Source organism: Leucopleurus acutus (genome assembly GCF_964270905.1).
Source record: "Leucopleurus acutus genome assembly, chromosome: 5".
Lineage (NCBI taxonomy): Eukaryota > Metazoa > Chordata > Mammalia > Artiodactyla > Delphinidae > Leucopleurus > Leucopleurus acutus.
This window is the reverse complement of record NC_139147.1, coordinates 41,181,044-41,253,132: the sequence shown is the minus strand read 5'-3', so window position 1 is coordinate 41,253,132 and position 72,089 is coordinate 41,181,044. Positions and strand designations below refer to the sequence as shown.

General features: G+C 35.4%; 1 protein-coding gene across 1 annotated transcript; it reads right to left on the bottom strand.

The window, feature by feature from the left end:
- Window positions 1–34,528: 34,528 nt before the first annotated feature.
- Window positions 34,529–54,599, bottom strand: CSNK2A2IP (casein kinase 2 subunit alpha' interacting protein; the record flags this gene model as incomplete). Its single annotated transcript, XM_082839237.1, is given in 6 exon segments — window positions 34,529–35,924; window positions 35,926–35,987; window positions 35,991–36,113; window positions 36,117–36,343; window positions 36,346–36,679; window positions 54,573–54,599. Coding segments are annotated over 6 exon segments (2,169 nt in total).
- Between the last annotated feature and the right edge of the window lie 17,490 nt (window positions 54,600–72,089).

The window sequence follows — 72,089 nt, the reverse complement described above, 5'->3', positions numbered from 1 at the left end:
TTTAAAGTTCAACTTATATCAACTTAAAATATCTACAATTTAATAAAATGTTGGCTTTTGGAATGTTAGTATATCAAAGTAATGAACAAAGTAAAGTTCAACTTTACTATTTTATTTCAAAAATGTTAACAATATTTAAAGTGTTTACTTGAATATTCACTAAAACAAGCATGATGATTTAACTACATTAATTAAATAAGAAAAATATGAGAAACACAGAGTTCAAATACGTACATCTGTTCTCAAGTCCACAGTCATGCCAAAATCTATTGCTGGTTTTATTTAAATTACTACGTTAAAAACTCTTCCTTCTGTCATATGCATTCACCCTAACTTAGCTTCCCAATTAATTTCTATATTTACTCATGTTTATAATAATGATAAGGATTTGATTATAAAAGTGAATTTTTAAAAAATATTCCCTAAAAAGTATATTCATTTTTTACTTAATATTTTCCGTTATTCTCTTAGAACATGTCTCTTTTCATTTCTTTATTCATTCATCTATTTATGTGTAAATGAGAATCTAGCATGTGCCAAAATCTGTGCTCATTTGCTGTAATTTGCTGTAAATACAATGTTGAGCAAAATGAATGCACTCTGTCCCTGTATGGGAATTGAAATATAATAAGAAAATTATAATAAAGTAAATTAACCATTGTAATATGGTTTGATAAGTGCTACAGTAGAGGAAATACACTTCCTAAGAGAACATATAGAAAGAGCTTCTTACCCAGAGTTAGGGGTTCAGAGAAAATGAAGAATAAGGAGTAGTTTATCAATAAATTGTCATCCTTGCAAAGAAGCTGTTAATTTTCTCTATATAGGTCTAACTTTAGTGAAATTTCTGGCCTGCCAGGACAGAGTTTATGGTTTAATTCTGAAGTCTGACGAGTTATGAATTTAATAGGTAGAAAATTGTTTCTATTTTTTCCAGTATTCTTGTACATTAAATAAGGTTAATGTAAAGAGACAAAGTATTAGAATTAGCCAACATTGAATCAAGAAACCACAACATTATCTAAATGGTAAAATAACTGTTTCCCCAAATGGGATGCCAGTTTTAAGGTCCATGGCTTTACTCATGGAAGTCTACCAGCTTTTTAAATGTATATTTTAAAAAACCTGTTATATTTTCCAATAATATGGCTTTATAGACTAACTCCAACATCAAATTCCTGGTGTACTATTTCTGAACATTTTGCAAAGTTGGTTTTAATGTTTTAATTGATATAGAAAGAGAAAGTTAATTCATTCAATTTTTTTTTCAATGTAGTAATTTTCAATGAAGTAATTTCAGTAATTTATGAAGTAATGAAGTAATTTCAATTTTCATCAGTAATGAAGTAATGAAGTAATTTCAATTTTCAATGTAGCAATTTTCAATGAAATAATTTCAAAATATAAGGTCCAGTGGTAAGATCATAAAATGGAGTCATAAGTAATTTTTAAAATTCTTAACCTACATTATATTTCAGTTTAACAATCAGATTAACATGCTTAGAATTGTCTTGATTAGAAAAACAACTAATAATCTTTGCACTCATAGATATTAGTAATATAACACCTTATATAAGGAGGCAACTAAAGTTAAATGAAGTCATAAGGGTAGATCCCTAATCTGATAGGAAGAGAAATAAACCTCCTTCTCTCTCTCTCTCTCTCTCTCTCTCTCTCTCTCTCTCTCTCTATATATATATATATATATATATATATATACACATATCCTTCCTTTTCTTTCTCTTCATAAGCACACACTGAGGAAAGGCCATGTGGGTACACAGCAAGATAATAGATGCCTACAAGCCAAAAGAAACCCGTCTCAGGATGAAACCTACCAGGATGGCATCTTGATCTTGGACCTCCCAGCCTCCAGAAATTAAACTCTGTTTAATCTACCCAGTCTATGGTATTTTCGTATAACAGCCCAAGCTGACTAACATAAGAAGTGATCATGAATTTGGTTTTGCACATATTAAGTTTCAGATTGCTTTAAACTATTTAAGAGATGTTATCTAATAGAAAGTTGGAGGCAAAGCCCTAAAACTCAAAGGCATCGATGTCTAGAAATCTATTTAAAAATATATATTTGTGAGATTGATTTGACAATGTGGTAATTGAAGAGATGGATTTAAATAAGATTACCAGGGAAATAGTATAAATTAAGGAAAGCCCTAAGAAACAAGCCTCGAAAAATGTTAAACATTTAAAATTGGAAAGAGGTGAAGATGAGAAAGGAAATGAAGAAGTAACCACCAGAAAGGTAAATAGACTAAAAAGTGCTTTTTGGGTTAAGAAAGAGAAGACACATGTGACCTAATCATGAACTAATCTAGTGGAGGAGAGCAGCAGCAAGGAGTCAGGATAGAGTGGGTCAAGGAGTGGTTTGGAAATGAAGAAATGTATGCATAGACAAATCTTTTTAGATGTTAAAATATTTAAGAAATTAGGGAGAAAGGGCAGAAGTGAAAAGTTCAGTGAGAATATTTGTTAACTTGTTTGTTTGTGTGTTTGCTTGCTTGTTTTTTTTATAGGAGAGTCCTGAACAAAAAGCAAAGGGAAAGATTCATTAGAATGAGAGTTTAATATATAAGGGGAAAGAAACTAATTTTTTGTGTGAATTTCCTGCAATGAAGTTGAGATGCTAAACACCAGTGGAAGCGTCACCTTTACATAAAAAGAAGATATTGCCTCTTCAGTTGCAGGGAGAAGCATAAATTGTGGACAATTTAAGTCAGTTTTGTATCATGAGGCTGAGGGAGGTCCCCTCTGACAGCTTCTCTTTTTCAGTGAATCATAAGGGGAATTATTACTGAAACTGAGAAGGGAAGATGGGAAGATTGGAAATTTTGGCAGAGTGGAAAAGGTCTGAAAAGGGCATTGTTTAAATAAGAGAATTACGAACAGTTTTTCAAAGACATATAGCAAGATTTCTGAGCAATGTTGAAGTGCCCATTTAAGGTAAGTGGCTATTAATTTATAGTAAAACCAGGAAATCCAATTGGGTAATTTCTTGCCATAGTGCTTGATTACTAGGGTTCAAGTGCAAAGAAATTGGGTGATTGGTTTCTTCCAGGACTGAAATTTTGCAAAATGAGTGTGACTGAAAGAGGGAAAGTCAAGGACGTTTGTAGTGTTGAAAAGAGAATAGTAACTAATTAATCTAAGCTGAATAAAAAGGAATTGAAAAAAGGAGAAGGCTCTGGTGTGAAGATAAAAAGAAAGGTCAACAGACTAGAGCCTGATTGCAATGTAAAATGATCATAGTAGGAGTATTTAAATAAAGTATGAGAGAAGTTTGTGGCCAAGTGAGATGTTGAAGATACTAGAGGGGATAGATGGAATAAGAAGTTGAAAGGAAATACATATGGATGACTCTGGAGGTAAGAAGGTCAAGAACTACACATGAAGATAGATAAACCACTTAAGTGTTGAAATGACCCAGGGAGATGGCAGCACTTCTGTTCTTAAGAATGGGGGCTTCCCTGGTGGTGCAGTGGTTGAGAGTCCGCCTGCCAACGCAGGGGACACGGGTTTGTGCCCTGGTCCGGGAAGATCCCACATGCCGCGGAGCGGCTGGGCCTGTGAGCCATGGCTGCTGAGCCTGCGTGTCCGGAGCCTGTGCTCCTCAACGGGAGAGGCCACAACAGTGAGAGGCCCGCGTACCTCAAAAAAAAAAAAAAAAAAAAAAGAATGTCTATAAAATATATGTCAAAATCTTTGCAAGATTAGAGAGAATTTTCTGGAAGGCATCAAATGACAGCAACGAAAAAGGATTAGGTAATACGTATGAAGGACTTCACCAGGTTTTTGTTTTTAGTTTTACAAAAGACTGAATGATAATGATCTGGATGGACAGACGGAGCTACAAGAAGCAGCAATGACACCAATCTCACCTCACTCATGTCCTTGAGGCTTGAAAAAATCGCCTCTTGAAAACATTCTGCCAGGTGAATTTTCTCAATGAGAGAGGGAGTTTGACTTAATGCAAGGACAACAGGAAAATATAAAAGAAGTGTGTGAAAATCGAGGGGAGTTTGCTAGTTATGAAGCTGTGATTCTAGTGGCACAGTGAAAGGATTTGTCAGTAGGGCACAAGGTTGGGGGTGGAGGTTGGGTCGGGTACAATAATTTAGGTGATGTTGTTTTAGAAAATCCATGATGAGACGCTTACACATTTTGCTGACTGATGGAAACAGAGATGTGAAAAATATATTAGTTTCATCTAAAAAGTTGCTTGAAGGAGAGTGGACACTAAGCCTAGAAATTGGTGGGCATGTCTCTTTTGGCTGAAGTGATGTTGAACACAGGTGCCATATTTTCCTCCTGCTAGTATGTTCACTGTTAGACCCAGAATTCAGATTCACGTTCTGAGTTGCATTGTTAATGGTGAATTCAAATACTATCAACAGCATCAGTATCAATGATAGAGCATGTACTGTGTGCCATGGTAATGTTCTAAGTGTATCATAAATAGTAACTTATTTAACCCTCTCAAAACACCCAGTGGATGCCTGAAGTAGTGGATAGTACTGAACCCTAATCATACTATGTTTTTTCCTATATATGCATATCTATAATAAAGTCTAATTTATAAATTAGGCACAGTAACTGATTAAAAAATAAAACAATTGTAACTATATACTGTAATAAAAGTTTCGTGAATGTGGAATTTCTTTTTCCTTCCTCACAATTTCACAGATAGATTTGTTCTTACCACCGATCTTAGCAACCTCAGAAAATTTTGTTTTTCTTTTCTAAGGGTTAACTGAAGGCAAGCACTGCAATATCACGGCAGTTGATCTGATAACCTAGAGGCTACTGAGTGACTAAGGGGCTGGATATGCTGGGCAAAATATGATTCATCTCCCAGGCAGGATGGAGCTGGACAAAGGAGATTTCATCACACTACTCAGAACAGCATGCAATTTAAAAAGTGTGAATCGTTTATTTCTGGAATTTTTCATTCAGTATGTTCAGACCAAAGCTGACCACGGGTAACTGAAACTGTGGAAAGTGAATCTGTGGATAAGGGCGGGACTACCATATAACGTATTGGAAGCTTGTCTCTAAAGGGAAGTATAGAGATGGAGTGGCAACTGGACAGAGCAGAGGGTCTGAAAAAGTCAGTGTTTATTGGTTTTGCTTTGTATTAATGGAGAAGTAAGTTAGAACATGTCTGACCTACTTTCCACATTAAAATCCTGTGTTTTTTCTTTTTGTCATGGGGAAAATGTAGAGAGAGAGAGAGGCATTTTTTAAATGGTGTGGATTTTTATTTATGTGTGATGTTATAAAATCAATTTAGCATAACAAACATAAACATAACAATTAAAGAGAGACAGGTGCCACACCTTACAGCAGAGAATATAAAATATTTTGGCATCTGAATAGCCTTAATTTATAAACTCTTGCTAGTGATCACTAATTATATCAGAATATTTTTTATTTATAAAATAATTTTCGTCTTATTACTAGATTCATTTAAAAGTTTCACTTGACTTCCAACTTCAAAATAAATTATCCTAAGAGCATATTTTAGTAGTGAAATATCTGAAATTGAAACTGAGAACTTCATGGTGAATTTGAGAAGGAAGATTTCTATGGCAAATTGTTTATGTGCCAATAAATTCTCTAATAGACATTTTCACCAGTCTGCTAAAGTTTCACCCAAGAAAAATAGTATAAGGAATGAATTTATCTCATTTTCTGTTCCCTCTTGAAACAGTAATTATATTTTTAAAAACCTAGAATTTATACCATGTGCTTTTCTTTATACCTCAGACCCTGCAAAAGTATAAAACCTTTATTGAGAAGAAACAAGCAATCTACACATTAAGCTCTTTGCAAAATTAAACTTATACATTTGTATTTTAAAATTATGTGGATAATAAAGTAAGCATTATATATTGAGGCCCTAATAGGTGCATTACAAGGGTAATAACATAATTTTGTATGCTGAAAGATTATGACTGAAATGCTTTAAAGTATGACATAAGTTTTGGAGGAAAGAAAATCACTCTTCTTTATCACTAGCTCTATGAACCTTCCATCAACAAATCCTTCAGCAGAGTTCCTAGAGGCTCCCCTAACACTGTAGTATCACCCACAGATTTGAAGGGATGTATGTGAAGCACAATCCCTCCTCTCTGTTACAGTCTTGTTAGTGCTCATTCATCTATCTCATTAAACTCACTAAATAAATAAAAATGGACAAAGAATATACATCCAGTGATTTCTAAATTAGATATAATTTCAATTGTCTGCTATTCACATACATTTCCACATCCAAATAAGATTACTCCCAAAATAATGTTTTACTGCAAATTTTTTGTGTGTGAAATACTGCATCTATGGATTTTTCAGAAAGGCATTTTACCTATACCTAAAAATATTACATGAAAGTAGAGATATTTTTTTTAACCTTGTTAAAACTGCTATCTTAAAATTATATCCAACCACCACCAACATGTAAGAACTGAGGTCACATTGGATTTTAAATAAATATGTACTTATATATTTATTTCAATAGATAATATATGCAATGTGATTTCAAAAAATACAAACATTACAAGTGGGAATACAAGGAGAATTTGTTTCTCACATTGTAGTTTTTTATTTTCCCAGAAATAACCACTATTACCAATTACTTATCTTTCCAAATAATCTGTGAAAATATAAATGAATCAATATGAATAGAGATATAGAATCTATATCTTAATAAATGTGAGCAGCAACATACTTCTATGCAAATGTATATGAATATATGTCTAATAGGCATTGTGTTGTACTTAACATAACCAAAATGTTACTTGAGGGCAGGAACTCTATTTTTTTCACCATTTAAATCCCAGTACCTAGAGCACTGCCTACTGTAAAATAAGGCTTGATGCTTTTCTTCCTTGTTCTCCTCACTTAATATATCTCAAACATCTTTCAGTCCCATAGAAAATACTTTTACTTGACTACATGGCATTTCTTTGTATGAATGTACCATAGTTTAACTTACTAGTTACCTAATAATAGACAACTAGGTTGTTTATATTATTTTGCTGAGGCAAACAATACTGCAGAATATAGTGACATATATATACATATAATTTTTTAGTTCGCATGTGATAATATAACTGTTGGATAAATTCCTAGAGTAGAACTGCTGAATCGAAGGTATATGTAATTTTATGTTAATATATTTTGCCAAATTATTCTCTCAAGAGATTGCTCCAATTTAAATTATCTACAACAATGTATGAGAAGAAGTGTTTTCAAAGATTCTCATCAATACAGTGTGGGTAAAATTGTGTTGTTTTAATTTTTACTTTTCTTATCATGATTAAGTTTGAGCATATTTTTAAACATTTAAAAACTCAGTGTATTTTTTATTGCTGAATTGTCCTTGACACATAATTTTTCCAGGAGGTCATTGATTTATGGACACTCATTATTATGAAAGTAAATAGAATAGTTCATGTGTTTTCTTTTGACTAGATTTTAGTCTTTTTCTATACAATTTTAACTTTTGCACACTCAGAACTATTACTGTTTTTCTTTATGACTGTTCAGTTTATTTTTGTGTTTAGAGAGGCTATTCCATTTCAAGACCATAAAAAAGTATCAAATGTTTTCCGTTATTTCTTTTATGGCTTCATTTGTATATAACAATTGTGAGTTATCCGAAATTTATCTCCGTGTAAGAAATGATGTTAAAATACAAGTTTTTTTTTTTTACCCCGATATGGCTAGCTAATAATCCCAGTTCTACTTATTAAATAATACTTCTCTTCTAACCAATGTGGAATTATGAAATAATTAAGTTCAATATCTGGACTCTCTATTTATCTGATTTTATATATACTGTGATTACCATATAGTATTTTTTTAATTTTTCATGGAGTTGGTCCCCTCCCATTATACTTGTTTATAGTTTTTTCCAACTATATTTGCAATTTTGAACTTAAATAACTTGGCTATGTCCAAAAATATCTTGTTGATATTTTTTTTGGATATATTTAAATGTATTGATTAAATTAGGTATAATTAATATCACTGTAACTTTAAAACTTATTATGCAAGAATAAAGTATGCTGTTCCGTAAAGTTTTCACCTCTCCATATTATCTTAACCTTTTTTCATTTTGCACTTTTCTTAAGTTTATTTTTACTTTTTATTATTCTCTTTTGCTGTTGTGAGACCATTTATTCCATTATATTTTAAGTGTTTCTTGTTTGTATATAAGGTAATTGATTTGTATAAATTAACTTTGTATTCAAAAACTTATGATATTCTCTTATTATCAGTTTTTCAGTTGATTCATATAGTTTCCTTTTACCTTCTTTTAAAATATTTTAAAAAGATATTTTAAAAAGATATTTTAGAAGATGGGTTGAATTTCATTACCTTTATGGCATACATACATACATTTTAATTGTAGTATAGTCAATTATATAAATATTTCTTCTCTTTTTGACAGTTCTTTTCATGTCCATTTGCACTTTACTTAATGCCTATTAATTTTCAAACAACATTTCTCAAAATATTACACAGGATGACTCAATTAATAGGTCACAAATTTATAAATTTAGTTAATTATTTAACTCCAAACATTTGAACAATGATTACAAGCTTAATTACACTCCTTATAACCCTCATATATATATAATTTTCTTAAATGCCTTAAACACTTTAAAATGCAGATAAAATCATCATACACTATATAATGCTTATAAACAAAAAGATACAAAACTGCTAATACCATGAGATTAAATTAATTTTATTTTCTCTGTTTTTATTCTTCCTCTTATTTTTTTCTTATAGTTACAATTCTACTTACCTAACCTAGAGAGTTGAGGTTACCTCTGCAGAGTAACTGAGTTAGCACATAAAAAGTGGTGAATGGTACATGATGAGGGACACAAGACTAATCTGTGCCTTCCATGGTGATACTCTAGTGTGGTATTTAGTTGGACAGTCCTTTTTGATAACCTAATTAAGAACTGTGTAAATATTTGAATTTATTAACCAAACATATACTCATTTTTGTGACCATACTCATTATTTCTGCTGGGATTTGATTAGTAGCAAGTAAATGTAGACTTTTATCAATTCCTTTTACCAAAGCTAGATATCTTTTTCTTCTGATCAACCAATAAGACCCATGATATTGACTCATTTATGATTTTGTTATTAACACATTTTTAATAAAATGCTTCTAATGTTGCATCATTTAGTGTGATGTTTTCTGTAGGCTTTTCTTAGATATCTTTTATGAAATTAAGAAAATCCCCTCTATTCTTTTTTTTTTTTTTTTTTTTTTTTTGTGGTACGCGGGCCTCTCACTGTTGTGGCCTCTCCCATTGTGGAACACAGGCTCCGGAAGCACAGGCTCAGCGGCCATGGCTCATGGGTCCAGTCTCTCTGCGGCATGTGGGATCTTCCCTGACCGGGGCACGAACCCGTGTCCCCTGCATCGGCAGGCGGACTCTCAACCACTGCGCCACCAGGGAAGCCCCCCTCTATTCTTACTTTGCTAAGGGTTTATATAATAAAAATTTTTCCATGATTTCAAAAATTTTTTTGAACCTACTGGTTTTTGTTTTAGTTATGTGCTTTTATTTCATGAATTTTTGTTCTATTTTATAGATGTTATTTCCTCAGTTACCATTTTAAATTCTAAACATACTTATTCTGGAGGCTTTTTCAGATGCTCAATTTTTTTCCATCCCTTCTAGAATGAATTCATGTTTTTATGATTGGTTTTTATTTGTTCTTCTATAAGATTTCCTCATGTTTAGAATTATGTTGGCATGTTCATCTTAAGAAGCATGAGTTTAGCTTTTCTCTGTCCTAGTTAAAATCACATTTTGCTGAGTAAAAACAGTAGCTCAAACAAATGAAGGATTGTTTTTCTCACATAACAAGATGTACAGAGGCAAGAAACCATGGCTGTTATAAAGCCCAAGATGACATCAAGAAAGCTGGTTCTGTCTTCATGCTCTGTCATCCATAATGTGTGGTTTCATTCTTACAGTTTTAATACAACAGTTGCAACTCCAGATATCATGTTATTTTTTCAGGCAGAAATAACAGGAATGGCCCAAGGATTTTCTTCAAATAAAATTATGTTTGGACCAAGAAACCCTCACCCAAAACTAACACTTTCATCTCAATGACTAGAAAGTGTCCTAATCTAACTTTAAAGAAGGCTGAGAATTCAAATATGTTTAAATTTGTAACTCGTAATAGTAAAGAAAACTATGGAGGAAAGTTTTGGAGTGGCTGTTTAAGAATCCAGTTTATAATGTCATTCTCTCTTCTCTCTGATTCCTTGTTTCACTAAGACTGGATTCATTGCCTTACCACACCTGAAGCATTGTTCTTTCCGATTACTCTATTTTAGCCATCTAGGCCTATTTCTATACACAGAGCTCAGTAGGCTTGTGACCTCAGCTCTCTTTACCACTGATCTTTTCTGTTTTTGCTCTGCGAGGAGATTTTTATATTGGGGGGGACATGGCACTATCATTTATAATTTTATCTTTTACATTTTATGTATTATTTTAATGGATTTAGAGTGATGAGAAGGGTTATTGAAACATGTCCTTATAGTATTATCTTGACTAAAAGCACACATCATTTTTATTTTGAGATAATTTCATCTTATATAACACTTTCAAAACGAGTATACTCTTTATCCAGCTTTCTCTTATGCTACTATCATATATAACCATAGAGCAATTGTCATAAATAAGAAATTAACTTTGAAGCAATACCAATAAACTACACAATTTGCTTAGAGTTCACCTTTTTCTCACTAATGACTTTTTCTCTGTTCCAGGATTCACTTCAGGATCCCACATTACATTGTCATATCTTCTTAGTCGCCTCCAAACTTGAACAGTTCTTCTGTCTTTCCTTGTCTTTGACAAGGATACTTGTCAGTTATTTTGTAGGATGGCTCTCTAACTGGGTTTGTCTGGTATTTTTTCACTTTTAGATTGGAGTCCTATGTTATTAGGAAGAAGACCACAGAGGTGATGTGCTCTCCTTGGTGCACCATTCAAGACACACAATGTCCATGTATATTATACTACTGGTCATGTTAACTTTATTCCCATGGTTAAAGTGGTGTCTGCCAGGATTCTACACTGTAAAGTAACTATCTCCCTTTTAGCAATTACTGAATATTTGGGGAGAGATACTTTGAAATTATGCAAAGAACCTGTTTCTCTTTAACTCTTGTTCCCTCATTTTAACATCTATAAATGGATCTTGCCTGCAGCAATTTTTACTATGGTTCTGGTGATTTCCTATTTCCCTTATTCTACCTACATTTATTAATTGGAATTTTTCTGTCAGGAAGAGCTGCCCCTACTCCCTAGGTGTTTATTCATTTACTTAAATATGTATTGATTCTTCTTGTTTAATTTGAGATATAACACAAGACCAGAGTTATTTCTTCTGCCACACAAGTTGTTTTGCTTGTAGCCATTGCAAGCTGTTCCATATGGGATCCTGTGCCCCATATTCTCTTTTCTTTTTCTTTTTTTAGCACTTTCTTGCTTTCTGAAACTAAAAAATGCTCCAGTTTCATTTTTTACTTTTCCTGTCTCAGCTCTGGAGTCCTTCTAGCTATCCAAAAAGCCTTGTGTACTTTCACTGAAGAAAGATTATTTAAAAACCAGTTCCGGGTGCTAGGTATTGTGATTTTTACTTGGATGTATATCACTGCTTTTATTGCCTCTTAGTGGACAAAGCTAGAAAACATATATCTGTACCCATGTACGCACACACTCACACACACGCACACATCTGTAGTTATCTCCTATCTCCATATCTATCTGTATACATAACTTTTTTAAAGGGTCCATATTAATAGTTCTTATTCCAATCCAGCACCACAGAGTTTATTCTAGCCTTCTCCCTTTCCTGTTTGTAACTTCCTTCTCAGACCATGAAAAACCTGGCTCTCATTATCTACTTATTGGTTTAATCTTAGTATAAAGTCCTTTCAAAATTCCCAACACATATTCCTGTAAGAAATGCATTTACCAGAATACAATATTTGTGTGCAGTGCCCAGTACACTTAGTGTATCCATTCAAAATAATTCCACAGTTACTTAAGTCAGCTTCCTTATTCCCCATGCCCTTCAGTGTGATTATGTGATTCATTTGTAATATAGTTAGATTTATTTGTCATAATCAGTATTCCACCACCACCCTCATGTCATGGCGGTTTGTTTGTTTCTTTTGAAGTTTATTCAGTACAATTCACTCTTTATGATGTAAAGTTCTATAGAGTCTTAACAACGGCATAGAATTAAGTATCCAAAACCACAGTTTCATACAGAGCAGTTCCAATGCCCCTACAATTTTTTCCCTTTGTAGGAAACCACTGCCCCAACTCTTATCCCCTGACAACCCTTGGTCTATTTTCCATCTCTAATTTTGGCCTTTTCCAGAGTGTCAGCTAAATGAAATCATAAAATAGTAGCCCGTTGGGTCTGGCAAAATGCATTTAAAATTTATCCATATTGTTGTAATAATCAATAGTTTATTCCTTCATATTCTGAGTAGTATTTCAATATGGCATCTGGGCCGGTCTCAACTGGAGGATGTAAATAAAGATATTATAAATATTCATATGCAGACTTCTGTGTAAACCTAACTTTTCGTCTCTCTTATGCAGATACCTAGGGGTGGGATTGCTGGATATGTGATAAATGTAGGAAAAACTGCCAAGCTGTTTTTCCAAAATAGCTATGTCATTAGCTTCCCTCTAGCATTGTATGGAAAGCCCAGGTGCTTCACTCCCTAACCAGCAAGTAGTATTGCCAGTTTTTGTTTTGCTGTTGTTTTTAGTTTTAGCAATATCAATGGATGTGTAGTGATACAGCATTGAGTTTGGACTTTGGTCCGCTATTCACTGGTTTTATGACCTTGAGCAAGTTATATAACCTCTCTGCTTCAGTCTCCTGAACTGTCAGGAAGGATAAATACGAGTGCCTACCTCACAGACTTTTGAGAATTAAATGAGATAATGAACCTAAAGTCCTTAATGCATAATAAAAACTTGGATACATAATCAAGAAAAAAATTAATTATTCACCCTACTTTCTCCATTTAATGTTTTTAAATTTACTCCCTAACTCACCAAGTTTGCTAAATATTTATCCTAGGATGAAAATAGCATTTCCAGGTAAATTGAATGATTTGTGTCTAAACTCATAGGTTTTGTACTCTTCACCACATTTGCAATTGTCAGTTCTTTCCTTTTTAACTTCGATATATTTGACAGCATATCTGTGTTTTCCTGAAATATTATTTCTTCTTTTTGCCTCTGATTCCAATTCTAAGTTCTGTTCAAGTCCAAGTTAAACTCCACCTCTCCTATTGCTGACATATTTCAAGTCTTCTAAGAGTGTGCCTTTCCCTAAAATACATTCCTATTTATTCTCAAAATTCATGAGAATCCTTTCAGAATTATATTTAGAACTTTTTCAAAATAGACATGCTTATTCCTGATTCCTTATTATGTTTTCTGGTGACAAGTGTAGACACTTTGAAAAAGTGGCAAATCTCCTTTCCCTTACTTCCCTTTCAACTAGTTCACAAACCACAATTTAGGAAATGAATACCTTAATAAATATGATTGCATTCTAATTATTTTCATATCTAAACATAAAATACAGTTACCTTTCTTATTCTCAAAACTATTTTATAGTAGCCTTAGCAATTCTGGGAGATGTATTTTCAAGGTATTTTTAAAAATTCCCAAGAGACCTGGAAATTATTTCGTGACTTTCCCTTTGAGTTTGAAATGTTTTAATAGATGTCCCTTAGAGTTTCCTCATGGCCTCTAATTGATTTGATACTGAGAAATTAAGAGGAAGGAAATGTTTAGCATCATCTTTAATTTTTTGAAGTAACCCACAGTGTAATAAGATAATGTAAATTCCTGATCTTTTTCTTTAAAAAAGATATACTTAAGGACAAACAAGAGATTGGCTTTCTTATTGGACAGTTTTTCTAAGAAATCTTATTCACTTATATACTCAGCAAAAGTGCTTCTAAATTGTCAGCATACAAAATTAGCCTTGAGTAATTTTTTTAATGTCGAGTATTACCTCTAACAATTATAAAAAATACTAGAAATAATCTTTAAAAGAACCTATACTTCATGATTTAAATGTAAAATTTTAAAGTTGCCATCCTCCACAAATTAATCTGGAAGAATAGAGTTAGTCTTTGTTGAGATGGGGAACTCTTCAGAAGAAACAAGTGTGGGATTGGTTCAGGGATGTAAAAACAGATATGAGGAGTTTGGTTTGTAACATCTTAAGTTTGAAATGACTACTACCATTGGAGATATTGAGTAGGCAGTTTGGAGTTGTAATAGCTGGACTGAAGGTACAAATTCAGGAATTATCAGCTAAGAGGTAGTATTGAAAGCCACTCTGTGGAGAGGAGTATAGATAAAAAAGAGGTCCAAGGACTGAATCTTGGGACACTATAGTATTCAGACATTAGGATAATGAGGAAGAAAGTAACCAATGAGACTGAGAAGGGAAAAAAGAAAAACCAGGAGCATGTGGTACTATGTTTCCAAGTAAGAATATATTTCAGGGAGAATGGAATAATAAATTTAATAATGAAATCCTACTGAAAATTCAACTATACTGAAGATTGAGGATTGAGAATTGTATTTAGCAACACAAAGGGTGATAGTGACCTTGACAACAGTGAGTTTGGTACAGTGTTACTGAAACCCTGATTGGAGTGGGTGTATGAAAGAATTTACATATATATATATATATATATATATATATATATATATATATATATATCTCACAAGACTACAATACAGCAAGCATAACAGCAAGTTTTCTGAATGGGTAAACAAGTGAGCAAAACAGGCAGTAGCTGGAACTGGAGAAAAAAGTTTCCTTTTTTAGAATGATAGAAAATACATTCATTTTTACTTGCTAATAGAAATAAATTGGAAAAAGAGAGAATTGATCATACAGAGGACGATTGGTAGATAATTATCCTTTTGTAGCTAAGAGAAGATGAGGTAAAGTGTACAAAGGGAAAGGCTTTAGGTCATGACACGGAAAACTCAAACAGAAAGCAGCGCATTGTTGAGACTGAGAAGATTCAAGGGGGTCTTGAAATTTTGAGGAGAGGAAAAGATATGAAGTAGTTACCTAGGAGAGTAGAAAAGATGATACTATGATTTAGGACAGCATTAAAGACTCATCTGAGATTTAAAGTGAGACATGTCAGCAGGTAACTTCTCTCTAGCCATATTCACCTGCAGGGATGGAAGGTGGACGTAGATAGAGGATAGAATTTAACTAGGATTGGAAGTTTGCCAGAAAAATTACAAAATGAGGATATGGCAGGAGATTTGAGGGTATATGTAATAGATTTTATATTAATGGACTTGAAATTTAAGCTAGCTTAGGAAGCCATCAAGGAGGCAAAAGACGTTCAAATGTTTGTAAGATCAGTGGACTGTGATCCCTGGTAGGGTCAAAATACTGTGGGAGTGAGAGCACTAGAGGAAATGAGCGGGATACCTGAAACTGAAATTTTAGAGTATTTGATAATGAAAAGATCAAGATTATGCCCATGGTTTTGAGAGAGAGAGGGTCAGATAGGATGAAGAAATCCAGGAAATAAGAACTCAGAATATTAGAAGGTTTATAAGAGTTTTAATAGGCGTAGTAATAAAGAGAAGGAAAGTAAGCCAGAATACAAATAAGACTGACAGCAGACACTAGGTTCAGAAAATAATGACAGGGGAAAAAATGTGAGATAGCTGAGGAAACACCTGATGACATAACATTGAAACCTCAGGGAGGGAGTTAGAGACTACAGATAGAAAATGGCTTGGAAACACCAATGAGAACTAAGGAGTGAAACTCCCCCCATTTCAAAAAGAGTGGTATATGCCATGTAGAAAAAACCTGAGAGATGGAGTGTCCTCAGGAAAGGCCCAAATTTCACCCAATTAGCCCACTGGGAAGGGAATGATCAGAAAAGAGGTGAGCATGTGGTACAGGAAATCCTGCTGAAGACTGGTTATACCATAAGATTCAGAGGAAGGGATTTTGGTATTTGGGCAGGGGTAAGAAGGAGGGCTAAAAATAGCAATGCCATAATGGGATGAGAGTGCTGGCCAAAAGTGATGATGACTAGAGTAATAGATTTTTCTCAGTGACAGACTGAAAGAAAAAATGAGATTAATCCTTCCGGTATCAAGGCAGGTAACAATGAAAAGATACACCCATTATATGTGTATAGTATGATTCCACCAGTTTTTAAAAAACAAATACATGTTTGCATATGCATAAACAAAATATGGAACAATATATTAAAATCTTCTAAAAATTACTTTTTAAGAGGGAAATATAATGTTCGATTTCAATAGTATATATTTGTCTATTGTCTGAATTTTTAAATCATGCACTACTTGCACAATCAAAATTCGTAAAACTCTAATATGAGCAGATAACATCAAAGTGTGTATATAATGATGCCTGTTATGTTTTTAAAATGTGGGGAAACAGAATGATAGCTGTACAAAGTGAGAGAGTGGCATGGACATATATACATTACCAAACGTAAAATAGATAGCTACTGGGAAGCAGCCGCATAGCACAAGGAGATCAGCTCAGTGGTTTGTGACCACCTAGAGGGGTGGGAGGGAGGGAGACACAAGAGGGAAGAGATATGGGAACATATGTATATGTATAGCTGATTCACTTTGTTATAAAGCAGAAACTAACACACCATTGTAAAGCAATTTTACTCCAATAAAGATGTTAAAAAAAAAGAATGATAGCTGTGACCCTGTCAAAATGACATACCAAATAATTTCTCCAGAGTGGCATCACAAGACAGATATTAAACTTTGTAACTTTTGAAGTTTTAATTATAATCACATCTAGTGAGAAAAAAGTAGAGCCAGACAGAGAAATAGAGGAAGAAAATAGTTCTGCTTACACATACTGTAAAATTTCTCTCAGATATAAACACACTGTAGACTTTTTTTTCACCCAGACATATTTGTTAACTACCAACCATATGCCAAGTATATTTCCCTTAGGCCTGGGAAGTGGTAGTTTTCAAGACATTCAACAACCTTGCCTTATTTATATTCCATATGAGCACTGTCCAATAGAGACATAAGTGAGCCACATATGTAATTTTAAATTTTCTAGCAGCCTTACCAAAATAGTAAAATGAAACTGTTAAAATTAACATTAATAATATATTTTACTTAAATTCATATATCAAAAATATTATTGTTTCTACATGTAATCAATTTAAATATTATTAATGAGATATTTAACAATTTTTGTGCCATTTTCTTTGAAATCTGGTGTGTATATTACACTTATAACACATCTTAATTTGGACACTAAATTTTCATCAGATATACTTGATTTGCATTTAAAGTTGATAAACATACAGTCTTTAAAAGTACACTTATATACACAAGTTGTCCTAAGCATATTTCAAAGGTTTCAAATAACTAAATCCATTACCAAAATTATGAAAACTAATTTTATAGAAGAAAACTAATTTTATAGAAATTAAGACAAACTAATTTTATAATTAGTATCCAAATTAAGAAAACTAATTTTACAGAAGAATTTTTTATCATTTTGCATCAAAAGCATTTTGGTTTCAAAACTATGTCTGTCCAAGTTAAGGATGTTTATTAACTTTTGTGTCAACTCAGTACTAGTGTTCTTCAAATTTTTTTTTACATTTTGAGGACAATTTACATAATCCTGTAAATTACAATTAAAATCTGCACATTGATTCATACTAGAAAATGTATAGATACTATCATTGATTTGTATTATGAAGAGCTGTCATTCCAACATAAATTCTTTTTTTTTTGTACATGTCTTGCTAGGTCACAAATAAGCTTCTTCTTTCTTTGATGCTACAAATTCTGCTTGCTCATATGCAATGTCATATCGATAAATTATGTAAATTACAATTTTTTGTCTTAGATTATTGAACATTTGGCAAGAATCTTTTTTGTTTCAAGAAAATTTTAAATTAACAGTACAGTAAATCTTTATAGCATTCACCCATAACACAACCAACAAAAATTGGCGAAGAACACAAGATCATTAAATTTATTCTCTCTTCTCTCTTTCAATGGTTTTCATAAACTGGCAGTGATTCATAGCACTTGCATACATATATTGAATAATTTTAACAACTGTATACATTATACTTTTTATATAATTGCTTCAGAAATCTGAGCGCAAATATTTTTAGTATATATTACAGAGTGGAATGAAACAATAAAGGAAACATCAGTTTAAATTCCAATGAATCTAGAATTTTGACCCAGAATAACTAGCTGAAGGACTATACATAAGGATAGAAAATTTTTCCATAATCTAACTGAAATTCATCTTTAGCAGATGGAAAAGATTCAAAAATATCTAAGCTACAATCTCTATTTTTATGTTTCTAAATAACATGTCTTTGTTAACTTGCATGTCCTCAGAGGAAAAATGCTCCCAAAATACTGATTGGATAGTGTCTCATATAATGCATGACTTACCTAAAACTAAAGAAAAGGGTTTGCAATTTTTCCAATTGTAAATTAATTTGATTTCTTTTTATAGAAAGGGTTTGTATTCTGAGAGTCATTGTATGGTGGCTTAATTGAAGATATTTTACTTTAGGAATATGCCATTTCTAGTCTTTCCTCATAATTTTGTAACAAAGTTTCCATAACTGTAATAATTTTTCCATTCCTCCATATAAAAATCATTTATTGTGCAAGAATCCAAGCCACTTTAGAGCCTACCAAAATTACAAATTCAAATCATGTGTAGAAACTAAATTAATAAATAAAAATTCTAAAATATTGATTCTGTCCCATTAATTATGGTTACCTTTACTTTTTAGGCAAATTACTGGAAAACAGCATTTAGCTAGGTTGTTAAATTCTAATTTGCACGTATTTAGAATTGGAAAATTTATTTATTAAATGTATCTTGTTTTTCAATGACTGATATGTTTAATTTAGATCCACCATCCTATTTTATGTTTTTTCACTAATCTGCATTTTAAAAACTACTTTAAAAAATCCTATCATACTGCCTTTGATTGGACAAATTTTTCTTAGTCTCATTTTTCCTTTTCAATTATTTAGAAAGAAATATCCTCAATTCTATCCTTAAAATAGTAGTCCATAAAACTTTGTCACACACAGAGGATACAGCACAATATAGTTGCTTTCCTTTTTAAAATTATAAGAATGTTAAAATGTTTTAAGGTTTATGAATTCCACTTTTTGGTTTAGTTTGATTTAAACTGCTGGCCATTATTAATTGCCAGAAGTTTAAATCTACATTATATTTATACCTCCCAAAGTAATCTTTAGAATGCTTTTGTTTGTTTTTTAATAATGTCAATACTGATTCAGAAAAAAATTCTGTTAAAAATAATTGTAAAATGTTTTGTTAGACATGTAATTCTGATTTCAGGCAACTAATAATGTTGACATATTGACTGTTGATAGAAAACTTATTTGCTGAAAATGTTTCCTAATGTTATTCACTATATTATCTTAATTTTAACACAGTGAATAGATAAGCTTTTTCGTATTGCTCTGATGCAGCAGATTGCAACTGACATTCATTACAAATTTTTGAAAAAACTTCTTCCACTTTTTTTTCTGTTCCTTTAGTCATAGTACCAGCTTCCTCATCTCCATTTTATTCTGCACAGTTATATGGTTTCATTCTAAATTTACAGTGCATGCATACTTATTTGTAAACTAAAAATATTTTAATTATAATGAAAACTCTCATATTATTTCCATTTAATTACCAATTAAAATTTACATAAATGTCACTGTAACTTGTGCTGTTCACATAAAATATTCAAATACACACATTACAATATTACTTCACTGTGTAAAAAAAATCATTTGAGTTGAGCCAATATGTTATCATCTAGATTTGTGACACAGTTACGTGCGATACTCGAAATGAGGCACATGCCCCAACACGCACATTAAAGTAAAACAATAATATCTTAAAGTGATGCAATAGGTAAAGAAAGTGTAGTCTTACCAAAACTTTAATATTGTATGTATTGGAAAAACATTTTACATTCCTTTAGTTTTTAAATTTTAAAATGTGGCACTAACCACATTCCAAGTGCCCCATAGCCACGTGTAGCTAATGGCCACTTGTATTGGAAAGCACAGTTCTAGACATTTAAAAAACAGTTCCTTCCATGTCCTGGCTATTGTAAGTAGAGCTGCAATGAACATTGTGGTACATGACTCTTTTTGAATTATGGTTTTCTCAGGGTATATGCCCAGTAGTGGGATTGCTGGGTCGTATGGTAGTTCTATTTTTAGTTTTTTAAGGAACCTCCATACTGTTCTCCATAGTGGCTGTATCAATTTACATTCCCACCAACAGTGCAAGAAGATTCCCTTTTCTCCACACCCTCTCCAGCATTTATTGTTTGTAGATCTCTTTGCTTACTCAGCCATAAAGAGAAATGAAATTGAGTTATTTGTAGTGAGGTGGATGGACTTAGAGTCCATCATACAGAGTGAAGTAAGTCAGAAAGAGAAAAACAAATACTGTATGCTAACACATATATATGGAATCTAAAAAAACAAAAGGTCATGAAGAACCTAGGGGCAGGACAGGAATAAAGACAGACCTACTAGAGAACAGACTTGAGGACGCAGGGGAAGGGCAAGCTGAGACAAAGTGAGAGAGTGGCATGGACATATATACACTACCAAATGTAAAACCGATAGCTAGTGGGAAGCAGTCACATAGCACAGGGAGATCAGCTCGGTGCTTCGTGACCACCTAGAGGGGTGGGATAGGGAGGGTGGAAGGGAGAGAGACGCCAGAGGGAAGAGATTTGGGGATATATGTATATGTATAGCTGATTCACTTTGTTACAAAGCAGAAATTAACACACCATTGTAAAGCAATTATACCCCAATAAAGATGTTAAAAAAAAACATAAAATAGTTCCTTGACAGTTGTGTAAACCATATTATTAGACTAATAAGCCCTGCTCTGGATCTCCATTTCTTCTTCAGTGCAATTGAGATCATAATACTCTTCAAATTTTGTAAAAATATTATGCAGCTCTAGGGGAGATGGCACATTGGGGGTGTTAATAATAATGTTTATCTTTTAAAATCTCTAAACAACCTTTTAGAAATTCTTCAGATAATTTTTCATACTCGAGATAGTGCTATGAGCTGCTCAGAATTACAGATTTATAGTAAATATATTTAAGTATTAGAAAAAGGATCAATTTTGAAAGTATAAAATATAATCCCCAGTGAAGGGAAAATTTTTTTCCCAAAACAAGTGGTTTTGGACTTATTATAATTATTGAAAATGAAGAGTAAATAAATAAAATGTTTTTCCTCTAATGAACATTCAAGATAATTGCAAACTGCTCAAAGAGATGAAGCCTAATTTAAAGTTTAGCCATGAATAAGAGTATCAAATACAATATACTTCATATTATGGATCTCAGTACTTTCTTTCTAGTATGAATAATATGGTATGGTCTCAACCTTTAAAATAACCATTTCCAATTTATTATATGTATATAATCTTATACTTTTTGGTTGACTGAGAAGTGTGTAGTTATATTTCAACTCATTTTCATATTCTAAAGTACTGCAATTAACACTTCTTAGTGAAAAATTTTAACACTTCAGTATTACCTTTTCAAACACTTCTCACTTTTGTAGTGTAAGCCTGGCACAAATCCCAGAATGTAATTCTGACACACCATTTTTCTCACTGTAGGAGTTAATACAAGCTTTAGGAAAGTTATTTTCTATAAGTAACAGAAGTCAATCTCGGTACATCCCCCATAATTTCTATCTAGCACCAAATATTCATTTAAATATTTATTAGCAAGTCATTTACTGATGGCTAGGCACTATACAGTACAATGTAAAGAGTGAAGGAAATATGTTGAAAAGGTTTAGACGTTAGGGTATTTACAACCTCGTTGGTGAAATGGAAAAGTAAATTAATTAATTGGAGGAATCTGTGTGTAAATATAATCAAAGAAACCCAGGTCAGATGCATAGGAATGCAAAAGAAAAAGAATCACTTGGTCTAAGGTGCAAGCAGGGGTGTTGATAGATTGTTAACAGAGCTGAACTCAGGTGATGGATAGGATATTGATGTAGTTGGATGTGGATGCTGTGTGTTCTAAATGGGGCCAAGCAGCATAAGCAAGGTCTGAGAGGCAGAAAAATACTGGGCATATTTGAGAAATTGCAAGAGGCAAAGATTACATGGAGTTAAAGTGCATTATAGACATAGTATGTTTTGAGAATAGTAGATGGTGAAAGAGATTTGATACAGACAAAATTATGGAGGACCTTATATAGCAGGCTGAAAAGTCTGGACTTTTTTCAGTGAGCAATAAGCAGCCTTGACCTTAATGGCCATGGTCAAAATGGAATACAGATTTAACACACAGAAGGAAGACTGCTAAACATCAGTTACAGACTCTGTAACTGATGTTTGAATAAGGACCTTAGGTCATTATTATCCTAAAACATCAAAAATGTTTAAGTTATGTTGCTAAACTATAATTGTTAAAGCATAAAGTAGATCTATAATGTAAAAGAAAAAAAAGAAGAATTTCAACAAAGTAGTCATAAAGGTAGTTGTGATACTATTTATTTCAGGATTACTGTGTGACAGATGCTCCCCTTATATCATCTCTCTTAGTTGAGGGAACAGATTTTCACAGTGATTAAATGACTTGTAAAGCTGTGCAGCTAGTGACAGAGCCTGAGAGTGAGCCCAGGAGTGTAGAACACGTGATCACTACCCCTGAACATTAAAGTGAACTTTTATTTTTCAACCTGGAAGAGAAACAAATATTTAGACCTGAGAGATATATAATCCAGTTCCATTTTTTTTCTGGAATGAGTTTAAGGCACAGGGCGTTTAGATGATGTTCCAGAGATTGCAGTTTCCTTGGAAAGTGACTTGGGTAAAATGTACACTTGATGTTATGTAAGTGAATGAGTCAAGAAATGACTCTAGTTCCAACTTCATGTTTTTGTTTTTTGAAGCACCTCACATTTTTGATGATTCTAAATAATGCAAAAATAAACAGTGGTTTACATGGCTCTTATTAAAAGTATGCAGGATCAGTTAATATGATGTTAGTAACTATATAATTATGACAAGTGTTTAGAATACTTTGGAACAAAAGCATGAAGAAAGGAAGTCACATACCATGTGATTAAGTGGGGATGATCAGATTTACCTCTAATTTGTGATTTAAGGACATTATATGCCAAAATATACAAGAATTCTAGGAAACATACACTTTAACTCTTTTGCTTCAAAGATGTATAAACTGAGATTATTAGAGGCTAACTTTCTTGCCAAGGATCTTATAGTTTGTTAGTGTGAAAACAAGTCCAGTGTCTTGTTTAGGAAGTTTACCAATTCACTGGTTCTTTTTGTGTGTGTTGGGGACAGGGAGGGGACGAGGCCGTGGTTGCTGAGGAAGGACTGGAAAAGTAAATGATATTTGACATTGAATTATAACAGAAGACAGATTGATGAGTTTCCTAGAGAAAGGAAGAAGTCAGTGAAAGAAGTTTAAAGCTGAGGGTTTTATTTTTCCTCAAGTTTCTATTTGACAAATAATTTATATAGATTGTTCCAGATTAGGAGAAAAAGAAAAATGAGGAAGAAGAGATATAGAAGGAGAGAGAAAAGAAGAAAAAGGGGGAAATAACACTTTATTACAATAAAATTCAGTAACCTGAAAATTGGTTTTGAAGAAAAATCCAGCTGGCACAAAAGCAAAACTTAATCGAGAATGCTAATAAGGGAGAGCGACACAGAGAATCTTGTCCGCCAGCCTCTCTCAATTTCCACTCTCATGAAATGCTCCCCTGGTTTCTTTCCTGAACCTCCGTATGCCCAACTTCCCATCCTTACCTTTAGTGATTCATTTCCTTCATCTGTAGTAAGCTAAAATAAGGCAAAATATTATGTTAAAAGTTAATGAAACAGGGCTTCCCTGGTGGCGCAGTGGTTGGGAGTCCGCCTGCCAATGCAAGGGACACGGGTTCATGCCCCGGTCCGGGAAGATCCCACATGCTGCAGAGCGGCTGGGCCCGTGAGCCATGGCCGCTGAGCCTGTGCGTCCGGAGCCTGTGCTCCACAACGGGAGAGGCCACAACAGTGAGAGGCCCGCGTACCGTAAAAAAAAAAAAAAAAGTTAATGAAACAAATTTTAAAACCATTTATAAGTTTAAATGTAGCACAATTAAGAAAAAATATGTTTAACCTCCACTGGTTCATCCTTTCAAGTTTTCTCTAAACTATAAGGTAAAACTGAATACTTGAAGCTAAGGTTGAACAACTATTACTACTGCTCATATTGTAAACGGAGGGAGGAATCTATATCAAGTATTTTCTTTATGACGTAGCCTGTCTTTACTTCAGAGACAAATGGAGTCTTAATAATGTCATTAGTGCTAGTGTGTTTGACCAAACCAGAGGATTCACAGGGGTAAGCACAGTGAAAGTGCTGTAAAACCAGCCAACAGCACAGACTTGTCAAAGTATCTGACAAATAAAATGGGTTCCTCAATCATTATGAAGTTTGAGTGGAGTTCCTCAGGTAGAGATAATCTTTTCCAAAAAGGACTTTAACCACAGAAGAGGCAGTAGCCTGTCTGCAAGGGAAGGCTTCAGTCCAATGTGAAAACATGCATACCATGACTGAAGCACATTTATATCCTCCATGAGATAGAGAAAGTTGTATGAAATCTATTTGACAGAATTTGAATGGTCCATTAGGCATTTTAAAATGTCTGGGAGCAATACTAACAGACTTTCCTGGTTTGTATTTCAGACAGTGGGACAGTGAGATAGGCACTTTTTGTGGCCTTATTAATGTTTCCCACCAATACTGATTTATGAAGGCCATCATTTTGTCAGTAAACCAATGGTTTAATGCATGTACAGTGGTGAGAAGTGGGAATTTTAGAGTCTCCAGTAGGACTGGATCATTATTTCGTCCAAACCAGAACTTTCTTTTTTTATCAAACCAACAATTGTTGAATTTCCAATCTTGTTTTTCCTTTTCTGAGGCCAATTGTTGGGCTTCTCTAGCCCATTTTTATTAAATTATCATTTGGGGAAATATCCCTTTGTACTATGACAGAGTTTTGGCTGTTGTTGGTTCCTTTAGGGACAACATTCCTTATGGAAATGTCAGCAAGGTGATTTTCCTTAGCTTCCAGAGTCAAGTTTAGAATGCCCCAGAATCTTAATAATAGCTAACACAGCAAGTAAAAGTATTGCATCCAGTAACTCCTGGACATAGGAGCATTTTTAGTTTTATTTCCACTGGAAGTAAGGAAGCTACGTTGCTTCCACAATATTCTGAAGTCATCAGTTTCTCTGAAAGCATGTCTACTATCAGCATAAATATTGGCATCTTTGCCCTTGGCTAAAGTGCAAGCCTGTGTAAAAGTGTATAATTCAGAGTTTTGGGCAGAAGTAGCCATATGTAAAGATGCTGCCTCAATGACATCAAAAGGAGTTGCAATAGCATATGCAGCACAATATTTGCCATTGTCCCCTTTTAAATTAAAGCCATCAGTGAACGATGAGAAGTCAGCGTTGCCCAAAGAAATTTCCTGCAGGTCATCATGAGGAATCAGGAAGTAATCCATCAGCAGTAAGCAGTTGTGAAGGACTTCATTGGTGACAGAGGGGAGAAGATTAGCAGGGTTAAGGTTATTAGAGAGGAAAAGAGTTATGTGAGGAGCAGTTAACAAAAGGACTTCATAGGAGGTAAGGTGGCTGACTGAGAAATGTTGCATGTGGTGAGAATTCAGGAGGGTTTCTACTGCCTGAGGTACAAAAATGGCTAAAGGGGCTCTCACAACCATTCCCAGTGACCTTAACCAAAAAGGCAGTGGCCATAATGGCTCTAAGGCAAGGATGGCATGCTTGTGCCACAAGGCCCAGTTGCTGGTTAGAATACCCCCTGGGTTACTGATGGTCTCATGTTTTTGAGTGAGTCTCCCAAAGGTATTCCCTTCCTTTCCATATACGGAAAGGAAAATGGGAATCTGATCATTGGGATGACCAATGGCGGGTGGGTTAATCAAACTCTCCTTAAGGCCTTGGAAGCTATGTCGTCCAGGTCTTCACATAAAAATTGGGTCAGGGTTGTTATCGTTTAGTGAAATGTACCAAGGTTTGCCCCAAAGAGAGAAATTTGGAATCTAATTTCAGCAATAACCAACTAGTCGAGAAAACCTTGCAGTTGGTACTTAATTTTGGGTTTTGGAAAACTTACGACAGCATGAATTCAATCTGGATCTAGATGTAGTCCTTGTTCTGATATCAGATGCCCTAAATATCAAAACTGGGTTTGATCAGAGTGTAATTTTTCCTTGGTGACTTTATGTCCCTTTAAGGATAAAAGCTTTAGCAAATGGATGCTGTCTTTCTGTGAGGAGACTTGAGAAGAAGAGAGCAAAGAAATAAATCATCCACATATTGCAACCAAGTAGAACCGCTAGGGAAAATTTTAACATCCAGATAAGGCTTCAGGATTTGTGAAAAATAAGAGGACGCTCAGTAAAATACTGAGGCATTACTGTTCAGGTGAATTGTAGATACTGACTAGCTTCACCAACTGAAATACAGTAGTAAAGAGTGTGCTGCATAAATCAATTACAGTATTTACTGCCTGTCAGAATGGATGTTAGTGACATATGAGGCTTAGGAAAAAGACAGTATCAAGGGATAACAATGTTTATTGCTTGAAGGTCCTGGACAAACCTTCACCCTCAGCCCTTGGGGTTTTTTTTCCCACCAGCAAAACAGGAGTATTACAGAGACCAGTACAAGGGATGATGAGTCCTTGAACTTGTACTCTACTATGGGCTTTATACTTTGCAGGAATATTTTGTGTGTATAGGGTGTTGATTAATTCTGGGGAGAGATTTTCAGGGAGCTATTTGAATCTTGACAGAAGGTGCACTGTGAATTTTGTTAACCTCAGTTGGAGATTTTGCTTATAAGAAAAGTGGTAGCTGATTCAAATAAAGACAAAGCAAATCTGTGAGGTTGAATATAAAAACAGACAATGGCCAGACCACATATAAGACAGAACTCTGGCTTGCAACCTGAAAGAACTAGCTCAGGAAACCAGCCCGTTATCTGCAGTAACTGGCCCAGGAAGCGAGCCTGCTGTCTATGATCACTCTCTCTATTAACAATACAGGAAACCAAACAAAAACCCCTGTGACAATTGGCCCCAAATGGCCAGGACATGATTAATAACTGATAGTTTCCCTAATTTTTGTCCCCATTTCCAACTTAGGACCAATCAGGGAGAGAAAAATATGTTCTCCTAACCAATCACATATGATGTCCTTCCTCTAGTTAGCTTGCCTACAGCTTCCCCATGCCAACAGCTTCCAATCAAGGCATACCTGAAGCCTTCCCTTTTTTCCTACTATAAAGCTTTTCCACTCCTCTGCCTGCCTGTGAGTTTTTGCCAAATGCAAGTAATGGTGGCTGACTCCTTTGCAATAGCAAGCTCTTAATAGATAGACTTTGCTCGTTTTCATTTGGTTAGTCTTTGTTTATTTCTACAATACTTTTGAACACAGATGTATAATTATAAATCAGATTTAGAAAACTGAATTCAGCAGGGTATGATAATAACACATGATGACCAAGTAACATATATGGAGAAAGCGTAAGGATGGGTTAATATCAAGCCAGGCCAAAGAGTGTATGTTTGGAATACACATATAAAAATTTCTACAAATTAATAAAAAATAAAGCACTCAATAGAATGGTGAGCAAAGCTTTTGAAGGCAAGACACAAAAGAGGAAAGCTAGGAGGTCAATAAACATGGAAAGATGTTTACGGTAACTAGCAATAAGAGAGGTAAAAATTTAAAGCACAGTAAAAGGAGATCATTTTATTTGTATGAACCATATTATTAGTATAAGCCAGAAATCAAAAAGTCTGAAAATTATTTAATGCTGATGGGGCTACAATGCAGTAGGAGCTTCACACATTATTTGTGTGCATGTATATTGGTATAAATACTTTGAGTAGTAATTTGGCAATATCCAACAAATTTTAAAACACTTTCATGATATAATCCTATACTGCTCATTGGGGCTACTGAGTTGTTGAAATGTGGCTAGTCTGAATTGTAATGTGCTCTAAGTGTTAAAGTCAACAGATTTTGAAGAGCAAATATATATATATATATATATATAACCTATATACATATATATAAATATATATATATATCACTAATATTTGTTATATTAATTTAAAGTTTCTCAAACTTAACACTATTAACATTTTAGACTGGATAATTCTTCGTTGGAGGCTATTCTTTGCATTGTATATTTAGCAGCTTCCCTGGCCTCTACCTAGTCATGACCTAGAACATCTAAAACATCTTTCCAGTGATGACAATCAAAAATGTCTGCAGGACTTCCCTGATGGTGCAGTGGTTAAGAATCCATCTGTCAATGTAGGTGACACGGATTTGAACCCTGGTCTGGGAAAATCCCACATGCCGCAGAGCAACTAAGCCCATGCACTGCATGGGCTGAGCCTGCGCTCTAGAGTCTGCAAGCCACAACTACTGAGCCCACGTGCCACAACTACTGAAGGCTGTGTGCCTAGAGCCTGTGCTCTGCAACAAGGGAAGTCACCACAATTAGAAGCCTGCGCACTGCAATGAAGAGTAGCCCCCGCTTGCTGCAACCAGAGAAAGCCTGCAAGCAGCAACGAAGACCCAAAGCAGCCAAAAAAAAAAAAAAATGTCCGCAGACATTGCCACATATCCCCTAGGAGCAAACTCAACCCTGGTTGAGAACAAGTCTTAATTACATTATGAAATGGGAAACTTTTAGATATATGGTATTAAAATAATTTTACCTGTTTCTTTTTGCTTTCTAATATGGCTACAAGAATTTTTAAAATTATTTATGACATGTTATATTCTTATTGGGCAGCACTGTTGCAATCATCAATTCTACTCTAGGTTATGTACTCTAACACAAAGTTTCTCAAATGCTTAAAGTGCATAAAACTTACCTAAGGATCTTATAAAGTTCAAATTATGATTCAGTATATTTGAGATGAGGTGATCTTTCTAACAAGATCCTAGGTGATACGGATGCTGCTAAGCCATGGATAAAATGTTACACAGCATGACTCTCGAGAACTTCCCACACATACGCAAAATAGGACATGAAAAAGAATGTGCATGGTGACGATAGTTAACAATACTGTATTTCATATTTGAAAGTTGCTAAGAGACTAGGTCTTAAAAGTTCTCATCACACACTCACACCAAAAATGTGTAACTATGTATGAGGATGGAAGTTAACTAGACTTACTGTGGTTATCATTTTGCAGTATAGCTAAATATCAAATCATTATGTTCTACACCTGAAACTGATATAATGTTGTAGGTCAATTATACCTCAATAAAAAAAAAGTTTTTAAAGAATGTCAGTGCAACACTGTATGCAATGATAAAAATGTAAATTAACCAAAAACTGTAATAACTCCACACTATGCAGTTATATAATATACATGTATGTATATGTGTGTATGTGTATATAGACAATATACACACATATATATATGTGTATATATATATATGTATATAAATGGAAATGAAAATCTGTATCTTATAACAAGAATAAATTTCAGAAACATACTCCAGATCAAAAAACACACATTTTAGGGCTTCCCTGGTGGCGTAGTGGTTGAGAGTCCGCCTGCCAATGCAGGGGACACAGGTTCGTGCCCCGGTCCAGGAAGATCCCACATGCCGCGGAGCGGCTGGGCCTGTGAGCCATGGCCGCTGAGCCTGCGCGTCTGGAGCCTGTGCTCCACAATGGGAGAGGCCACAACAGTGAGAGGCCCGTGTACCGCAAAAAAACTAACAAAACACACATTTTAAAATGTTAAAATACATTATAATAAAATATGTACAAAACTTTAAAACATCCAGAAAGGATTGATTTCTATGGCTCCGTAAATATTTAGTAAATTTCTTAAAAAAAATAGATAAATATGACCTACAGCAAATTCTTGACAGTGTTTACTTCTAGAGAATGCAGGATAGGATTGGGATCCTGGAAGATTATATACACAAGTGTTAGCACTTGTATCAATAATGTTTTATTTCTTTAACACATGAAGTAAATGTAACCAAAGAATAAGATTAGATAAAGCTGGGTAGTAGTGAAAAGACTTTCATAAATATATTGACTTTTTTTTTTTTTTTTTTTGCGGTACGCGGGCCTCTCACTGTTGTGGCCTCTCCCGTTGCTGAGCACAGGCTCTGGACGCGCAGGCTCAGCGGCCATGGCTCACGGGCCCAGCTGCTCCGCGGCATGTGGGATCTTCCCGGACCAAGGCACGAACCCGTGTCCCCTGCATCGGCAGGCGGACTCAACCACTGCGCCACCAGGGAAGCCCGACTATTATTCCCTATGGGTTAAAATAATTCATAATAAAAATAAACAAAAGCATGAATAAATAAAAGAATGGTATAAGTCTGGCAATGAATACTGAAGTAGAGAATATGAAAATTTTAAAAAATATTTTAAGACTTTAAAACAATAGAAATGCATTTCTTTTGAAGACTTCTCATAGAAATATGTATTTTCTATATGTATTATTAGCAAAGCCACAAATGATACCAATAAGTAGAAAGGATTAGAACAGCAAAATTGTATGCTACATATTTTATCTAAAATAGACGAGACGACATGTTTCATTTTCATAACATTTGTTTTAAGTTGATTATAAAAGGAATTCATATTCATTGAAGATTTGGAAAATATAGAAAAGAAAATGAAAAAAATCTACCCATTTCCTAAACACTCCATTATAACTATTGTCCCATAATAACCACATTTATTCAACATTTTGGTGTTTACTTCCAGTCACTCCATCTTTCTCATACATATGAAGCAGATTTTACACAAGTACACACAGATACATATATGCAAAATTTCAATGTTTTTCAAGGTGGAATCATATATAAACTGCATGTGATGTCTTATAATCTGAGTATGTTTTCACTTAAATCATAAATGATAAATTCTCTCTCTTCACTGTCTCTGATCGAGCAGTCCTTTTTGAAACTTAAATGCATTAGTTTATCTATCTCCTCTTTGTTTCATTTTCTTCTTTCAACATGCTCAGGATCACTAGCCATGCTCAAGGGTTCTCAAGATATTTTCCTAAAGAAAGTATTTCTATTCCTAACATAAATGTAGGTGCAATGTTAGAAATAACATTTTTTTTCACTAGGAAAAGCATCACATGTATGGATCATGGTGTATTTAAACACTTTTCTGTTAATGAACAAGATTTTTTCCAATCCCTCACTATTATAAAGAAACACAATGCCTACTTGTTTATATGATTCTACATAGTCATGACAATTTCTTTAAAATAAATTCCAATGAAGATAATCCTAAGGAAAATGATTATGTATATTATTAAGGTTTTGATATTATTATCAAATTATCATCCAGATATGTCATACCATTTTATATCAATTGGTTTGATAAAAATGTGACAGTTTAGAGAATCTACTTTCTACTTCCCAGTTCCTATGTAGCCTGTTTTCATGTCCAGGCCTTTCCATTTAAGGGAAAAGGCACTAATGAGACACAATTAAATCTTTTTTTATTACTTTTCAGTTGATCTCTTTATTTAAATACAGTAAATTTTGAGTCCTTCTGCCCTTCTGAAATCTGCTCTCATCTGTATAAGATCTGACAGAAATTTCTTGACCTTTCTGGCACAACACATATTGTTCCCTATTTTGAAATCTCTTGGTATATCAATAGAAGCTGGAAGAGTGAGTCGGATATTTGCCGTTGCCGTGTATTTTTCCCATTAAGTTTCATGCGATTTTATTTCCAAATTTAAAAACTAGGAAATAATGGTTAACGAATTCTTAAAAATTTTTTTCTGAAAGTAGACCTGTTCTAATTAAGAACAAAATAAATAACTGCCAATACAATGGAGAAGTTAAAAATAATTAAATCGTAGTCCAATAAATAAAGAAAAATTTTAAAATGAGGCATAAAGTTTAGAAAATAAGCTAAACAGTGGAAAATTAAACATGTAAATTACATCAACAAATAAAAATCAGTTGAACTCCTTGGTTTAATTTTATTCAATAAATATTTATTGAATACTTAGTATGTGCCAGGTATCACTAGGTCCTGAGAAGTTAGTGGTAAACAAGTCAGACACAAGACCTCCCCTTATGAAGTTTAGTCTAGTAGAAAACATATTAAAGAAGTAATTATACAGATGATGTGTGTCATCAACAGAGATATTCAGGGTGAATTAAGCACACGTCAAGGGTTTTCTAAAGAGGTTAGAGAAAGCCTTGAACACATTATCACACACCTAAGCTCTTCTTCATCATCACTGATCAGCTTTGCATAAGCCTACATCACATTAAATACTGAAATACTAGAAAGGAACACTTTTAACATAAGACATAAGACAAGGATGACTACTGTCATCAGTAACATTTTTATGTATGTTCTCACCAAGACAAAAAGTACAAAAAACAATTCAATACTAGTATGGGAAAGAAGCAAACAGATGAAGCATTACTTATTTCAGAGAATTTTAAACAGATGAAGAGTTTCAGTAGCATTAATTCAATATCAATACATATTTCAGGGAATATACTCTATTTCAAGGACTAGATAAAAACTAGAAATAAAATGGTGAATAAGAAGTTTTCAGTCTAGTGAGTGAAGACAGACAAGAAATAATTGCTTTATAATATGGTTAAGAGCAGTATAAAGAGTAAAAACAGAGTTTCATGGTAATAAGAAGGCCAGCTAAACTCTTTCTTTGTAAGTGGATCAGGAAAAGGCTTCCCAGAAGATGTTAAGACAAAATAGAGCCCTGTAGAGCAAAAATGTATAGAAGGATGGATCTTTCTGGACAGCAGAATTGTTGTTTTAGAAGTGTAGGATGATTGCTTCACACTGTAAAGAAATTAATGTGGCTGAAACTGGAGAAGAATAAGAAATCTTTTTTGAAAAGATTTCTGAAAATTTTTTTGAAAATAATTTTGAAAAATTATCATGTTCAATCATAAAAGGAATTTAGACTTTTCCCAGAAAACAGTGGGCAATGATAAAAGTGTTATAAACAGTGAAATGGCCTTAATAAATTTTGTCTCAGAAATGCATTCAAAAGTTAAAATACATGTTTAGGAGTAATCTAGCTGACAAATGCTGTGACCACAACTAGAATAGTGGCAGTGGGGTTGAAGGAAAAAGCTGGATTCTGGAGACAATAAGGCCATGGAACACATGGGCCTGGAGAGGGGCAGGCAATGAGAAAAACAGTCAAACTCCATGACAGATGGTGGTGCATCCACTGAAATAGGGAACACAGAGGGCAAAGGACTATAATGTAAAGATGCAAGTTGTAAATGTAAAGATGATAAATTCTGGTTTGACCATATTGAGTTTGAGGTGCCTGTGCAAAGTTCCACTGGAAAAGCCCCATATGCAAGTTGGTGTTCAGAAAGATGTGGAGTGGAGAGGCAGAAGTGTGAGCCATCAGTGCATGCAAGAGAAGCTAATTCTAGCCCTTGGGGTTAGAGATAATCACTTAAGGTAATAGGTAAGACAATTCCCTCCTTTTCCCACTACTAGTGGACCCAGTGGAACAAAAACATTTTTAAACATTTTTATTAACCCGTTTATGTTGTATAGGTAGAAGTGATGAACAAGTGACTTTAGAGCCTGTAATTTAAATGTTGGCACAGTCAACATAAGGTAGGATTGTCTGCAACAGTTAGTTATTCTTTCCTGAGATTTGCTAACTAAGGTTGAGTAAATCATTGCATTTTAGAGTGTGGGATCTTAGCATAGAAGAATTTTCCCTAGGAACACATAACTGAAAAGATTCTTTTCTATATATACTCTTACCTGTTGAACATGATGTGAATTTTCTTTAGAGGTAGGGAAACGGATTAGCATACACTGGTTTAAGGATTCTGTCATTATTATATCTTATGAGGAATGAGAATAACAATGAGTTAGATACTGTTCAGGGCAAGACAAATGAGGTGTTTCTGGTCTATGGCCAATTATTATTAATTCACTTAACAATTATTTTATAGTGGTTACTGTAAGCCAGGCATTTGGTTAAAAACATAGGATTCAATTTGGCTTCTAGGAGATCATAGTCTATTATTTAAGTAGAAAATAGACTTAAGAGTAATAGTTCCCCTCAACTAGCTGCTTCATCAGCTGAATTATAGAGGCACGCTTAGTTAATACTAAGAATTTTAATAAGCACGATAGGAAATCAATCTCTAATGTCAAAGAACTAAAGGTCAATTGCCTTCAAAGAAACAAAAAAGTTAATTTAATCAAGATTTCTCTCATTTTGAACCTTTGTCTGGAACATTTTGAACAGTATCTTTGGCCCCTTTCTCCTTTTTACTGTGGTGCTTTTCCTCATAGGCCTTGTTTGGGGAGATGGTGATTGACTTGGACATGGTTTTCCAGGAAGTGGCTGGTGATTTTTACTACATATAAACTCAAGCCAGGAGACCCCTGGAGGCAGCCGGTGGTAACTAAGTACCTTAGTGGACACACAGCCTGAGACGGTAGATGTGGTAGACTCTTTCAGAGGATGAGGAGGTAAAGGGGGTGTAGTGGAAGAGGAAGAGGAAGAAGAGGACGATGAGGAAGAAGATGAGGGGAGTAGGGACTGCGACTGAGGGTTACTACTTTCCTTAACATAGAGCAGCCAGTCTATAGCCTGGGGCTGTTGGCTTATAGCTTGGTTTTCAGGGGCTACTGTCGGCCATGTTTTCTTCACATTAGCCTCCTTGGTGATATCGGGTTCAGATGTAGGGAAAAATTTTGATATCTTCCCAATTCCTCCAAGGTTTTCTTCAGGGACTTCATCAGGCTGATTTTCTTTCACAGGGAATGAAAAAGAAGTCTCTGGTAGGGAGAGGATAAAAACTAGTTTCACCTCTATTTCTCCCTCAGGAGTGGCCTCAGGTGCTGGGCTGACAAAGAGTGTTGCAGCACGAGGGTCTTTCCTTCCTGTAAGATGGTTACACTGAGATTTTATGCAGGAAGCACAAGCTAAACAAACCATATAACTTGATGAAAGGCGGGGTCCAGGATGAGGATTTGCCCTTCCCCTCATCCTTCGAAAGAGAATCTGCCTACAGAGATCCCTCTGGATTCTGGTCTTGGAGAGAGAATTGACAATTTTATTTACAACATCATCAGGGACCGTTCCACCTTTGATAATGCAGGGATGAATATAACCTAAAGTCCATCGAATTTCCTTATTTGGTTCTGTCTTTTCATAAAGACCAAAACTGCTTTTACTCTGGAGCCTGGAGCCCAATGTTAAAGCAGCTATGTTCCTGATGCAGTGTTTGGAGCTTAATAATGATGGACCTGAGATATTTGGTTTGGGATGGGGTGAGGGAAGATCTGTGGCCTTGTGTTTGTCACTTAGTGAAGTGGTGTTCTGAAATTTTGAGTGACACACTGGTGAATTCAGGGTCCTGAAGTTACGATCAAGTGTTTTGGGCTGGAACAATGGCAAACTCTTTGACTGATGCATAGAATGTGGTAAAGGTGATTTCCTTTCTTTTGAGTTGGACAACGTTAATCTCAGAACACTGGAATTAGAGCTCAATACAGGTGTTGTCTGAGGTCTGGAATCAGGTAACGATGAGCTCAGAGTCATCTGACTGGGCTCCAAAGAAGGTGATGTCTGAAGCAAGTCGTGTTTGAGGTGTAGAGTTGAATGATGGTGAGCTCAAACATCTTTGATTGCGCTCTAACAAAGAGTGTCAAAGGCTATCCAATGAAGAGGCTTTCTGAGGCTTGGACTCGGGTAACGCTGAGCTAAAGGCTCTTTGATTAGGTCCCAAAGATGACAATGTCCATAGGTAGTCTGGGGAAGGAGTTTCTTGATGTTAGAGGGCATATAATGATGAACTTGAGACCCTTCGATTAGACTTCGGTGAAGGTGATATCCAGCAAATGTCTAGGGAAGATGTATTCTGAGGATTGGGAAAGGATAATTGTGAGCTCCAGGCTGTTTGATTGGGCTCTGGCAATGATGTCTTGGTGAGGTCAAGTGAAGATATGATCTGAGGTTTGGCGTGGGACAACGGTGAGCTCAAGCCTCTCTTATTAGGCCACAGGGAGTTCTCTGGTGGAGGTGTAGTGAAGGTGTGGCCTGATATTTGGAGTGAGATAATGGTGATTTCAGAACCCTGTTATAGAGGTCCTGTGAAATTGTGTCCTGACACTTGGCAGAGGGCAATATTGAGCATCTCTGTACCTTCTGGTTAGAGTTTAGGGGATGCACTGCAGGGTTATTACTATGGGATTCTACTCTGACCACAGATTGGTTATTGGGTTGCTTTTGTTTTTCATCTGTGTGTTGATGTGTTAATGAGCTGCTTGTGGCCAGTTGGTAAGAGCGTTCTAATGGCACACACTGTTGATCATAGTAAGCTAGTGGCACCAACTTGTGCTAGTCTAGAGGTCTTTCTGAAAGCAGTTGGCTTGCAGGGATGTTTTAGTAACTGATAGAGTCTTTTAGCTGGATTCCATGGACAACAAATACTTTTAAATAAAAAACTTAGGTAGTTTCTATCATCTATCATGTAATCTTTTTGTTAATTCCTAAATATTATAGAGCATTTCAAAATTGAGGTGTAAATGAGGTTGAAAAAAGTGTCACCAATTGAGATTCTTCTCTGTCTTCTCTTTAGAGTTTTTTCCTCTTGAGGAAATAATGCCTGTTAACAAAAGAGTGAAGAAGGTTCAGAAGAGATCCTGATAGGGATATTAATTTTCTCAAACAATTTGTAGTGACTAGAGAACTACTGTGTGTGTAACTTTTGAATTAAACTTTCTAAATTCCCAATTGCCCATCTGTAAAATAGATAAACATAATGTTTAATTTATTGGGCTAAAGACTAAATAATACATCTAAAATGTGTAACAGTGCCCAAGATATAAGAGATGCTCAATAAAAGGTAATAGCTATTTTCAGTACACTTTCAATGATTGCTTTAGTAAAAAAAGAAAAAAAAAAGTCTGTGATAAGTTTATTGCATGAAATAAGAGAATCTTAAAGAAAGTGAAATGGAAGTTCTGATATGTTCGTTTTCAATTTAGATTCAATTACCCATCATTATCCCCTTTTAGCTTACTTCCAAAAGACCATAATTCTAGTTGAATGTCTATTGCATACTTTCAGTCTTAGTCTTATTTGTCACTATTGCAGCTTTTGAAACTGTTGATCACTACCTTTTCAAACAATGTTCTTCATTCATGTGCATTATTTCTCTCTACTCTGATTCTCTCATTCATTCTCTTATTTCTCTATAGATCTTCACTGAATTCTTTTCTTTTGTTCTCACCTCAGAGTAGTTCTCAGACTTACATCACCAGTTCTGTCCTATTTTCACTTTATTCCTAAGGAATCACATTAGTTACATTTAGGATTTAAAAATGAACTATAGAAAGTTTATAAAAAACAGAACCTTCTATCTGGTCAAAAGCAATACAAGCATTTACTACTCAGGAAACACAGCTATGGTGCTTCTTAAAAAGCAGCACATGGGCTTCCCTGGTGACGTAGTGGTTGAGAGTCCACCTGCCGATGCAGGGGACACGGGTTCGTGCCCTAGTCCGGGAAGATCCCATATGCCGCAGAGCAGCTGGGCCTGTGAGCCATGGCCGCTGAGCCTGCGCGTCCAGAGCCTGTGCTCCGCAACGGGAAAAGCCACAACAGTGAGAGGCCCGCGTATCGCAAAAAAAAAAAAAAAAAAGCAACACATGGTTTAACATGACACTATTTCAGTGCATTTTTCATGGTCAAGGGTCTGTTCTTCAGGTTTTAAGGCTAAAACACACTATATGACAAAAAACCCAAGAGTAATTCCAACTGATGCAGGGATTAGCCAATTAGAACACTGACTTTAAGGCCCTTGAAGAATGAGAGCTATCAGAATTTGGTTTCATGGTTATTTCTATGCTTCAGTAACTTACTAATCCAATTTCTGATGGACATCTTTATTCCTCATATATGCCAACTTATCCACTTATTTACTATCAATTCTACTACTGCTAGAATTTTTTCCCTTATGTTAAGGTGTCTTTCCACATATTTAATCTTATTTACATTTATTTAAAAATATATCTTATTAGTATCTTAATTCACTTGTTTTCAAGTGTTGAGTCATTCTTAGTGGAATTCTCCAAGTATCAACAATATTATTTACACACCAATGACTTCCTAATTTTTTTGTCTCTAGTCCTGGTTTTCTCTTTAGCTTTGAAATTCTATTTCCAATTAATCATCAGACTTCTCTATCCAAAATTCCCCAAAACAATTCAAGCACAAAACATAAAAATCAGTAAGTTATTTCTCCTTATAAAGAAATCATCTTTTTGTATATCTTCTCTCTCGGTTCTTAAAACCTATTCATCTAATTCAAAATCTTTGAAATCATCCTGGACAGCTTCACTTTCTAAAATGATTTAGAAACCAGGACCTGTTGGTTTTATCTCTTTCATACTTTAATTCATCTTTTTTCTATCCAATTCCACTATTTCAGTTTATACCATAGGCATATCTCAGGTAAACTAATGTATTATTATATTAACCTCTACATATCTTTCCCCCATAACCTCACTCACTCTCTTCCCTCTCCTCTGTCACACATCCAAAGCAAACTCTTGCTGGTGAGACATAGTTACTCCTCACCCAAAGATTTTCTTCATTTTGCTTCTGCCTGCATGAATAATAATGACTGAAGTTACTTGCTGGCTTTGTGTGGTGTGTTTTGACATCCAATACTTTAAAAGGAGGGGGAATGGCACATCCTACTATATATGTGTGGCACTCTAACAAACTTCTAGATAATAATAATAGAGTAACTCCATGATCTTGATGTAAGGAAAGATTTCTTAAAAGAACATAAAAAGGCTTCAAGATGGTGGAAGAGTAAGACGTGGAGATCACCTTCCTCCCCAAAAATACATCAGAAATACATCTACATGTGGAACAACTCCTACAGAACACCTACTGAACACTGGCAGAAGACCTCAGACCTCCCAAAAGGCAAGAAAATCCCCACGTACCTGCGCAGGGTTAAAGAAAAAAGAAAAAACAGAGACAAAAGAATAGGGACGGGACCTGCACCAGTGGGAGGGAGCTGTGAAGGAGGAAAGGTTTCCACACACTAGGAAGCCCTTTCACTGGCGAAGATGGGCGTGGCGGAAGGGGGAAGCTTCGGAGCCGCGGAGAGCACAGCAACAGGGGTGCGGAGGGCAAAGCGGAGAGATTCCCGCACAGAGGATCAGTGCCAACCAGCACTCACCAGGCCGAGAGGCTTGTCTGCTCCCCCACCAGGGCGGGCGGGGGCTGGGAGCTGAGGCTCGGGCTTCAGTTGGAGTGCAGGGAGAGGACTGGCGGCGTGAACACAGCCTGAAGGGGTTAGTGCGCCACGGCTAGACGGGAGGGAATCCGGGGAAAAGGTCTGCAGCTGCCGAACAGGCAAGAGACTTTTTCTTCCCTCTTTGTTTCCTGGTGCACGAGGAGAGGGGATTAAGAGCGCTGCTTAAAGGAGCTCCAGAGACGGGCGCGAGCCGTGGCTATCAGCGCAGACCCCAGAGACGGGCATAAGACGCTAAGTCTGCTGCTGCTGCCACCAAGAAGCCTGTGTGCCAGCACAGGTCACTATCCACACCTCCCCTCCCAGGAGCCTGTGCAGCCTGCCACTGCCAGGGTCCCGGGATCCAGGGACAACTTCCCCGGGAGAATGCATGGCGCGCCTCAGGCTGGTGCAACGTCAAGCTGGCCTCTGCTGCCGCAGGCTCGCCCCACATCCGTACCCCTCCCTCCCCCAGCCTGAGTGAGCCAGAGCCCCCGAATCAGCTGCTCCTTTAACCCCCTCCTGTCTGAGCGAGGAAGAACCGCCCTCAGGTAACCTACACGCAGAGGTGGGGCCAAATCCAAATCTGAACCCCGGGAGCTGTGTAAACAAAGAAGAGAAAGGGAAATCCCTCCCCGCAGCCTCAGGAGCAGCAGATTAAATCCCCACAATCAACTTGATGTACCCCGCATCTGTGGAATACCTGAATAGACAACGAATCATCCCAAATTGAGGAGGTGGACTTTGGGAACAACAATACATATATTTTTTTCCCTTTTTCTTTTTTTGTGAGTGTGTATGTGTATGCTTCTGTGTGTAATTTTGTCTGTACAGCTTTGCTTTTACCATTTGTCCTAGGGTTCTGTCTGTCCGGTTTTTGTTTTGTTTTTTTAGTATAGTTTTTAGCGTTTGTTATCATTGGTGGATTTGTTCTTTGGTTTGGTTGTTCTCTTCTTTCTTTTTTTTATTACTTTAAAAAATTTTTTAAATATTTATTTTAATTATTTTATTTTATTTTATCAACTTCTTTCTTTCTTTCTTTCTTTCTTTCTTTCTTTTTTTCTCCCTTTTATTCTGAGCCGTGTGGAGGACAGGCTCTTGGTGCTCCAGCCAGGCGTCAGCGCTGTGCCTCTGAGGTGGGAGAGCCAAGTTCAGGGCATTGTTCCACTAGAGACCTCCCAGCTCCATGTAATATCAAATGGAGAAAATCTCCCAGAGATCTCCATCTCAACACCAAGACCCAGCTCCACTCAACGAACAGCAAGCTCCAGTGCTGGACACCCTATGACAAACAACTAGCAAGACAGGAACACAACCCCACCCATTAGCAGAGAGGCTACCTAAAATCCTAATAAGGCCACAGACACCCCAAAACACACCATCAGACGTGACACCAGAAAGAAGATCCAGGCTCATCCACCAGAACACAGGCACTAGTCCCCTCCACCAGGAAGCCGACAAAACCCACTGAACCAACCTTAGCCACTGAGGGCAGACACCAAAAACGATGGGAATTACGAACCTGCAGCCTGCAAAAACGAGACCCCAAACACAGTAAGTTACACAAAATGAGAAGACAGAGAAACACACAGCAGATGAAGGAGCAAGGTAAAAACCCACCAGAACTAACGAAAGAAGAGGAAATAGGCAGTCTACCTGAAAAAGAATTCAGAATAATGATAGTAAAGATGATCCAAAATCTTGGAAATAGAATGGAGAAAATATAAGAAATGTTTAACAAGGACCTACAAAAACTTTTCTTGCCTCTTTGTTTCCTGGTGCATGAGGAGAGGGGATTAAGAGTGCCACTTAAAGGAGCTCCAGAGATGGGCATGAGCCACGGCTATCAGTGCAAACCCCAGAGACGGGCATGAGATGCTAAGGCTGCTGCTGAAGCCACCAAGAAGCCTGTGTGCATGCACAGGAATTATCTATCTTGGAAATAGAATGGAGAAAATACAAGAAACGTTTAACAAGGACCTAGAAGAACTAAAGAGCAAACAAACAGTGATGAATAACCCAATAAATGAAATTAAAAATTCTCTAGAAGGGATCAATAGCAGAACAACTGAGGCAGAAGAACGGATAAGTGACCTGGAAGATAAAATAGTGGAAATAACTACCTCAGAGCAGAATAAAGAAAAAAGAATGAAAAGAATTGAGGACAGTCTCAGAGACCTCTGGGACAACACTAAACATACCAACATTCAAATGATAGGGGTCCCAGAAGAAGAAGAGAAAAAGAAAGGGAGTGAGAAAATATTTGAAGAGATTATAGTTGAAAACTTCCCAAATATGGGAAAGGAAATAGTCAATCAAGTCCAGGAAGCACAGAGAGTCCCATACAGGATAAATACAAGGAGAAACACGCCAAGACACATATTAATCAAACTGTCAAAAATTAAATACAGGGCTTCTCTGGTGGTGCAGTGGTTGAGAGTCCGCCTGCCGATGCAGGGGACATGGGTTCGTGCCCCAGTCTGGGAAGATCCCACATGCCGCAGAGCGGCTGGGCCTGTGAGCCATGGCCACTGAGCCTGCGCGTCCAGAGCCTGTGCTCTGCAACGGGGGAGGCCACAACAGTGAGAGGCCCGTGTACAGAAAAAAAAAAAAAATTAAATACAAAGAAAAAATATTAAAAGCAACAAGGGAAAAGCAACAAATAAAATACAAGGGAATCCCCATAAGGTTAACAGCTGATCTTTCAGTAGAAACTCTCCAAGCCAGAAGGGAGTGGCAGGACATATTTAAACTGATGAAGGGGAAAAACCTACAACCAAGATTACTTTACCTAGCAAGGATCTCATTCAGATTTGACAGAGAAATTAAAAGCTTTACAGACAAGCAAAAGCTAGGAGAATTCAGCACCACCAAACCAGCTTTACAACAAATGCTAAAGGAACTTCCCTAGGCAGGAAACACAAGACAAGGAAAAGACCTACAATAACAAACCCAAAACAATTAAGAAAATGGTAATAGGAACATACATATCGATAATTACCTTAAATGTAAATGGATTAAATGCTCCAACCAAAATACATAGACTGGCTGAATGGATACAAAAACAAGACCCGTATATATGCTGTCTACAAGAGACCCACTTCAGACCTAGGGACATATACAGACTGAAAATGAGTGGATGGAAAAAGATATTCCATGCAAATGGAAATCAAAAGAAAACTGGAGTAGCAATTCTCATATCAGACAAAATAGACTTTAAAACAAAGACTATTACAAGAGACAAAGAAGGACACTACATAATGATCAAGGGATCAATCCAAGAAGAAGATATAACAATTTTAACTATTTATGCACCACAAATAGGAGGATCTCAATACATAAGGCAAATGCTAGCAGCCATAAAAGGGGAAAATGACAGTAACACAATCATAGTAGGGGACTTTAACACCCCACTTTCACCAATGGACAGATCATCCAAAATAAAAATAAATAAGGAAACACAAGCTTTGAATGATACATTAAAAAAGAAGGACCTTCAATATAATTCTTTTTTTTTTTTTTCTTTGCAGTACGTGGGCCTCTCACTGTTGTGGCCTCTCCCGTTGCGTGGCACGGGCTCCAGATGCACAGGCTCAGCAGCCATGGCTCACGGACCCAGCTTCTCCGCGGCATGTGGATCTCCCCGGACCAGGGCACGAACCCATGTCCCCTGCATCGGCAGGCAGAATCTCAACCACTGTGCCACGAGGGAAGCCCAATATAAGTCTCTTTTAAATGTCTGGATTCACCTTGGGGCAAGCGCTGATGTGCAAGTTCGATGTTCAGCAACTCTCCTTGGCACTTTCCCTGGCAACAATGCTCAGAACCGCAGTAAACAGAACTGTCAGTAATAAATCAATTAACTCTAAAGAACTGTGATGTGAGATATCAGGCTGTGTCTTTGTTTCCCAATGTTGGCAGCCTTCCTATCCTGAGAGTAGCATCATCTGACACTCACCTATAAACTCAGGTATAGCCCAGGTCCAGGAACACTCCAGACCTTGGATCTCATGGATTTCTTGAGTTCTAGCTCACTAGCATCCAACTAGGAATCAATAAAGTTACCTAGAAGCATTAATGAACTATTTTCAATATTTCAAAATACCTAATTCAAAATTATCATTGGTCTATAAAGGATCACTTACGTATAGGCTAAGTAGTGTCAAATGTCTTTGCGTTTAATTGGAATTCTATCGATTATGTGTACTTCCATATTATCTCAGAGTTTACTCTAAAGTAATACTTATTTTGGTTTTGGATGTTTACTTGACTACTGTGTCTCTCTCAAGATCATATAGGGTTGAACCTGGCTCATTCATTTGACAGACAGTTGATAAACAGTATATTCCAGATCTTGTGCTAGGCACTGAGGATAAAGAAATAAAGAGACTTCATGTTGCTTTCAGTCTACTCCTAATGTGACTGGAGAGGGAGGTAAGCCAATAATACAATGTGAAGTGATAAGTATATCAACATAGCATTATTAGAACACAGAGAACAGACACGACTCAGAATGAGCAAAGAGAGTGGATTTACCATGTGGCTGTAGGCCTCTTTGCTTCCCTTGTCATTGCAAGAAAAAGTTTCGTAGCTACTTCTGATCTTAACTTGGTCTTTAACTGCTTGTCTCTTCAATGTTTTTCCCACTCCTTCTACTAGTTTCTTTTGCTATTCATATCCTCCCTCCAGAGGCGCTGACAAGGGTTTCTTCTCTTCTTATGTGACTTTATTTTTGCACCTATTAAAGGGAGTCCTGTTGATGTGATCTCAGCCATTTTCTTTGTCTACCAAGGTGGAATTCTTACAAGGATTATCTCCAGATCCATATTTATCCTTGAACTTTTGAACTGCTGTGACTTAGGTGTTAATAATCCAAGTACATTTTCAGAGCTTTGGTCTTCTCAAAAGAGGAAAAAATCTTATGCTATGTTCTAATATTTCCATCAAAGAAAGATGCTAACTGCCTTTATAAATGTAAAGATTGTAGGGCTTCCCCAGTGATGCAGTGGTTAAGAGTCCACCTGCTAATTCAGGGGACACGGGTTCGTGCCCCGGTCCGGAAAGATACCACATGCTGTGGAGCAGTTGGGCCTGTGAGCCATGGCCGCTGAGCCTGCATGTCCGGAGCCTGTGCTCCACAACAGGAGAGACCACAACAGTGAGAGGCGTGCATTCCACACACACAAAAAAAAAAAACAAAAAAGAAAAAAAAATTAAAGATTGTAGCCCTAGAATTCTCACTCCTTTCTGGCTATTCTGGAGGTGAGAAAAATATAAGGAAGACTAGCCACCTCATTTGCATATCCACTGAATCATCCTCTTCTGATAAGTACAGATTTTCCTCTAATGAAATACTGTTTCATCAAACTACCTATGAAATAACTGTACAAACATTCTAATGTACTCTACTCAAGGGTAGAGGCTATTATGTTAAATTTCTTATAAAATAGTTCTTTTGTTATCACAGTTTTTGAATACAGAGAATATATATGTTTGAACAAAACACAATCATTGAAAAGCAAGTATAGCCATTCTCTGACAGGAGAGAAAAATCACTGTGATATTATTTTACCAGAACCAAGATTTTAAAAAATGGGTACAGCAGAAATTTTAATGATTATATTTGCTTGTTGGATGTTAATTTCATCACCTAATTGATATTTTATTTAGTATCAACTCATACTGCAGATAGTTATATGAAAGCTTTAAATAGTTACAAATAAAGAAAAAGAAAGGAAAAAAAAAAAGAAGGACTTAATTGATATTTATAGGACAGTCCATCCAAAAAACCAGAATACACTTTCTTCTTAAGTGCTCATGGAAGATTCTTCAGGATAGATCATGTCTTGGGTCACAAATCAAGCCTTGGTAAATTTAAGAAAATTGAAATCGTATCAAGTATCTTTTCTGACAAGAACTCTATGAGACTAGATATCAATTACAGAAAAAAATCTGTAAAAATACAAGCACATGGAGGCTAAACAATACACTACTAAATAACCAAGAGATCACTGAAGAAATCAAAGAGGAAATCAAAAATACCTAGAAACAAATGACAATGAAAACACGATGACCCAAAACCTATGGGATGCAGCAAAAGCTGTCCCAAGAAGGAAGTTTATAACAATAAAATCCTACCTCAAGAAACAAAAAACACCTCAAATAAACAATCTAACCTTACACCTAAAGCAATTAGAAAAAGAAGAACAAGAAAACTACAATGTTTGTAGAAGGAAAGAAATCATAAAATCAGATCAGAAACAAATGAAAAAGAAATGAAGGAAATGATAGCAAAGATCAATAAAACTAAAAGCTGGTTCTTTGAGAAGATAAACAAAATGGATAAACCACTAGCCTGACTCATCAAGAAAAAAAGGGAGAAGACTCAGATCAATAGAATTAGAAATGAAAAAGGAGAAGTAACAACTGACACTGCAGAAATACAAAGAATCATGAGAAATTACTACAAGCAACTATATGCCAATAAAATGGACAACCTGGAAGAAATGGACGAACTGTTAGAAGTGCACAACCTTCTGAGACTGAAACAGAAGAAATAGAAAATATGAACAGACCAATCACAAGCACTGAAATTGAAACTGTGATTAAAAATGTTCCAACAAACAAAAGCCCAGGACCACAGGGCTTCACAGGCTAATTCTATCAAACATTTAGACAAGAGCTAACACCTATCCTTCTCAAACTCTTCCAAAATATAGCAGAGGGAGGAATACTCCCAAACTCATTCTACGAGGCCACCATCACCCTGATACCAAAACCAGACAAAGATGTCACAAAGAAAGAAAACTACAGGCCAATATCACTGATGAACATAGATGCAAAAATCCTCAGCAAAATACTGGCAAACAAAATCCAACAGCACATTAAAAGGATCATACACCATGGTCAAGTGGGGTTGATCCCAGGAATGCAAGGATTCTTCAATATACAAAAATCAATCAATGTGATATACCATATTAACAAATTGAAGGAGAAAAACCAGATGATCATCTCAATAGATGCAGAAAAAGCTTTTGACAAAATTCAACCATTTATGATAAAAACCCTCCAGAAAGTAGGCATAGAGGGAACTTACCTCAACATAATAAAGCCCATATATGACAAACCCACAGCCAACATCGTCCTCAATGGTGAAAACCTGAAACCATTTCCACGAAGATCAGGAACAAGACAAGGTTGCCCACTCTCACCACTATTATTCAACATAGTTTTGGAAATTTTAGCCACAGCAATCAGAGAAGAAAAAGAAATAAAAGGAATCCAAAACGGAAAAGCAGAAGTAAAGCTGTCACTGTTTGCAGATGACATGATACTATACATAGAGAACCCTAAAGATGCCACCAGAAGACTACTAGAGCTAATCAATGAATTTGGTAAAGTAGCAGGATAAAAAATTAATGCACAGAAATCTCTTGCATTCCTATACACTAATGATGAAAAATCTGAAAGTGAAATTAAGAAAACACTCCCATTTACCACTGCAACAAAAAGAATAAAATATCTAGGAATAAACCTACCTAAGGAGACAAAAGACCTGTATCCAGAAAATTATAAGACACTGATGAAAGAAATTAAAGATGATACAAATAGATGGAGACATATACCATGTCCTCGGATTGGAAGAATCAACATTGTGGAAATAACTATACTACCCAAAGCAATCTACAGATTCAATGCAATCCCCATTAAACTATGACTGGCATTTTTCACAGAAGTAGAACAAAAAAATCTCACAATCTTATGGAAACACAACAGATCCCGAATTGCCAACGCAATCTTGAGAAAGACAAACGGAGCTGGAGGAATCTGGCTCCCTGACTTCAGACTATACTACAAAGCTACGGCCATCAAGACAGTATGGTACTGGAACAAAAACAGAAATATAGATCAATGGAACAGGATAGAAAGCCCAGAGATAAACCCACGCACATATGGTCACCTTTTCTTTGATAAAGGAGGCAAGAATATACAGTGGAGAAAAGACAGCCTCTTCAATAAGTGGTGCTGGGAAAACTGGACAGCTACACGTCAAAGAATGAAATTAGAACACTCCGTAACACCATACACAAAAATAAACTCAAAATGGATTAAAGACCTAAATGTAAGGCCAGACACTTTTAAACTCTTGGAGGAAAACATAGGCAGAATGCTCCATGACATATATCACAGCAAGATCCTTTTTGACCTACCTCCTAGAGAAATGGTAATAAAACAAAAATAAACAAATGGGACCTAATGAAACTTAAAAGCTTTTGCACAGCAAAGGAAACCATAAACAACACGAAAAGATAACCCTCAGAATGGGAGAAAATATTTACAAATGAAGCAACTGACAAAGGATTAATCTCCAAAATTTACAAGCACCTCATGCAGTTCAATGTCAAAAAAACAAATAACCCAATCCAAAAATGGGCAGAATACCTAAATAGACAGCTCTCCAAAGAAGATATACAGATTGCCAACAAACACATGAAAGAATACTCAATATCATTAATCATTAGAGAAATGCAAATCAAAACTGCAATGAGATATCATCTCACACCAGTCAGAATGGCCATCATCAAAAAATCTAGAAACAATAAATGCTGGAGAGGGTGTGGAGAAAAGGACACACTCTTGCACTGTTGGTGGAAATGTAAATTGACACAGCCACTATGGAGAACAGTTTGGAGGTTCCTTAAAAAACTAAAAATAGAACTACCATACGACCCAGCAATCCCCGTATTGGGCATATACCCTGAAAAACCGTAATTCAAAAAGAATCATGTACCAAAATGTTAATCGCAGCTCTATTTACAGTAGCCAGGACATGGAAGCAACCTAAGTGTCCATCAGCAGATGAATGGATAAAGAAGATGTGGTACATATATACTATGGAATATTACTCAGCCATAAAAAAAACGAAATTGAGTTATTTGTAGTGAGGTGGATGGACCTAGAGTCTGTCATACAGAGTTAAGTATGTCAGAAAGAGAAAAACAAATACCGTATGCTAACACATATATATGGAATCTAAGGAAAAAAGAAATGTCATGAAGAACATAGGGGCAAGACGGGAATAAAGACGCAGACCTACTAGAGAATGGACTTGAGGATATGGGGAGGGGGAAGGGTAAGCTGGGACAAAGTGAGAGAGTGGCATGGACATATATACACTACCAAATGTAAAATAGCTAGCTAGTGGGAAGCAGCCGCATAGCCCAGGGAGATCAGCTCAGTGCTTTGTGACCACCTAGAGGGCTGGGACAGGGCGAGTAGGAGGGAGTGAGACAGATGAGGGAAGAAATATGGGGATATATGTATATGTATAACTGATTCACTTTGTTATAAAGCAGAAACTAACACACCATTGTAAAGCAGTTATACTCCAATAAAGATGTTTAAAAAAGGAACATAGAAAGCTATAACGATTAAAAGAATTCCCAATCATCAAAAAATACCATATTTAGAAAGAGTTAAAGGCAAATCAAAGAATGGAAATAAATATTTACAATACTTAAAAAAAGACTCATATCCATTACAACTTCTGCAAGTTGCTAAGAAAAGACAGGCAATGCAATTAGAATGATAAGCAATACATGTGAGTAAGCACTTCACAAGGAAGATATCCAAATGCTAATGCACATACGAAAAAAACACTCAGCCTCCTTAGAAATCAGTGAAGTGCATATTTAAACTACAGAGAGATCCTACTGCACATTATTAGAATGTGACTAAAATAATATGAAAACTGACAAAGCCAATAATTGGTGATTATGTAGCTTAATAGTATATTTTATATATACACACACATGTGTATATTATATTCCACTCTTAGGTACATTCCAAGAGGCATGCAATGCATAAATATTGGTAGCAAAATACATATACTAGGATATTCATTGGAACATTATTCCTAATAGCTTCAAACTAGAATTAATTGTCCATCATTAATAGAATATATAAATAAATTGTGATATATTCATTCAATAAAATACCAAACAACAATGAAAATTAACAGAAAATCTAGCTTCATGCAACTACATGGATGAATATCACATACAAAATGTTGAATGAAAAGTATTATATGCACAAAAAATAATTCATAATTTTATGTGTGAAAGTACAAAATGAGTTCATACTAACTATGGTGTTAGTGGTCAAGATAATAATACATTTATGGAAGTGGAGATTCGGAGGGAACACAAAGCTTCTGGGGTGTTGATAATGGTCTGTTTCTTGACCTGGATGCTGATTGTGTGGGTGAATTCACTTTGTGATAATTGAGCTCTAACATAGTTATGCTATGTGTATTTTTCTGTGTTTCTTAATTTCAATAAAAATTTTAAAATTGCATAACTTGATGCTAATTTGAAAAGACACATCTGCCACAAATTTTCACTGAAAATTGAAACATTAAAGGATGAACCAAGTTCTGGCACACAGATGCAATGAAAACTTAGAAAAAAGGGGGACGAGGAGAAGAATGCAGTGTAGAAATCCTGCTATCATATGGAGGGGAATAAAGAAATTCAAAACAAATGGAACTAATAAGAATTTAAGATAAAGAAAAAAACAGAGAAAAATAACATTTTTGAATTTTTTCCACTTTCAGACAAATAACATTCCCATTTCAAAGAATGTTTTGCTAAAGCATATAAATGTTAAATACAATGCAAGAAGTGGTGGAGATTTGACTGAAGCTATAACTATGGGAAGAAAATGAATATGACTTATGAAAGACTTAATTCACAAATAATCTCTGTGCCCGAATTCTTTTTGCAGTTGAGTCCTTTCAAACTTTCAATGAAGATATATTTATAAATGTTATACAAACTTTTTCAGAATATTATGAACATAAAAATATTCTAAATTTGTTCTGTGAAACTGTTGTATATAATTCTGATATTAAAACATAACAAAAGTAGTAGTTCAAAACTAAAATGAAAATAATAAAGTGATAACACATACCACATGCAAAATTCCTAAATAAAATAAAACAGTTAATTTAACATTACAATAAAATAATAATTGACTGTCACCAACTTGATCTCATTCAAACAATGTAATGATGATTTATTATTAGGAAACATTTAAATTGTCATGTTCATAATTCACAAATAAATCTTAATAAGTATTCAAAAAAGTAATTTTATATAATCCAACCTCCATTTCTCATAGGACTCAGTCAGTAAACTATTAAGAAAAAACTGATTATTTAATGAAAGCAAACATCAATTTGAAAACAAAATCAAATCATTCAGTTGGCATTGAAATATGAGTTAGTCCCATTAGGGATTGGTAATAGACAAGCATATCCACTATCACTACTACAATTTAATGTTGTTTAAGATCTGGCCAATGCAGTAAAGAGGGAAACAGAAAGATACATAACTATTGAAAAGGAAGAAATTAAATAATCTTTCTGCATAGCATATGGTTGAAAACCCAATTTAGAATATAGAAAACCTAACAGAATCAATATATATTAAAATTCAGAAAGTTCAAGGAAGTCACTCTTTACTAAGTCAATATACATGGATCAAGAAATTTCTTAAATATCAACATTTGAAATCAACTTTTGATATTTGTAGCAGTAAATGACTCTATAAGAAAAGAAGTTTTCAAATAATGATATTAACTTTCTCCTTAAACAACTAGGAAAAGAAGAGCACATTAAATTAAAATTAAGTAGAAGAAAGAAAATAATAGAGATTGGAAGCTAAATAAGTTAGAAGTAAGAAAAGCAGGATACAAAAAGCTGGTTCTTTGAGATCAATGAAATTGAAAATATTTATCCAGATATATCAAGGGAAATGAAGACATAAATTACAAATATCAGGAATGAGAGAGCTGGCATTACTATGGACTCTACAGATATTTAAGAAGATAATAAGGTAATTCTGTGAATAATATTATGCCAATATATTAGACAACTCAGAGGAAAAGGGCAGATTTCTTGAAAGATAAAAATTGCCAAAACTCATTCAAGAATAAATAGAAATCTGAAGGTCCCAAATTTACTAAATAAATTGAAGTTTAAAACTTTCCCATAAGGCTTCCCTAGTGGTGCAGTGGTTAAGAGTCCACTTGCCGATGCAGGGGACGCGGGTTTGTGCCCCGGTCTGGGAAGATCCCACATGCCGCGGAGCGGCTGGGGCCGTGAGCCATGGCCGCTAAGCCTGCGTGTCCGGAGCCTGTGCTCCACAATGGGAGAGGCCACAACAGTGAGAGGCCCGCGTACCGCAAGAAAACTTTCCCACAAAGAAAACACAAGACCCTGATTGCTTCCCTGGTGCATTCCACAAAACATTTAAGAAAGAAAGAATACCAGTTCTGCAAATGTTCTTCCAGAAAATTAAAATGGAACAATTTCTTACTAACTCATTCTATGAATCAATCATTACCCTGATACCAAATTCAAACAAAAACATTATTAGATTATTAAAAAAAAAAACTATAGACCAATATTCTTCATATAGATGCAAAAATTCCAAACAAAATTTTAGCAAGTCAAATCTCAAAATATATAAAAAAGATAATACACTTCTTCAAAATCCATGAACCCAACCTTATCATAAGATACCAGCCAAGCCCAAACCGAGGAAAATTCTACAAAATATTTCACCAGTACTCTTCAAATGTGCCAAAGTCATGAAAAACAAGGAAAGACAGAGAAACTGTCACACACTGGAGAAATCTAAACATAATGACTAAAGGCAACATGGTATCCTGGACTGGATCCTGGGTCAGCAAGAAGATATTAAAGAAAAATCTGGTGAAATTCTATTAAAATCTGTAGTTCCGTTAATAGTATTGTACCAATGTTAATTTCTTTGTTTTGATAAATATGCCATGGTTATGTAAGATATTAACACTATGAAAACCTGGGTAAAGGGTCTAAATGCAAAGGAGCTAAAACACACAAAAAACTGAAAAAGAAGAAAGTTGGAAGACCAACATTACCTGATTTCAAGACATTAAAAAGCAACAATAGTCAAAACTGTCTGGTATTGGCATAAAGGTAGACAAATTGATCAATAGAACAGAATAAGAAGTTCAGAAATAGAGCCACACACATATAGATAGCTGATTTTTGAAAACAGTGTGAAGGTAATTCAGTGGAGAATAATCCTTTCAAATGACATTGTAATAATTAGATATATACAGCTGCAAAAAATAAACTTTGATACATACCACACATTACACACAAAAATCAATTCATAATGGGATCATACATCTAACATAAAACTATAGAAAACACAGGAGAAAAATCTTTGTCATTTTGCATTTTGGCAAAGATTTTTAAATGTGACACGAAAAGCACAATCAATAAAAGAACATGAATAAATTGAATTTCACCAAAATTAAAAATTTCTGCTATTCATAAGACACTGTTAAGAAAGTGAAAAGAAAAAGCCATAAACGTAGGGAAAATATTTGCAAAGCATATATCTGATAAAGGACTTGTTATTAACAGTTTATAGACAGAACTTAAGAAAGCAAACAATCCAATAAAAAATGAGCAAAATATTTGGACAGCTTTCCAAAGATGATATGTGAATGGGAAATAAGTACAGGAAAAGATTTCATCAAGGCAGAAATAGAGACACAGATGTAGAGAACAAATATATGGACACCAGGGGGAAAAATGGAGTGTGGGGTGTGTGTGTGTGTGTGTGTGTGTGTGATGAATTGGGAGATTGGGATTGACATATATACACTAATATGTATAAAATAGATAACTAATAAGAACCTGCTGTATATAAAAAAAAAGAAACACAGAAAGAAAAGATTTCAACATCATTATTCATTAGGAAATGCAAATTGAAACCACATGAGAGACAACTAAATACCTATTAGAACAGTTAACATTTTAAAAGTTGGCCATACTAAGCATTGACAAGGATGTAGAGAAAATGGAACTCTCATACACTGCTGGTTGAAATATATAATAACACAAGAAGTTTGGAAACAGTTGGCCATTTTTTCAAAAGCGAAGTATGCATGTATCATATAATCCAGTCTACTCCTAGTATTTACCTGAGAGAAAAGGAATCATACCCTATATAAGAAGGCTTATAGAAATATGCTCACTGAAGCATTAGTTTAATAGTCCAAACTGGAAATAACCCAATGGTCATCGGCAAGTGAATGGATTAACAAATTGCAGTAAATCCATTTATCAGTATACTACTACTACCAGTCTCAGGAATCTTATCTGCAGATGAGTGTTTGGGAACAAGACATTCACAAAATGATAGAAAAAAGAACTGATATAAAACAAAAATAGACCCACAAGCCAACCTCTTTCAAATGTAAGCCCTTCTAAAACAAAAAGAGTACAATGAGACAAATGCTTTGTGTTCTCAATAAACCATCAAAAGAGAAAGAAATGCATGCACCAGGAAACCCATGCAATAAAAACATAAATAATGCATCAATGCCTTAAAAACTGGTGAAGATTGGTTTAGGATTTAAAATATTCAGTATTCTTGTTGTGTGTATAGATTAATTTTCTAACAATGTCTACTTGAGTTAATACTCAGAATACGTAATATATAAATCTGTTTTTATTTTGGGCTGAAGTAACCTAGCATTGTTTTTTAATCTGCTCAATGGTTTGATTTGGTTAAGCCAAATTGACTCCTGCCTGCCAAACTCTCAGGCCTATATTAAGATTTTTACAATTCAAGAGACTTGAATTTAGAGAATTTCTTGGAAATCTTAATGCACCAAACTCAGAGTGAGGACTGATCACTCAAAGAGAATAATCCTCTTTTGGGAACCAACTGCCTAAGCGGCTCTGGCTTAGATGTACAGAAGACTTCAGAAGAAACCTCTGTAATCCGAGGTTTATCTCTAGCCTGACATGAGTACCTGACATTTCTACCTTGTTGAACTCAGACATTTCAGCTTTCATCTTCTTCCATATATACACCCAAGAGAGTATCTCTCAGATTTATACTTCAAGGCTACCTTCTCTGAACTCTTTTTATCATTCATGCTCACTAATCTACATATTTTTGATTGTAAAATTGCCTCTAACTAAGAGAAGTTTCATGAAAACTAAAAATCTAGCTGTTTCAATGATTCTTAGAAACAGAGCTACTCTCACGCCAGGCAATCTTGTAGACTATATGCTGCTTTCAATCCCTGTGAAGAAAAGCAATCCAGAGAAGACTATGTTCTAATGCACAGAAAAAGAAATATACCTAAATATAATGGCTACTGTTTCTATATAGTTCTCTATTCAATAAAAACTGTGAGCAAATTCTGCCATTTTTCACCTTCAATCAAGTTGTCTCCCAAACATAGGGACCCGTTAGTGGAGTCTACCCATGAGCTCTGCAGGAATCCATCCAGAAGCCAAATAGCACTGCCACGCAGCTGGACTCGACACTGTCTATCCTCTCTGTCTTCATCTCTCAGACAAATTCAAGAACCATGGGTTTGGTGAGTAAAGAGCTAAGTCAGCCTAGTTTGGCCACACTAGATACACTGGATATGTTCAACAAGGCCACAGAATAATATGCTCTGTAAAAATCCATTAATTTTCAGGTTTCTGTATTTTTTTTTTTTTGGTTTTAATTTCAGAAAAATTTCCTCAGAAACAATGTTAAAACATCCACTTTCCATATCTTAACAGAATAAAAATGTCATACCTACTCTCTTCCCCCATGACAAGTGCGTAGGGTGCAACGAATCTAAACCAAATCCAAAAATGAGAGAGACTAAGGAGTAGAGGCAAAGAGTGGTGGCTCCTTGGCACGATGTGAATCAAGACAGTTTGCTAGGATTCATCCCTTCCCACCCACAGTGTTCATGTTTTCATCCACTTTTAGAAAATATCCCTGTTGAGTCCATTCAGAAAGGCACTTTGGGGACACACACAAAAAATAGTTTTCCTGAAATATTAAAAGCGCAGAAGAAAGAATAGGGAATTTAATTCCATGAAACACTTTAAAGCCAATTATGATAGGTGTAAAAATATAGAGATTATTAGGGCATATGCAGTCTAAACTTAAAGAAGAGGGAGTAAGCCAGGTATGGATTTAAAACAAATCAGACAACACACAGCAAAATGAAGAAAATGTTCTGGAAATTGAAGGATAAAGATGATGTTAGGAATTGAAACAGAAAGTGGCAAAAAAGAAGAAAAAGGAAAGATGGCAGAGCTTAATATATAAGAACCTCTGAGGGACTTACATTTGGAAGGAAGAGGGAGGAAGCTGAGGAAGAGGAGAAGAAGTGGAGGACCCACAAAGGATACCATACAGGAGTGATGAGAGAAATAAATGTGAAGGGAAATTTTTTAAAAGTCCAAGAAATAATTTTTGCCACTTAAATAAATGGCATTAAATAGAATCAAATTATAAAAGGATTTCAAGAGTGGTGACTGAAAACAAATCCTTGAGTTCACGAATCACTTGTTTGAGAGCACATTTCCAAAGAGTAATGTGTGTGAAGTGGAGCCATTACAGTCAGGCTGACTTTAAGGAACTCGACTGTGAAGAGTTAAGTACAGTTGGAAAAGGTTATCTTTAAGGGAAGTCTGGTTGATGTTGTTAAAATAGAGAAACATTGGTTTTGAGAAACCAATTGGTATAGAGAAATATTGGTAGATAGGAGAAAAAGAAGAACCACAGGGGAAAAGTGATGGCACGTCATATACCAGAGACAGGAGGATTAGCTGGGCAGTGGAAAACTTTCAATGTCCATTTTTTGAAGGAGAATAATAATTCAGGTTAAGAAAAAGAAGTTCTCAAAAAAAAAGAAGAAAATACTTCCTTTTTATCTGATCTATTACATATACTAAAAATGATGAAGGAAGGAAGGAAGAGGTTAAGTCCAAAAGAAAATTCTTTTGTGGGGGGACTTTTAGGAAATATATTGTTTTGTCAATGTCTGAACACTTCCTGCCAGTCAAAGGAGCAGAGAAGCCACTGTTAAAGAAACATGCATAAACAAAATTACATATACTTTTGTCAAAATCATAAACAAATCACTTATAGTCATACATCCAGCTCAATTCCCCCTGACCTATAAAGTAATGAGTGGTACTTCATACATCAGAAAATATTTCACATCTTTCGATTTGCCAGGCAAAATCCCAAGTCTGCTGAAAACTTCTAAATTTATGTATACACTGCAGGTTCCCTGTGCATAGAAGAACACCTCAGATTGGCAAAAGCTGGAGTTTAATGTATCTTTGTATGATGGGAGTCTGGGGAATAGAGAACCTTAATAATGTTACACAAAAACAGTAGGCCATCCTGCAAATCTGTGCTATAGCAGTACACATCTTGGCCTAATGTCATAAACAGAAGGGATCCTCTGTATACTTTGGGAGAAACCACAAGATTTGTCTTCCAGTTTTGACTCTTAATAGGGCAGCAAAAGGTCAACTAGGATCTATGGATTACCTACAATAAACATTAATTGGCTTAGATATAGACAAAGATGTAAAGATATAGATAACCTGTTGTAAGAGTATCTTCAAACAAAACCTCTTTGTTCTGTTTTGTGTAGGAATCCAGGGTTTCTTGAGGTATATGCTTGACCCAGGATCTCAAGATTACAAATATGAAAAAATGTCCAAGTTCTGTGATGCTTAAGAAGACAATGCTGGGCTTCTTTGGTGGTGCAGTAGTTAACAATCCACCTGCCAAGGCAGAGGACATGGGTTCGAGCCCTGGTCTGGGAAGATCCCACATGCCACGGAGCAACTAAGCCGATGCGCCACAACTACTGAGCCTGCGCTCTAGAGCCCACGAGCCATGACTACGGAGCCCACAAGCCACAACTACTAAAGCCCGCGCGCTTACAGCCCATTCTCCGCAACAAAAGAAGCAACTGCAATGAGAAGCCCACACACCACAATGAAGAGTATCCCCCACTTGCTGCAACTAGAGAAAGCCCGCGCACAGCAACGAAGACCCAATGCAGCCAAAAATAAATAAATAAATAAATAAATAAGCAATGTTATGACAGAACTGCTCTACATTTAAAAAATACAAAACAAAGAAGACAGTGCTATCCTACCCAACTAATAACCTTCCTATCCAATCCCAACAATCTCCCAATCTCCTTTACCACGTACTTTCCAGAGACACTAGCAAATACTGAAAATGCAGAAAATATGTAAATTGACCCCAGACAATATTTCAGGTATGGAGATTATTTCAAATATCATTTTTCTTCTGTATGTTTGAAATTTAATTTTTAGAAAGCAAATGAATTATGTAATATTTTGGGTCATTTAAGTCAAGAAAATAACTTCTAATATATCTCTATGGTAATGTAACTCCTTAAAATAAAATTTTATTTGTTTTTGTCCTAGCAAAGACAGGACTAACTAAAACACCTGGATGATTAATCATTTAAACATTCTGATGATAAATGTAATATATATTTGTTGTAGAAAACTTAGAAAAAATTAAAAAACTATGATCAAGAAAATAAAAACCACCCATAATCCCATCATCTGAGTTACTGTGTATGGATATCTTTCTAGTGTTTCTATGTATCTGCATTTTTATACAAATATAAGATACTCATAATTCTCTTTTTTGTTTCATGTAGTAACATGGATATTTTCATGTTACAACATATTCTTTTCAAATAAAATTTTAATCAGTGTCTGTAGTCCATCATTCTTTTTCCAAATACCATTATTTAAAAGTAAGGTTTTGAAGATCTTTATCTTAGCCAATATTTTTGTACATCTCTGCTTCTTTTAGATTACTTTCTAGAATTAGAATCATAGGATAAATTTTATATTTTAAGACTTTTTTAAATAGATTGCTAATTTTTCCTCCAGCAAATTCATTAAAAAAAAAATTACATTCCCATCAGTAAGAGACAAGTGACATTTAGCTACCTTGCAAACTCTGGCTCTAGAATATTTTAAATATTTATCTTTTTGCTGGTCTCCACCTCATGACTACTTGTTTTAATATTCATATCTTGAATATCAACTGAATTTTGGCTACCTATATTTCTCTATGTGTTAAGTCCTTAATCATTTTATTTATCCATGCTTCAGTAAGTGTGTTCATATTTGTTATTGAGTATAAGAGCTTCAAAGAGGAAGTGACATATGAACTGGGTTTTTGAAGGATCATTTTACCATTGAAGAATCAGGGGAATGTCATCCTATTGAAAGGCACAAAAGTATGAAAGAACCTAAAACATTGACAGACAGTGAGAAATTCACTGTAGCAGTAACACTGGACACTGAAAGAGGAGGTGTCCAATGTTGCAGGTAATGGACCCTTGCAAAAATGAAGCTGTCAGCAGATAACGACAACACAAACGGAAAGATATACCACATTCTTGGACTAGAAGAATCAATATTGTTAAAATGACTATACTACCCAAGGCAATGTACAAATTCAATGAAATCCCTATCAAATTAACAATGGCATTTTTCAGTGAACTGGAACAAAAAAGTTTTTAATTTGTATGGAAACACAAAAGACCACAAATAGCAAAAGCAATCTTGAGAAAGAAGAATGGAGCTGGAAGAATCATGCTCCCTGACTTAAGACTGTACTACAAAGCTACAGTAATCAAAACAGTATGGTACTGGCACAAAAGCAGACATATAGATCAATGGAACAGGATACAAAGCCCAGAAATAAATCCACACACTTATGGTCAATTAATCTATGACAAAGGTGGCAAAAATATACAATGGAGAAAAGACAGTCTCTTCAATAAGTGATGCTAGGAAAACTGGATAGCTACATGTAAAAGAATTAAATTAGAACATTCTTTAACACCATATACAAAAATGAACTCAAAACAGAGTTACCACATGATCTTGCCATTCCACTCCTGGGCATATATCCAGAGAAAAGATACATGCAGCCCAGTGTCCATAGCAGCACTATTTACAATAGCCAAGACATGGAAGCAACCTAAGTGTCCATCAACAGATGAATGGATAAAGAAGGTGTGGTATATATAAACAATGGATTATTACTCATCCATAAAAAAAGAATGAAATAATGCTATTTGCAGCAACATGGGTGGACCTAGAGATTATCATATTAAGTGAAATAAGTCAGACGGAGAAAAACAAATACATATGATATCACTTATATGTGGAATCTAAAAACATTATATAAATGAATTATTTACAACACAGAAATAGACTCACAGACATAGAAAACGAATTTATGGTTACCAAAGGGGATAGCCAGGGGCTGGAGGGAGATAAATTAGGAGTTTGGGATTAACATATACACTCTGCTACATATGAAATAGGTAAACAAGGACCTGCTCTACAGCATAGGGAACTATATTCAATATCTTGTAATTATCTATAACGGAAAAGAATCTGAAAAAGAATATATATATATATAACTGAATCACTTTGCTGTACACCTGAAACTGACACCACATTGTAAATTAGCCACGCTTCAATTTAAAAAAAAGAAGTGTATGTGCTCAAAACTCAATCATGTAATTCAGCATCAAGTTCACATCACTATTGGCCTATCTATCAGTTTTATTTTAGAGCCAAATATCATTTCAAGATTGAGCTATATTTCTTCAAAGCCAATAAATCAATCTATAAATCAATTGCCCAATAACATAATACTTCTAATGACTGAATGCAATACATTTTGGAATATGCTATACTATATTCTCCAGCTTAAATTTTCATAAATATTTCTCCCTTTTTAATGAAATCATAGTTTAACAATATATTGAACAATCTAAACATCTTGACTGCACAAAAATTGAGGTTTTCAATGGTTATGAAACAGTGGATTAAGTTTTCATAAGATCAAGCATATGTGCAAGTAACTTTCTTCCTGGAAATGGTCACTAGGTTTAAAACAGCATTGACAATAATGTAAGGGAAATGTGATATACAGGTCTCTAGAAAGCAGCTGTGCAAACAAAGGGAAGAACTTTATGGAAAACCATGACACATTAAGAGATCTGTTGATTATATTTCATGTCTATTTCAAGAAATTTTGCTTATACGAAATCAAGAATATAGCCTCAAATGGATAATTTGGTAGGTTACACATTGCCTTCATACTGCTTGATTCATGTTTTTCACTTGACCGAACACCACTTGCAGTCTGAACATAAAATGATTAGATTTCAGTAATGCAGATTTTGTTCCAAATGCATTAAAATAGTTAACACATATACATAACATTTCTATATCTTTGTGTATTTGAAAATTGCATAATGTTTACCATTTTAAGATAAGAATGAAATAGGATATTTTAAAATATCATATTTGGCAAGTAGCTAGCAATATTAGTCTTCTTTTCCAAATGCAAATTAATTTTCTCACCATGATAACAAACTAAAATATTGTCATAATGACAGGTAACATTTTAGTACCCTGTAATTTACTACATTTAAGTACTGCATAACCTTTTGCTCATTTGGAAAATAAACTTACAGGCCTTCTTGAAATAAACTACTATTAATGTCTTCACCTAAATTTTTTCACTAGTTTATATCATTTTTTAAAAGGTTTTCCATTTAAAAGATAAATCTAAATCTTCTATGCCCTTGATTTTATAATTAAAAGATATTTATCTGCCCGCCAGTGTTTTTCCTGAAATTCCTTCAAATAATCTTGAGAAAAACAAATTATAAACAAAGATAAATCAATTTTTGGTTATCTTATTTACCTAGTTAATATTGTCATTTTAAATGTATAAACTTAAAAATCTTCCTATAAGAAACAGTTCTTCAATATTTTCTCTTGAAAACATTATCTGATACTACAATAGGAATTTTGTTATACATTTTTCCTAAAACATTACACTGAAAGTATAAACAAAAAATGAAAACTCTATTTAGACCTTTGATATCACAAATATCTCAAATCAGGATGATTTCATTACTCCTTTACTTTTTTCCTATGCCTCTACTTCCCAAATATTTCTAGTCATAGAAAACTGGGGACTGGCAAATGAAGTAATATTGAAATAATTTTAATAATAATAATAATTGACAGCATTTACATCCTTAGTCTTTGCTTATGTATTAACTTTTTAAATGCTCTACAACAACCCTTTTCAGTAGATATTCATATTAACTCCATTTTTGCAAGAACAATGATCCAGCCCTGTGGTACAGACATGATGGGTTTGACTTCATGATTTTTCTCTTCAAAGGTGGATAATAAATATTCTTCTCAGTCTTTCCCTTTGGATACAGAAGGCCATTTCTGGTTTTCTATCTTTAAAGGATAAATAACTTTCAGAATCATCATCTCCTCTTGGCTGACCGCTGCCAGCATCTGTTTTCAGTCATCCCCTACATACCTTCCAAGACTTTTCTCTTCATCTTTCTGACCTTTTCTCTCTGACCCAAATCTATGCACCTCTTTTCTCAACTTGCACTCATTTTTCCTAACTCCTATTCCTAAACCCTTCTGCTAGTTTATATCAAGCTCATTGTTTTTATATGCACCTCACTTACAAAACTATCAAAGATTGCTATGTCAACAATTTTAAGTATTTGAGGTAAAATCCAGATGTTTGTATTGAACAGCAGTGCCAAACACCAGACATTTAATATAAACAATATGTTTACAAACCCTCATGTACTGGGTAGAATATTTTTTAACTCATATAACTAGACAGAGTATTGAACATGTGTAAGAAATAAAAAGCATTAAAATCATTAAGTTTGAAAAATCATTTTTCTATATTATTTTCACAACTTCAGCTGGATATACCTGAGTGTGGAATTTGTATTTTAGTTTTATTGTTAAGAAGCAAACATATTATTTCTATTTTTTAAACCAATTGAAAGGCCAGTTATGAAAGCAATTAAACTAGAATATAGTTTATTTATATTGTGAAAAATTACACTGAAAATATCTCTATTTTCTAATTAATTAATCATAATATATGATCATTGATTGTACCCAGGTTTCTTTGTATTAAGAAACATAATAGGACTCTAAAAGAACTCATTACGACCAGGAAGAAAATTATGCAAGAGGTTTAAAATTTTTTATACTTTTAATACGGTATGTTAAAAAAATTTAGTTTAGGTAAACCAATAGTACAGCCCTAACTCTTCTGTTTTCTAGCCCTATGATCTTAGACTAATTATTTAAACTCTGTAAACCTGTTTCTTCGTCTGTAAAATGAAGACAATAGCAGTGCATATCTCATATCTTTGCTATGAAGAATAAATGTGAAATGTAGTTAAAGTACTTGGTATGATGCCTAATAAAGCATATATAATCAATAAATTGTTATTTTTATTATTATAAAATAATTACCCATTATACAGTAGAAACTCAAATTATGTAAATACCTCTCATAACTCTTTACAGTCGATTTGTATTTGGATGTTCGTGTCTATGGGAACCTATAATGGTTTACCTTAGTTATGTAATTATAAGGAATGAAATATTGAGATATATATGTGAATACTCAGTAAAGATTTCAGAGACCAAACAGGACCTAATTGATGTGTGTGTGTGTGTGTGTGTGTGTGCACATATATGTATCCTATATATAGGAGACACGTATATCCTAACCTAGCATGGCATGTATACAAGAGATATGTGGATCTTGGCCTTCCCAATCTGTTGTTGACTTTACTGCCTAGCTATTTAATTTTCAGATTTTCCCAAGAATTATGTAATTATTTAAAAATCTCACAAATTACTCTTTTTTTTAACTTGCCTAAGCCTTGTTTCTGTTTTAAGACAGTCTTTTTGTTTGTTTGTTTTGTTTTACTGAGATTTCTACTAAATTTTATAAAGATGATAACAAGAAGCTAAACTTTGGATGTAGAAAACTCCTGTAAAAACATAGCCACACACTGGTATTTCATTCTGATTGTTGTACTTGAAGCATGCATTTGGATAAAAATATAAAGTCCATGTATGGAGAATCAGTTCACAATGAATGAAAAAGGAGGACCTTACATTGAAATCAGAACTATTGTATCTAGATGCAGCAAGATAATTTCACAATAAGTTTAAGGAAGTCCTATTTAACTAAAGAGAAAAATTGTGTTCTCCATGTAAAAGATTATATTCCAATACATGTCAGATATTTTAAATGTATAGGAATGTTCAGCAAAATATCAGGCTATTGAAACTGAAGAGTCTGATAAAAAAAAAAAAAAACAACTCTACTGGTTATATCCCAGCATATAATCAATCATGGAAATGCACTTCTTTATTGCTTTATTGTTCATACAACAGCTGAAGGAAGAAATAACCTCAAAATCAGTTAATGTAGGAAACCAAGAAACATATTCCATTTAATCCCTATGTTTATTTTTCTTCCCACAGTAGTAAAATATCCCTCTCTGCAGAAGCTGAATTATTTGAGTAGAAATGTGGAGTAGGCAAGTTTCAGACATACTTAAGTCTTCCAAACCTAGACCATGAATAACAACAAACTGTAATCATTTTCTTGGCAAGAGATAAAAAATTAAGCATGGATGTCTTAAAAAAGAAAAACAGGTTTATACCTTTCTGATGTTGTGTGATTAGCTAATAGAAGTTCTTTTTGCTGTATAATGTACTGTTCCTTCCCTGAAGGACTCATAAACTTGTCTAGGCAACACCTAGTTAAATCAGGCATTTATTAAATTTCACTATCCTTTTAATTCACCTTTGAACTCTTGGAACAGGTTATTAAATGAGACAGCCAAAGTTCCCTTTTGCACCTGCAAATAACAATTGAATCTACAATTAAGGATCATTCCCTCTTTTTTGAAATTCAAATAATGGCATTAAAACAGAGTGTAATATTTTTATCTGCATCTGGTCAGGCTATTTCCTGGCATTTGGAATGAGGTAACAGAATGACTGCATAAAAATGCTACATGAAGATGCTGAGGTAATCTCTAGGTGACTTCGGAAACATAGGCAACTACTAGACATTAAAGTATACAGTATGAAAACAGACCACACACCTCTAAAGCCACTTTAAGCGGCAGGGTGTGAGAGGCAGGGGAATGGGGAGGAAACGACAAACTTGTGTTTCTACATGAAAACAAAAAAATAAAAATTAAGTTAACACTAATATTTAATTTGGATGAAACATATTTAAAAATATATATTTCTAGCAGCCTTAGAACTCATTATCCAGAAAGATCTAAAACATTTAATACAATTTACCCTTCCCCAAACAGTCATATAAACTTTTCTCATACCCACTTGCATAAGCATATTCTCTGGAGCAGTTTTCATTTCTTATCTACCAGAATTCTTCTAGACATTTCCAAAGCTTCTCCCACACAACTCCTTTTTAAAACCTGAAGATTATATTCAATATCTGTATTACATTCACTATCTGTATTCATCTCTAATAGGCTATTGTGTGTTACCAACTAGTCAATTTTAATTGCTACTAAACTCTTTCCCAGTTAGTCTAAAAAGATAATCCTTAACTCCAACTAAGAGTTTTCTAAGTTTATCATTTTTTGAAAGAGTTCTTTGCTACTACCATTTCCTGCATTCACATATCCCTGAATTCAGAATCCAAAATGAAAAATACAAAGTATTACCAAGGAACTATAACAAATTTGCAATACCATTGTAATTTCAGAAATTTTAGAGCCACAAGAAATCTCAAACATTTAATTCAAAGTTATCATCTATGGATGAGGAAACTGAGTCCCAAGGAGATTAAACAACTTGCCTACGAAGAGGGAAGAGATATGGGAACATATGTATATGTATAACTGATTTACTTTGTTATAAAGCAGAAACTAACACACCATTGTAAAGCAATTATACTCCGATAAAGATGTAAAAAAAAAAAAAAGTGTCTACGATCATCCAGCTAGTTAATGGAACCAGAATTTCCCAAGACTGTCCTGGTTGAATTATATCCTGTTATCTCTTAAAGCTGTCCCAGTTTAAAAAATAAATCATAAGGTCCCCCTAGTTAATGTAACTACTCAAGTCTAAACTAGAAGCTGGGCATCTCCCTCAAAACAAATTTTTTAAAGCACTGAATCCTAGTCCCTAGGCAAACTGGTAGTGCCAACTTTTCCCTGATTTTTCAAAGTAACTAAACTACAATCAAACCAACCTACAAAAAATGTAATAACTATCACAGAGGAATGTGTCTTATCAAATTATCTTTTTTCATTCTATTAGACTCTGCATTTCTTTATAAATACAGACCTCAAAGTAAGTTCTATAAGAAAGAAATTAGCCTAGAAACTGCCAAATAAAAATTGTCACTTGCCATCTGTCTCTACAAGGATTGAGTCACTAGTTACTGCAATTGCTGACCTACAACACCTGAAAGTAGTTCAGGGTGGAGATCAGGAATGAGACACTCTGTGCTCTGGGAAAACCTGGCAGAACAGGCCTTCAGATAGTTAGATATTTTCAGGAGAAGGTTTTATGAGCCCAATTTCTTGCATCTTCTCATATCTAGGAAAGCACTAAAATCATTAATGGAGACATCTGTTCCTATGACTAGCAGCAACCTCCTCGTTACTGGCAGCAAGCCTCTGCCAACATGTGTGCTTGACTGCACATCTCCCCCTTCACCAAAATCACAGTATACTGACTCCTCTCCTCCTACCCCCAGCTCTTCAGAGCAGTTCCTCAGAGCTATCTGAGATGCTACCTCCCAGGCTATAGTCCTAATTTTGCCCCAAGTAAAACTTAACCTACAACTCTCACGTTGTGCTTTTTTCTTTTTTCAGTCAACAAAACATAGGGGCACAGTTCTGACGTGTCTGTATTCAATGTATGGGCAAGACGTCACATTATTCGAATAACGCATATGCGGTAATACTGCTATCAACAAGGCAGTGAATGGCAAAGAAACGTGGGACATGTAAGGTTTCAGAAATTGGGGGAGGTTGAAAGATAGAGGGTAGAAAGATGTTAGAAAAGATTTCATGGGAAAGATGCCATATTTGGGAAAGGCCTTTAACACACCCGATTTCAAAAGTCAGAATGCTAGAGAGAGAATAAGAGAAGAGAGAAAATCATGACCATGTTCAGGGAATTTGAAGTAGTTGAGGCAGGTTGAAGAAGAGATGAGGCTGTGGGAGTGGTGAGATGGGAGTGTGGGGACAATAGAGAGAGGAATGTGAACGTACAGACGATCATTTTATGTAATCCAGTAGCCAGTGGGGACCTGGTAAAAAATTCCAGAGAAGCTGACAACAAACACACTTTGGGGATAATCTGATAGCAGTTTGTAGATTTTCAGTAGAATTTATTTTAGAAAGTTGTTGCAAACATCTAGCTGTGAAGTAGAGAGTAAAATACTAAGCCAGAATCAATAAGAACATGGATTAGGCAATTAGTCACATCTGGGTTTGAAATAGTCTCTGCCATTTATTGAGTGTTTTGAACAATTTCCTTAGCCTTTGTAAATTTTTTTCCAGATTCTACCTTTGTAATCTAGGAAGGTTTAATAGGAAACTCAGTTTTGTTTGGAGGATAAGTGAAATGGAAAAACATATTTATCTCAGGACATAGAAAATACTAAGGATACAATTTTGTTCCTTTTTATGGCTAATATTCCATTGTATATATGTACCCATTTGTAGAGACATGGATGGACCTAGAGACTGTCATACAGAGTGAAATAAGTCAGAAAGAGAAAAACAAATATGGTATATTAACATGTATATGTGGAAACTGAAAAATAGGTATAGAAGATATTATTTACAAAGCAGAAATAGAAACACAGACGTAGTGAACAAACTTATGGATACCAAGGGGGAAGGGGGATGGGATGAACTAGGAGACTGGAATTGACATATATACACTATTGATACTATGTATAAAATAGATAACTAATGAGAATCTACTGTATAGCACAGGGAACTATACTCAATGCTCTGTGGTGACCTAAATGAGAAGGAAATCCAAAAAAAAGAGGGGATATATGTATATGTATAGCTGATTCATTTTGCTGTACAGTATAAACTAACACAATATTGTAAAGCAGCTATACTCCAATAAAAAATAAATAAAATTAAAAAAAGAAAATAGTAAGGATTCAGTGTTAAACGTTAGTGAAATTGATGTTGTTAAAGAAGTAATAGTGGTAGCCCATTTTTAAGACTAATCTGAGATAGATGTATAATAAAGCAGTCCTTGATAACAGTAATTGAACTTGATTTTATTTTTATGCCAGGATTCTTAAAACATTTTAGTATTTCTGATGTTGGGAAATTATTTTGCCTTACCAAAAATTGTTAACTTGGGGGACCTTCAAGATGGCAGACGTAGGTATCACCTTCCTCCCCACAAGTACTTCAAAAATACATCTACATGTGGAACAACTCCTACAGAACACCTACTGAACGCTGGCAGAAGACCTCAGACCTCCCAGAAGGCAAGAAACTCCCCACGTACTTGGGTAGGGCAAAAGAAAAAAGAAAAAAACAGAGGCAAAGAATAGGGATGGGACCTGCACCAGTGGGAGGGAGCTGTGAAGGAGGAAAGGTTTCCACATACTAGAAGCCCCTTCGCGGGCGGAGACTGCGGGTGGCGGAGGCGGGAAGCTTCAGAGCCACGGAGAGCGCAGCAACAGGGTTGCGGAGGGCAGAGCGGAGAGATTCCCGCACAGAGGATCGGTGCAGAGCAGCACTCACCAGCCCGAGAGGCTTGTCTGCTCACCCGCCGGGACAGGCGGGGGCTGGGAGCTGAGGCTCGGGCTTGGGTCAGATCCCAGGGAGAGGACTGGGGTTGGCGGCGTGAACACAGCCTGAAGGGGGCTAGTGCGCCACAGCTAGCCGGGAGGGAGTCCGGGAAAAGGTCTGGACCTGCCAAAGAGGCAAGAGACTTTTTCTTCCCTCTTTGTTTCCTGGTGGAGAGGAGAGAGGATTAAAAGTGCTGCTTAAAGGAGCTCCAGAGACTGGCGTGAGCCGAGGCTATCAGCTAGGACACCAGAGACGGGCATGAAACGCTAATGCTGCTGTTGCAGCCACCAAGAAGCCTGTGTGCAAGCACAGGTCACTATCCACATCCCCCTGGAAGCCCGTGCAGCTGCCACTGCCAGGGTCCCGTGATCCAGGGACAAGTTCCCCAGGAGAACACACGGTGTGCCCCAGGCTGTTGCAACATCACGTTGGCCTCTGACTCAGCAGGCTTGCCCAGCATTCCAATTATAACAACCATACCCCTCCCCCTCCCCCCTCCCCCCCAGTGAGCCAGAGCCCCCTAATTAGCTGCTGGTTTAACCCTCTCCTGTCTGGGTGGGAACAGATGCCTGAGGGCAACCTACAAGCAGAGGCGGGGCCAAAACCAAAGCTGAACCGCAGGAGCTGTGAGAACAAAGAAGAGAAAGGGAAATCTCTCCCAGCAGCCTCAGGAGCAGCAGATTAAATCTCCACAATCAACTTGGTGTACTCTGCATCTGTGGAATACATGAATAGACAATGAATCATCTCAAAATTGAGGTGGTAGACTTTGGGAGCAACTGTAGACTTGGGGTTTGCTGCCTGTGACTGATTTGTTTCTAATTTTTATGTTTAATTTAGTTTTTAGTGCTTGTTATCATTGGTGGATTTGTTTATTGGTTTGGTCGCTCTCTTCTTTTTTTAATTATTATTTTAATATATTTTTTTCTTTTTTTCTCCCTTTTCTTCTGAGCCGTGTGGCTGACAGCGTCTTTGTGCTCCAGCCTCATGTCAGGCCTGAGCCTCTGAGGTGGGAGCGCCGAGTTCAGGACATTGAACCACCAGAGACCTCCCGGGCACATATAATATCAATCGGCGAGAGCTCTCCCAGAGATCTCTGTCTCAACCCTAAGACCCAGTTCCACCCAACGGCCAGCAAGCTCCAGTGCTAGACACCCCATGCCAATCAACTAGCAAGACAACTAGCAAGACAACACATGGAAGGATGCTCAACATCACTAATCATTAGAGAAATGCAAATCAAAACTACAATGAGGTATCACCTCAGACCACTCAGGATGGCCATCATCAAAAAATCTACACACAATAAATGCTAGAGAGGGTGTGGAGAAAAGGGAACCCTCTTGCACTGTTGGTGGGAATGTAAATTGATACAGCCACTACGGAGAACAGTATGGAGGTTCCTTAAAAAACCAGAAATAGAACTACCATATGACCCAGCAATCCCACTACTGGGCATATACCCTGAGAAAACCGTAATTCAAAAAGAGGCATATACCACAGTGTTCATTGCAGCACTATTTACATTAACCAGAACATGGAAACAACCTAGGTGTCCATCAACAGATGAATGGATAAAGAAGATGTGGCACATATATACAATGGAATATTACTCAGCCATAAAAAGAAATGAAATTGAGTTATTTGTAGTGAGGTGGATGGACCTGGAGTCTGTCATACAGAGTGAAGTAAGTTAGAAAGAGAAAAACAAATACCGTATGCTAGCACATATATATGGAATCTAAAAAAAAAAATGGTTCTGATGAAACTAGGGGCAGGACAGGAATAAATATGCAGATGTAGAGTACGGACTTGAGGACACGGGGAGGGCGAATAGTAAGCTGGGATGAAGAGAGAGAGTATCGATATATATACACTACCAAATGTAAAAAGATAGCTAGTGGGAAGCAGCTGCATAGCACAGGGAGATCAGCTCCGTGCTTTGTGACCACCTAGAGGGGTGGGATAGGGAGGGTGTGAGGGAGATGCAAGAGGGGGGGATATGGGTATATATGTATACATATAGCTGATTCACTTTGTTATATAGTAGAAACTAACACAACATTGTAATGCAATTATACTCCAATAAATATGTTTAAAAAAATTGTTAACTTATAATTTTTTCTAATGTAATATATACATGTATACAATATGAGATCAGATTGAAGGTGTTTAAGAATAGTTTTGTAATAATATTATGATTTTATAATTAAAGAGTCCCTTTTTGGCCCATAATCATGAAGGCATTGCACAATTTTCTAGCTCCTGCTAAAGTCCAGTCAGACTTGAAATATACTAGCTTCCATTTAACTGAGGGCAGTGTGCCATGAATTCTGAAACATATGCCACTAATTGAGCAGGACCTTTAATGAGATTTGAATTTGTTCTCTGTTAATGGCCCTCCAACAAGATAAATTCTTAGTTTTCCTCAAAGTAGGCTGTGATCTTGGAAGAGTTAGATAGCATTAGCATTATATTACTTAGACACCAAATGGAAAAATGGAAAATTAAATGAGTATGAAAAAACTCAACTTGGCATTTACTTAAAATTTTGAAAGAGAAGAGTTATGGCCTGATAATGAAAAGGCACTGATCATTTTTTGCTCTAATTAATAGTACATTTATTGAATTAAGAAATAGATTTCAAATAAATAAAGACCAGTTCAAATTTTACTTTCAAGCATATGGGACTTCATTCCAACCCAAGGTAAATTTTTCCTGATCATGAACACTAAGAATTTTGACTGGAAGACAGTGTTACTCACACTTTTCTGTTAAAAATGCTGTACACACACACACACATAAACACACATACAAACAGATTTGTATAAACACACATACAAACAGATTTGTCCCAAAATTTTAAGTACTGACCATTTTATGAAATTAAGTTTTGCAGTATAACAATAGTATACCACGAATTCTAGTTGCTTTTCTTTTTCTTGTTGTAATGCAATTGGTAACTATCCAGAAAGCTAATTGACCCAACAAAATTCCATGTGCTATCAGGACCATATGAGGATTTTCATTCTTCCTGAATAATCAGATAGCATTTTCAGGAGAACTAGCTCATCAGCTTCAAACACCCAATGTTGTTTTAATTAGTTTAATTATGAACTTATGTAGTATTTCTTTTCTTTTAAAAGTTTGTACACTTTTGCATTTTATAATTAAATTTAGATTTTGTTTAAATTTCATGAAAGGATTATGTTTAATGAGAAAGCCATCCTGTTAGCATGATATAACTCAACCATCAGTTTGACTATGAACTGTGGCCAGACATGCCTTTTAGGATCAAAGATGTTTTTTAAGAAAAAAAGCTCATTTATACCCTTTTTCAATTCATATCAGCTTCACTAAATCCTAAAATTATCTGGGTAGTATATCACTAGACTTCTCTATTTGGGAATCTCCCTTAATTGTCTTGACGTTTTAAATTTAATCCAGTGTTTCAGTGCAGAAAACCTGGTTACCCTTTAATTCTTTCAAATGTTACCACTTAAGCGGCAGGGTGGTGGTGGCGGTGTGCTGAATTGGGCAATTGGGATTGACATGTATACACTGATGTGGCTAAAATTGATGACTAATAAGAACCTGCTGTATAAAAAAATAAATTAAATAAAATTCAAAAAAAAAAGAAAACAACAACAAATGTTACTGCTTAAAATTCACAAAATATCTGGCATCTGGTAATGCATATTAAATAAAGTGTTTACAAGGTTTAAATATAATATGTTCTACCTTGCTAATTTGGATAAAGTAATTAAGATTTTAAGGAATATTTTGCAGTAAATATGACTGCCTTCTTTTCTTTTGTATTTCCTTCCTTTCTCTTGTCTTATATTCACT